This window comes from Lepisosteus oculatus, chromosome 6 (assembly GCF_040954835.1).
Source record: "Lepisosteus oculatus isolate fLepOcu1 chromosome 6, fLepOcu1.hap2, whole genome shotgun sequence".
Lineage (NCBI taxonomy): Eukaryota > Metazoa > Chordata > Actinopteri > Semionotiformes > Lepisosteidae > Lepisosteus > Lepisosteus oculatus.
In genome coordinates this window covers 54,010,747-54,082,835 of record NC_090701.1, presented here as the reverse complement: position 1 = coordinate 54,082,835, position 72,089 = coordinate 54,010,747, and positions in this window count along the sequence as shown.

Sequence of the window (72,089 nt, the reverse complement as noted above, 5' to 3'; positions counted from 1 at the left end):
CGGATACACTGCCTTGAAAACAATAACAATAACGCATTTTATGTGCATGCACTGTTTAAAAAATGTGTAGCTCTAGGTTATCTTTAAGGCATATTACTTACTGTAAATACAAGCAGTATAACAGAATTAGCTGCTTCAGTCTGCCTTACTCTACCAAAACCATGTTCAACACAGTGAGTGACAGAACCATCTCTTGTGCAACAGCATGTGTACAAAACTAGTTGCCCAAATATATTCGATATTATGCAGTTTTTGGAAACCTTTTAGCAAGTCCGTCAAGAGCAAAACAACATTCACCTATGAGTTATACCTTCTGCCATACTATATACCTGTACTACAGCTTTTACAGTTTGTTTTACTCTTAAATTATTACATCAATGCTGTGCATTTCTTTTAGCTTTAGCAATATTGCTTTTTCATCTTTCTATTTGTGATTCTAATCTCTTTTCCATCATTCAGTTGCAGTGTACTGTACATATTTTTTCCTCCTGTTTTTTTCCTATTTTATCCTTATTTTCCTGGAGATGGATTTTTTAGTTCTAGGGATTAATCATTTTGAGTTCATACCGTCGTTACATAATCAAGATGTGATTCAATCAAGTCCTGACACTCACTTGCAATGCAAGCCAATTAAAAGTTAATAATCCCATTAGTATCCATGGGCTACAAAATTTTAACCAACAAGTGTGTCTTCTATTCTCTGGCACAGTTTGATAATAGAGCAATGACCAGGTCCAGACTTAGTACAATCAAATATGAACCTGTTTTTCTCTTCCTGTCAGATCTGTTACTCTTATTTATTCCCTTGGAGGCTGGCATAATGACCTTACTAGGAAATGTCCAGTCACTTAAATATTGATGTTCTAATACAGCTGACTTGAAGATTTCACAGAGAGTTAGTTTTAACCTAAGTTAACTAGCCTTAAGACATCATGACATGCGTTAGACCTTCAGAATAAGTTAGTTGTGCTGGGATCTACAAATATTTATTTTACTAACCAGATGTCAAAACCACCCCTACCCCAGCCCCATCAATATCATATTTTTTAATCTTCCTCTAATGATTCCCAATTCCCTCTTTATAAGCTCTGCCTCATTCCTGAAAGGCTGTGTAGACAGCACAGCAGAACCTTGCAGATTCCGAGAGACCAAGTCCAAACGACAAGAATAAAACACAATCTGTGAAGTCTGAATCAGGCCAGAGTCCAGAGCCTGGTACCATAGGTAATCCAGGAAGACGACAACAATTCACAATTCACAACCGAAATCTAGAAACAGACCAAAGTCCAAGAAAGTTTCAGGGTAACAATAAGCAACAACAAAAACAAGGAACAAGCTACTGTAACTACAGGGGGGAAACAGGACAGGTAAGAAAATACTTTGAATGAAAAAAAATCAAGAATAATTATAATAATAATTTAATAATAATAATAATTATTATTTCTTACACTTATATAGCGCTTTTCTGGACACTCCACTCAAAGCGCTTTACAGGTAATGGGGACTCCCCTCCACCACCACCAATGTGCAGCATCCACCTGGATCTGCAGAAGTCAGGATCCACAGCTCAACACAGAATTAAACTGTACTGAACACATTATATTCAGGGAGCAGGGTTTAAACAGGCTTGAGGAAGGGAGGCCTGGCGACCTAGGGACACTAGGCAACCGGGAATCAGCTATAGACGTCTGCTTGGTCTGCACTTCTGCTGCGCAGCTCAAGTAGCAACCAGAGGTTGAGGTGCCCTCTGGTAGTGAGGTGGTGTAACCATAAGAATTCCTTCATTGTCTTCTTTATCTAAAATTATAAACCCCGGTTTTAGGCTGTGTCCTTGGAGATGTAAAGTGAACACAAATTCTCCAGTGGTTCTATTGCATCTAATCCTTTTATCCTGAGCCACATATCCATAAAGACCAGGTTAATAAGAGCATATGTTCTAGTAGGTGCCTTAACAAACTGAATTAAGAAAACTATCATAACCTATTTCAACCCAATTAGTTTATCCAATATCCTATAACCCCCCTGGCAATATATGTGCAGAAAGTTGAAATACCCCATTATTATCATGTCAATTTTGCTGAATACCTTCTTGGTCTCATTATACAGTATGATCTCTTCTCTTATGTCTGAATTAAATGAAAAATACAGTAGGATATACCTGCAAATTTTTTTTCTACTTCCTCCTAAAAAGTGTGTACTTTATTAATTTTATATTAATTTCCAATTATTCTACCTTAACCACGTTTCGATTGTACTAACGTCTTGGCAACTTCTTTAGAAGACTAGAAATTCTTCCATTTACTGCTTATGCTTCTAGCATTGAGATATAAACATGTAACAAGAGACTTACTTGATGTGTTATTTGTTTGAAACTGCTTTGTAGTGTTGCTTTAGGCTTTTTCGATCCCACCAGATTTGGTCTGCTGTGAGTTCCCTGCAGATGTGGGATACACCTCATCTTTCAAAACCTGGAACCCCCCAGTGCACCAGATGATCATCCAGGACTGAAAATGGTTTGAAACGTTTTAAGTTTAGAAAGTGGAAGAAAAGTACAATGTTTTTTTAAGCAGAATCCTGGAGTGAATGTTAAGAGCCCGCATTGTATCTGTTCCTTTGCAGATTAGCTTTGCACAGCTGTCTGTTTTCGAATCTGGTAGGACTTAGTGACACTGGGGCATGACATATATTCCTAGCAAACCCACACTGAACAAGAACGAAGCGCACAATTTTGGCAATGCATGTCCATTCCACAGTGCACCACAGCTTCCTTCATGACATCCCTCTGTTTTCCAAATATTCACCCAAACAAATGAAAAAAACAGAGGTCTTAATTAATTTAAAAAAAGGAATGTATTAAATGTAGACTCGCGTAACATCTCAATGTTGGTGCAATGTATTATATTCTGCCACTCATACAATGACATGAGTAATATTGCACTCAAATGCAATAACATTGCTTGTACCAACATTATATATAAACTGTACTGTATACAGCCTCTCAACAATTGTATCTGCTGCACTGCTGTTTCCTTCTTGAATTTACATTTGGGGAAAGTATTAGCTCTTTGTAACCCTTTGTGTGATTTCTGATCTGATTTTTACTTCTTTTTCTTGTTTCTGTCCCACTTGCACAATTCTGTTTCATCGCTGACTGACTTTGCTCAGGTAGGCTATAACACTAGCCTTAGTGAGATGGATGACGTTTCGTGTCATTGAACACAAACACCACCATGAGCGCAATGTCACAGTAATATCGTGTCTGTAAGGGGGCAGGGGGACACCTGGAAATAGTGAATGTAACCATTGGCCCTTACAGAAAATGGAAAGTTTTGGAATCTCTAACTAGTTTTTCATTCTATACACTGGGCACAGTATGTAATTAATGGATTCTTTTATATAAATATAATCACCCACCCTCCACAATTGCCCCCAGGGTGTCCCATAGGGTGCCTCTGGCTCGGATGACCTTTGTTACTGTTCATAATTATGCAGACACCTCTTGTGCTGTATGTTCTTGATTTTCTCTTTAATTTCAACGGCATCTACAGCTAAGACGCCCTTCTAGCATAAGTTTGCCTAAATGTCCCGTAAATCCAGATAAACTGCTCATTTCTATCCAGTGCATACTTTGTGAATATTTCTTTCAATAATTGTTTTAAACAGAGCTATCACATTTTAAAGGATGCAAATCAGAGCAAAGGTGTGATGTGAATGATATAAATACGCAGGGCACAACTAAATATAGGGGAACATGAAGGTTTTAAAACACTCGTGAGTCCTGATAGTTGAGTTAAGCAGATGTAATTTTGAAGCCAAAATTAACACAATAACGCAAAAAAACTTAAAACTAGAAAGCAGTAGGATGAGCTATCTAATAACCAGAAAAAATCATTGTATGAGGCCATTTCATAAGACTACTTTAAATTTTGAACATTTTAAAAAATTATTATTAAAAAGAATACCTGAAGGATTTTCCCATTTACGATTATGATACAGTAATTTGATTAAATATTCATGAATTTAATTAAAAGGACATTTCCCGAGTTATGGAAATTGTGTGCTGTCACAATACTCACATTTTTTTTCCAGACAAAATTGAAGGTACAGTATGCATGGGGATTGCTGTAGTAATGTGATTTTTAAGAATACAGGGAATAGTTCCATTTAATTATGTGGAGGCCTTTATCCTTTGCAGCTAAATAAATAATCCTTTGTATTCTAAATATGTCATACATAATTGTAACCATTTTCCAAATCTCTGGTAAAACCAAAGCACAGACATGTAAGAGTTAAATCCTCTGGAGCTGCTGCCTGTAGAGAGTCCAAATCAGAGTGCATTTCAGCTGAGAAGTGGTATATTGCACTTGTTTATACAGCAGCCAGTTATTAAACATATCATCCATAGCTGTTGTTCAGGCATTCTTCACTATCAAGCAAATTATTTGACTTAATCATCTACTTTAGTCCGTATAATATATCATAATCAAAGCAAAACAAAATATTGTTGCTCATTCTTTTGCTAAAGAACAAGTCTGCTTTTTAGAACTGCTGTGTTTGCATATATTACCTAGCTGCAGTATTTGTCACTGGAAACCATTAAGGCACAAAAATACCTTCTTTCTATTCAAATAAATTTTAATCATTGCGTTCCTTATCTTTCTGGGTATAGTTACGTGTGAGGAATTTGCATAAACCTCTAAACTAGAAGCTGTTTTTTCCTTGGCAGTCAGGACAGAAATAAACGGTTTTGGGGGTTTATTTCTGACTGGTGACGCTATTTAACTGAAAATGATTGTCTCCTACTGTAGATTTTGTTTCCACTTGTTATTCTGTCACAGAACATTTTCCTGTTCCCTGAAGTGATCCTCAGCTTCGTATGCAGGACGATTCCGATTCACACACAATTTTCTCTCTTCTGTAAGCAGATTGTGACTGAACAATGGACCATTCAGGAGGACTGATCTACTAAAACAATGGTTCCAGACCACACTGAATGTGGAGGAAACACAAAAATAGGGAGATAAAAAATCCTGTTAAAAAAGCAAAGAATCACAGAACTATGGTCCTAATTTTATTGGCATGAAAAGATCTGTACATTTTGACCTGTGATTTTTGCACTTTAATTTGTATAACCGAGAAATCATTTTGTGAGGTGCACCTCACACGAACACTACCCCTCTTATTGTATACTGTATAGCTCAGTTTAAAAGCACTACGCAAGATGTGGACATCTTAATGACAGGGAGCATGTCAACAAACTCATTGTTATGTTTGAAGTGGATGGTTAGGTTTCACAAACAGCTACATGTTTTCCCCACCTATAACATGCAATTTGCTTACAGTAAGTAGGCTTAAAGTCCTTTAAATTTAGCTTTAAATGGTTGTCCATAAAGCGTTACGATTTTAGTAAATACTTTGTGTGTTTAATTATGTTTAGGATTATTTTAAGTATTGAACAGAATGCATGAACAGGAAGACATCTTTAATTTACACGAGCATTTGACAGTTTGTGAAATCATCTGACATGGAAACATTCAGCTGCTTGTCAGTGAAGCTCCATGGCACTGTGGCAAAGTGGGTTGTGCTACAGCACTGCTTCACAGTGCCAGGTCTCATTCTGTCTTTTCCATTCCTTTCTTGCTTTGCTCCATTTCCAGGTTCATGTCTGTTTGCATCTTTACTATACTACAGTAAAGGGATGAGGGGAATGAGGGAAAGGTCAAACTTTTTTACCCAGTCATCAATACATAGCATCAATGAATACTGGGAATTGTTTAACCAGGAATGTGGTACATTTTAGTACTTGAGACGTAAAGGATTTCAGTCAGCCTTTAAAATGTAATGAGGTGTTATCTTGTCTTCAACACCTTCAGTGAGGCATGGTGTCCTTGCAAAAAAATGACTTTTTGAACAGCAGATCATTTTCGATTTCACACTTCCTTCTTATTATTCTCTTCTGAGTTTCTTTTCTTCTCACATTGTTCCTTTGCATCTTTCACCTCTGTAACTATGAAAGTGTGTTGACAGAAAAATCCTACCTTAACCTGCAGATTTTGCTCTGATGATATTCATTGACTCAATTACAGTACATGAGATTGTTGATATCTTCCAGCTTGTCATTAAGATAAGATAAGATAGATAAGATCACTTTATTAGCCATATACAATTTCTTGTATTAGGAACTTGTCTTTTCACATACCCCAGCTTGTTCTCCATGAGACACACAGACAGGGAGAGAAGCTTGGGGTCAGAACGCAGGGTCAGCCATTTATACAGCACCCCTGGAGCATCTGGATTCAAACCGGCAACCTTCCAGCCACAGGCGCAGATCCTTAGCCACAGTGCCACCGTGCGCCAGGGCAAAATGTATTTACTGTACATTTTACATGTATTCATTTGGCAGATGATTTTACCCAAAGAACACATTTACTGTTCTGTGGGGGAAAAGGGATTTGTTAAACATCAATTCACTTTTAAGTTTGTTTTATAACTTTATCAGCTTTCAAAAGTTGTGAGTGTTTACAGTATAGCTGAATTTCTTCTGGGTTCATTGCAAACAAACCTCCAAAAAGAGTGAAGTGTACATATTTATGTAAGTTTTATTAACATTCAGACCGTTCTTGTCTGAACTTGGGTTCTTAAAATGATTTCCAACGAGGGACTTGTAGAGCTTTGGAGATATAGGAATCTATATTCTGAATTTTATAGTCCTTTTGTGGCCTCATTGATGATATTGCCCACTTGTAGATTGCGCTGAGGGTCAATAAGGACTACAGTGAAATTAAAACATACAGGGGTTAGTCATAAAACCTACCATCTGCTTTGCAGTGGCTGTAAAGGATCCTCTTATTGTTGGCATGAAAGGTATCATGTTTAATATTTTCTTTTTCATTTTGTCTGATTGACATGTCTATCACTTTGTTAGCAGTTTTTTTACAGTTTAGATTTGTTGTAACTGAAGTATTGTAATGCAATTTCATTTCTGACAGTTATGTGGGTACAGATCAACTTGACAGAGAAAGTCAAGAGGGTTGTATTTGCCTGTATATCTTTCAAAATTATTCTAAATATCCATCCTTTTAAACTACAAAATGAGTATTTCTCCATTTCTGATCATGGCTAAACAGAAAGGCTTCAGCTCAACAGGTTGTCACGTCCTGGTCAAATCAACACAAAAAAATGCTCCTGTGTTTGAAAACTTGCTTAATATTTACTTCTTACTGGATCACTAGAGTCACCTGTAGGGTTACATACCAGGATAAGTCTATTGTACTTGTTTAAATAAAATCTGACTTTTCTGTTTCTTTCAGTGATGCTGTTTGCCACTGAATCATATCCATCTATTGTGCATTTGGCATTTAGCTGCATGTACACCTTTTGTTATTGATTAGTATCATAATGTTGTAATGTTGTAATGTTATGAGCTACTGGTATCAAAGTATAACATTTGCTGTTGACAACAAATTGTACTACTCAAGGCCTAAAAATCAACAACAGACAAACACAAAAACACACACACACATGATCACACCAGGGCCAATTTTCCCAGAAGCCAATTAACCTCCCTGTACTGCAGGCCTTTGGACTGTAGGAGCGAACTGGTGCACTCACAGGAAACCCATGCGAATATGGGGAGAACTTACAAACACAGTGCATTATTATTAACTGGGGATTATTTTTGCCAAAAATGCTTCTGTCATGTACAATAATGACTGAATATAACCTCTGACTCAAATGATAAAGCAGACACAATTATAAACCTGTTATATCACTCAAATAATGAGTTAATAGCATTTGTAAACACATGAAAAATTAAGCATTATGTATTTATTACTAGGACATTATTGTATTAACAGACTTCATTTTTAAAACATAGGGCTCCAGTGCCACAAGGCAACAATGCTAACCACTGTGCCACCCTCACAGCATAAAAAGACAGAAAAGGAAGGAAGACGAGAGACGAAGAGAAAAGAAAAAACACTCCTTTTCCTCTACGTTTGTACCATTTGAGAGGACCTTATTCTGCTCAGTGTCAGAGACCAAATTTTGACTAGGTAATCTGAGCTTTGTTATAGAGAGCTTGCTCTCCTATTTGTTTTTTTTATTCTGATTTCCTTTATTGTGGAATCCTCAGGCTAAAGCCATTCTCCCCTGATTTAGTGATATATCTTTAAAACAGGGAGATAGATTCCCTTTTACTTTCAGCATCCATGCTGTAAGAAGGAAGATTTAGTCCTGGTCATATTCTTGTTTTAGGGCACATGTTGTATTTCTCTTTGTGGCCTGTTAGGGTGTTGCATAGTTTCAGTTTAAGGCCTAGATTTCTCTTTTTCTGGGTCTGTAAAATATAGCCCTTTGTGTTTTGTGCAGTGTAATTTTTTATGTTGTGCAATGCTTTGTGTTGTTTTGTTTGTGTTATAATATTGTTATAGTATTGTCAAGTTTGTCTGTGATTGCATTAGCCTATCTCCAGAGCTGAGCCAGAGAATAAAAATAACTTGTGTCATTTTTCACATGCCACAAATCTATACCTACTTTTGTATAAATTGATTTTAATTATTTTATTTCACTCCCCCCACCTTGTAACAGCAACTTGAGAATATTACCTGTGATTAACTTTCAGAATGAGTTATAGATGTTGTGTTTCTCAAAAGTACACTAATTTTTGCAATATGAATTTTGTTGTTGTAGTCCCCAAGCTATATGACTGCTCAGCCATGTTATTGAAGCCAAACTACTGAAATTTATCGTAGAGGTGTTTCTTGAATTTTACTGATATAAATAGACAAAGAATGATTCTTACCCTCTCAAACACATACTGTACATAATTGAAAATCCTGTGCACACACCTGCTAGACCACATACATGTTGTGTTAAAGGGTGCCAAAACATTGTTTATTCATGGAAAAAAAAATGTCTCTGTGAGATCAGAGTCCATTTATGGTCAAAAGCACCAGCCACTCATAGTGAGAATCCAGTGAAGGGAGATTTCTGGGGGGGAAGGGTCACAGGAACAGCCCATTTCCGGGAGGAGCGGATCACTACAGTATACATACAGTACAGTACAGTACAACCAGACTGGTGACATGTTGAAGCTCAAGAACAACATGAAATATCTCAAAGGAATTCTGAGCTTTAAGGGCACTGATGCTAGCCAGATTTCTTATTTCAAATATTGGGGTTCAAAGAATATATATATATAATAATATAACATTACTTTATTTACCCTTCAATTCAATCACAATTTCTTGCATTAGGAATTACCTTTTCACCTACCCCAGCTTGCTCTCCATGAGACACACAGATACACAGACAGGGAGAGAGCCTGGGGTCAGAGCGCAGGGTCAGCCATTGTACGGCACCCCTGGAGAAGTTGGGGTTAAGGGCCTTGCTCAGGATCCCGATGGAGTAGGATTCCTCTGCCAGCTGCAAGATTTGAACCGGCAACCTTCCAGCCACAGGCGCAGATCCTTAGCCCCAGAGTCACCGCTCAATTTTTAAAACACAATATGTACTAAATGTCAAATTATTTTTTTAAAGCTGTTGGAAATAAGCAGATGATAATAAGAAACATGCTATAAGACTAGTAAATATTAAAAGGTTCCTCAGGTTGGCTTCCTGGCTAGCAATGATAGCAATCTGGCTAGCAGATTTTTAATTTTATTTTACAATGTCACGGTTCATTTGGGCACACAAGTGAAAAAACGTTTCAAACACAATTTTACAGATGTTTTCACCTGTATTTTTATAACACAATTTTCCCCAGTGTTAAGTAAATATTTTTACTTCAAACATATTTGTAGAATATGCCCGGTAGGCCATTTATTTGCAAATAACAAATATCCCTAATCCCCCTAATGTTGGAACAGAGTAAAGAGAGGTGAAAGTAAAATCTTTCTCACAGGGTACAAAAAAATGCCCTCAAAAAGCTTCTGCCATGTGAAATAATGACAGAATACAGCCTGTAGGAACATTACACAGACAATTATAAACCTATTATATATCACTCAAATAATAATCTAATAATATTTTAAACACATGAAAAATGAAGTATTATGTTTTTATTGCTATTATATAATTGCATTAACAAACTTCATTTTTAAAACACATCTGGAACATTATGTAGACGATGACAGGGCTGGTTGCCCTGAACAGACGGATATAAAAACCTATTTGAAATCAGTTTCGCTGCAGGTATTACATTTATAGTTCTGCATATTTAGCTGAGACTATTAATCCCAATAAAATATACTATTAAGCTCTGTTTGCACATAACAGCCGGCAGTGCAAGAGTTGTGTGATAATTCATTTTGCAGTATTTAGTCAGGGCAGACCTTCTAAAACAATGCTCTCCACATTCTTTCAACTTTTTAAAAATCTAACAAAACACAACACTAAGTTGCTGAACAGTTTTTAAAGAAGAGCAGATAGTGTTAAGAGGTGTATTTCCCCCAACAAGGGTCTTGACCGTTCTTAATGATCACTGCAACTCAACCGGTGTAGTGTTTTCAAAGAAAGTGATAACCTGAATATTGCAAATGATGTGATGGTTATTTAGCCATTATGGTTTATGTAAGGACAACATATTTCTTCATATATTAGTTGTATTGTCTGCAGGATGATCCCTACCGAGTTGTGATTGAATTGCTTAGTTCCAATCTGATTGGTAAGACAGTTCCTAAGAGAGAGGCAGTTTAAACAGGGGGAACAGATGTTACTGGTAAGCCCACTTGGGTGATGATGCTTACCATATTTTGAATTAATTGTCCAAATGTTTTTTAAAGAGCAGAAGCCACATATTGACAGTGAGGTAAACAAAATGGCTGTCAGGTGGTCATCTTGTGTAATGCAGGAACAGGTTCACACACATTTTTATGCATACTGTACATTTCCTGTTGGTATTAGAATTACACCTAATTATATATATATATTACATACTGTATATACAGTATATTAGTTTTTGAGCAGGGGCAGCCTGCATGAAGGGCAACTACAGTACCTCAAAATGGTTTATTAGCCATTTGTAGGTGAATCTTGGTTGGTTCAGGGCCTCCTTTTAATAGCTTGCTGTATCTGTCTCGGTATACTATACAGTATATGCCTGGTAAGAAGTAGCTAGACCATCTGCCATTTTAAAACGTTGAAAAGGGTCTACACAATCTGGACAGTGCTGAAAAAGGTAATGATATCAAACCTATTATGAAGTTATCAAAACATTTATCTACAGTATATTCTCACATACCTGTACGTTAGATCTAAAACACAATTAGATCTTCATGAACGTATTAAAAAAGATTAAGATAACCTGATTGATGATTGATTAACCTGACCTGATTAACTTTGATGGCCATATAAAACAAGGACAGAAGATATATTTGGATAATTTCATTAACAAAGTAATCCAACAATAAGCACACTGATTGTGAATAAGTAAGTGAACACTTAGATTCTGTACCTGGTGGCACCTCCTTGAACAGTAATAAATTCAACTAGACAGTCTCTGTAATGTCTCCAGCCTAAGCTTTAAGGAGCTTCCTTATAGAATTGGTTGACATGTAGATAGACGTCCGTACCACTTGAGGGTTTTCTTGCATGAACAACTTGCTTCAGTTCCTGCCATTACATTTCAAAGGATTTTAGAGCTCAACTTTGACTTTTCTAATCCACAATGAAAAATGTCTTCTTCTTTGGTCAAACAAGATCTGCTTGTTTTGTCTTGCTGCATGACCACTTTAGACCCTTAAATTGTTTCCATTATATACTGTATGTTTACAAAGGGCTGTAATGTAATGCTAATCTTGATGAATTGGGGGTTCTATGTTTAACTTTCATTTTCTGTTTTAATCTTTGTGATGAACTGTGCAATAATTATGGACTCATCAGAACACAATATTGCAATAGCTAAGTTGTTACAAAAGGTAATGCTATTCTAAGTTCTAAAGGTAACGCAATTCAAAAAGCATTTCCTTTAACCAATTAATAAACATAATAGATATGTTTGCTTTGTAGACATAAAGAGATTTATATACTCTGTTTGCGGCCAGTCTTCAACTTTTAGATTCTGATTAGTAGTGGTTCGCGAGAAATCCTGATCTCTTCACCTTTTGCGTTCTGGCTGGAGGTGATTGCATGTTCCTTTGGATAAAAGCATCAGACTAATTAATACATGTAAACGTAAATAATTACACTTGATCGGAAAAGGCATGTCATGGAGAATTAAGAGTCAGAGCTGGCAAAGCGGAGAAGCAGGAGAAGACAATTTGATAGCCGTCATCTCTTTCAAACCGCCGTTAAATCTCCATGGAAAAGGCACACTTCAAATGGAATACGAGTGGTGAGGCACAGCGAGCGCTGCATGCCAGGGAAACTGCCGCAGCAAAGTCACCTAACACGGGACAGACGTTTGCACAGCTCATTATCTGTGGCTGGATTTCATGGCACAAGCAGGTAAGAAGCCCTGCTGTCTGCTAACCGCCAGACGCACTCCGGGGGAAGAGGGGAGCGCAGGGAGGCAGGCAGGTATTTACTCAGCACTGAAACAGATCTTTTTTCTTTGCTCTACCCACTTTGCACAAGCCTGCTGTCAGCTTCCAGCCTCTGCATCTCCACTTCACCTCCAGTCCCTGGCCCAGGCAGCCCCTCTCTAGCAGAAGTTTCCTTGTTTCTCTCTCTCTCTCTCTGGAGAACAGGTGACAGAAAGCATTGAGCAGTCGACAAATCTTAAACCTCCCAGTCCAATTCCCCTGCTACTGCATCGCTACCTCTGCCTTTACTTTCTTCTGACATGATGAATGAAGCAAAATCCATAAAAATTATTCTTTATCTTCTTGGGTTTTTTTTTAAAAAAAACCTTTCCTTGACTGCTGACAGCAAATTACTGCCCTGACTCATAAGGCACTGATGCGAGACAGATTTTTTCCCCCTTTTATTATTATTATGGTTGAATTATTCAGGAGGGCCCATTAGCATAGGGATAACTTGACAATTTTATATTTAGGCTCCTGTGTTGACTGCATCAGCAGCACACTTCTAAGGCGCTCTTTTAGCGTTTTTGACAAGGAAAAAGTGTGCAGTGACTCAGAACTGACTGCAATTAGTGACCAAGGGGAAATCTGTAATAACTTTTCCTTAGATCATCAGCACAACCTTTCCTCTGTATAATGCCTTTTTAATGGCTAAAGGAAATTTTCCTCTTAATTATGATGAGCAAGCTAGATTGATAACGTTTAACGTAGTCTGCCAAAAAATATGATGCACACCTTTTACAGTAGGGTCCCATTTGTCCTTATTAGTTAGAATCGTGAAAGACGGAATCTATTTTTCTTCATCTTGCAAAGCTATAATTTAGTCTGCTGAAGATAAATATATATATTTTCCTGCTTTGCTGGGAGCCTCTTATATTGCTTTTTTATATGGAGAGGAAATGGAATCAAGCAGCTCTGAAGGTGATAAAAAAAATGAAACTTTTCTTGAAAATGATGACTTTTCACTTGTCATTTCTAAGAAACATGCTGACAAGCATCTATGCTTAAAGATAAAAATAATGCACAATATATGCAATAAGAACCAGATATCCTGTGTAGGGTACAACCGTGTATTTTTTAAAATTGCATTTTTGTCCTAGTGCCTGACAGGTGTGTCCTTTGCTACTGTATGTGCAATTCTTCGATCTGTCGTCAAATTACAAGAATGCAATCTCTTCCTTCTCTTTTTGTGGGAATGCCTACTGTACCACTCCCATTCCAAAACCTGCTATTGAGATGACTCAGAATTTCTAATCGCCTGGTACCGGAGAGACTCTGAGAAAAGTCATGAAACTGCTGTCAAAAATGTCTTTGCCTTGGAATGATTTCCCAGCCTTCACATTCTCCATCTTTTAAAAAAAAAAGTTCCATTAAAGAAATAGCAAGAAAGTAGTGGGCTCCTGGCTGCATTTTAAACCATGTTACTCTGCCCTGTACAATCAATAATTTGATTTTAATTAATGATTCGCGTTCTAAACTCCTGTTTCAATATAACTAAGCATTACACAAAAACAAAACACATAATCAGTTTTAAAAACAGGCTTACTAAAGGCAGGAGATTATTATTCAGGAGATTGACATAAATACAAAAGTGTTTGTTTTGATATGAGGAAGATAATGGGCATGAATTGGGTATATGTTTTGCCTCCTTTTTGCCTTTAGGTACAGCGTTCCGGACTCTCCTATTAAAAGCATGAAAGGGCTCCTACTTTGGCAGATGCCGTTGTTACAGAGCACACTGGGAGTGAAATTCCAAAGCCCTTTGCTCATTCCCAAGCAGAGAAGACATTTGCTCCCATCGGTTCTTATTCACTGTAGATTTTCCTTTTCAATAAACTCAGCTTTGAAAACTTTTTAGGAAATCACCCTATCGAGTTTTAAGTGTTGAAATTTCCTCAGCTCTGGTCCTGCGTGGAAACAGCAATAATGTTTTATGCTCACAGGAGGAGCTGCATGAATCCCGTTCATCAATTTTTCATCAGCCATGGAACTGAAGTAAAAGTGGCATCTCTGCGTACATCCAGAGTTCTCATTTGAAATATACTGAGATGCATTCAAAATATAACAAATGATTAGTGTTTTTAGTCAATAAGTGTTTATGGACAGAAAAATCAGTTGTAGTCCCTCCCCCTTAAGGATGCGCCGGCTCTCTCAGTTCTGACTTGATTTTGTGCACCCGCCCCCTGTTCCAGCCTCCTATCCAGCCCACCTTAAAAGCCAGACGCTCACTCTGTTCCAGGCTCTGCATTGGTTCCTGTACAAGGCGAGTACGGGACCTGTAGCGTCTGGTCCCGTTCCCCCCTTTTCCTCCCGACCCTCCACCGGATCCCGCTCCGGTTTTTAATCCCGTTTGTCTTCGTCTACGATGGACCGCCCGGCTCTGGACGTCTTGATTTTCCCTTTTGGACGGTTTGCCCTGGACTCACCCCCCAGAACACCAGCACACCATGGACACGCCCCCTGTTTTCATTCCTGACCCCTGCAAGCTTTTTTCCCCCGTGTTTTCCTCACTCATCCCCGGATTGTGTTGTCTGCATAGGGTCTGGAAAGATCACTTCCGTTACAAAAACTATAGTAACACTTCAGAAAAGGAGAAACCTGTAAGTCATGTATTATTACTCTTTTATTACCAAACATACTACACTATGCTGAATGCTGGGAAATGCAAATACATGCCATATTAGTGAAGTGTTAGCATAAATAGTTCTGTCTTTTTTGTGAGTAGCCACTTCTAGCACTTTTTGTAGTTATTATTTTTGCTATCCTTCACCTGTCTACATTAAAAGTCATTTGCCAGGTGTTTTCCGAGCAATGAATTTCATCTAAATCTTTTTTTAATTTTTAAGTAATTTTCTGTCTTTACAGTGTTAACTAATCCTTCCTATTTGGTATCATCTGCAGTGTTCCAAGTACAGGTCCCAGTGGTACTCCACTGTAATTATATCATCCCTGTTTGAACATCTTCCCCTCATCTGTATTCTTGGTTTCCTATTTATTAATCGGTTCTCAATCCAGATGTACACATTTCCCTGAATGCCAGGCGCCTGTGATTTGAAAACATTTTTTTATGGGGAACTGTAGCAAAGGCTTACTGGAAATATACAGTAAATTGTAGCAAGCCACTCTCCTTGTTATTTGAGGTCTTCTCCACACTTCTGACGAGCTCGATGAAGGTGGGTGCTTTCTGGAGCTTTATGCATCTCTGTAGTTCCCTCCAGGTGGCCACCAATGATATAAGAACTTTGTACTATCTCCAGCAGTATTTTCCCTCTACTTAGGCTTTTCTACAGGTTTACAGGATATGTTCTAGGTTTGCAGACTTCCTGCAGTGTGCAGAGCTTATATCTTCTTTTAGCCTCCAGGTAACAAGGTTTGTGGGACTTGGTAGGACATCATACACACTGCCGAGAAGGAAAGCAACATCAATAAGGAGAGAGCCTGGAGAGCTGTAATCCAATGTCAGAAATCTAATAATTAAACAGCCAATTTGACAAATTAAGTTATTCAATGAAAACCAAGGATCTCTCCTGCGTTCTAGGACCAGAGCAACAGAAAGCCTGCTCCAGATTGTTTGGGAAGTTGTACAGTTACACTGTTTGGGTACAGCACATAATAATGTATATGTGAATCACTGCTCCATTCAAAATAAATTCTGACTGTTCCATAGAGTCAAAATGCTTCAGAAACTGCCAGAGCAGAGAAAAGAAGGGCAGATGAAAAAGTGTATTTTCTTAAAAGCTCTTTAATCACTGTACGTCAGGCACTTGTGAAAAGTATGTGTGTCTAAGGAAAAGAAATGTATAAAAAAATAAATATCTGGTACACAGGTTCAAAAAATTCAGAAACTATTAATGTATGGGTACAGTTTATTAAGAGTCTGCTATCTATCAAACGAAAAGCTTTTGTCTTGGTCTCTATAAATAACTGCTTATAAACAATCTATTAACATCCTATTTATTTCAAAATTATTAACAAATGTTGTATAATAATATAAATATAAATATAAATATAAATATAAATATAAATATAAATAATATTAGAGTATTTGTTCCTAAAATCGAATCTGTAGAAGATGTTAGTTATTATCAGTTTATGTCACTCTATTCATATATTCATATGTAAAAAAAAATTGATGTTATTTTTTATAAAAGTAAAATGCAATGTTTAATCTAATGTGTTGCCCATTTACCAAGAAAAAGGAAACAGGCAGGGAGTAAAGTTTTGTTTTGTTTTCACAATTGCGTTAGAAAAAAAAGGTGGAATCCAATTTTGAAAGTATTCCAAAGCATTTATTTAATACTTAAACCACCAATTTATAGAACTTTATAGAAGTGCATTTCAGATACATTTGTATAGATTTAATATTTTATTAAGGGTGTATTTGTTTATATACTGTAAGCAAATAGTGCATTGTTTATCTATATAATATTGAATTGTATAATTAAAATTAATTATAGAACTACAATATATGACTAAGAATACTTAGTCATTTTGATGTTCATTTTCACTGCAGTATGTTCAGACACAAGCATTTGCAACCCAATTAGTGAAGTTAAAGTATTTGATTCTCTAGTGATAAAAAATCAGTAGTTTCTTTCTGAAAACTGTTAATTAGATGTACTAAATGACCTTTTTTCATACATAGAGAGAAGCCAACTGTAACTTATTGCTAAACATTTTTTTCTGAATAAAATCCAATTTCAAGATGAAAGGCTATTCTTTCTTGATTGTGTCGGGAAAGTCATCTAATTTCACCAGACATTAGTCAGGACTCAGTCTCATGAGTTGCAATTACCTGCTTCAGCTGTATCAACTTTTCACTGCTCTCAGACCAAGATTCTCATGCTCATGGTCTTTTATAAAAGTAAGGTACAATATGCACAAGGATTTCTAGCAGAGCCAGCAGTGTTGGTGGATGACAGCAGCACTTCTGCCATGTCTCTTATAATTTAGCCAGAAAGTGTTTTGTGAATACTTAACATAGATTCTGAATCTTATAAAATGGGGAAAATGACTATACTAAATTAAAAAACAAAAAATATTGCAGCAATCAGACTGAAAACTGAAAGAGAGAATAAACAAATCTGTACCAGGTTAGAATTCATCAGTTTGATTCCATTCATGTTCCAGTTAAGATGTTATATGTTTCCTATGGAGGAAATAACAAACATTGTATATATTTCATTCCATTGTTACATTTCAAACATAAATATTCCTCTTATCTTTCATTTTGTATTGTACTACAGAGTATGGGGTAAAGTTATAGTGGTAGTCTTCTATAGATCTAGGCTATGATAGTCTGTAGAAATCACGCAGCTTTTCCCTGTTTATTCATTAATTGTCAAAACTTAATCATGCACAGCCCTTCTCAATGGTTCAGGGTATATAAGGGTAGACCAGAATGAGCTGTCTCTTGTGACACAAGTTATTAGTTCTGGAAACTATATTTTTGAGTGGGCTGGATTAATTAAAAGAGATACTGCAAAGTGTAAGGGGAGCCTGGAACAAGCTGCCCAGCCATGTTATTAAAGCTGATACCCTGGCTTCTTTCAAGAACCAGCTGGATGACCTAACTACCCTGGTAATGTTAGTGAGGAACAGAGATTAAACCTAGAACTGTCTCCCCCTGTCAATAAAAATCAGCACACAACCCTTGGAAATTCTAAGACATCTAGGAGATTGAAAGAGAACCCTTGAATCTTTTCTGTTTCATGTCTTGCAGATAATATACTTGGTAATTCTGTTGAATTGATATTTCTTCCTTTAGCAAATATAAATGATTGGCTTGATCTTTAGGAGCAGAGATTCATGGAATGGTACCATAGGACATGCATGATGTGTTTTGGATTTCATGAGTGCACCTTAATTTCTTAAATAAATTCTATATGGAATTTAAAAAATATGATTAGTAGTAGTACTTTAATTATTATTATTACTTTGTACAAGTTGCATCACAGTTGTATGTATTTGTCCATTAAGGGGGTCATGTGAGAGGACAAGACCTTTACTTTTTCCAGCAGGTATTTATTTAAAGTATATACTGGGTATATAGTAAATATCCATCCATACAGATTTAGAGTGTATTATAAGGGTCTCTTGATAATCTCCTATGACAGTGAAAGGTCTTGTTACAATTCAAGAAGTTTTTAAGATGTTATTACATGAGTATTCAGTAGTTCAGCTCTCATTCTGAGATTTGGTGATTTAGGCTTTCTTACTCTGCTAAAGACCAGGCTACATAGTGGGTGACAGTCTTCCCATGTCTGTGAATCTTATTGCTCATATCCATTCTACAACCTTCTATATTGTCAAACAAACTTGAAGTCGTAGCATTTTGTTAAAACATTCCATATATAATTTATTTTGGTTTTACTAGGTCAACTTCCTAGGCTTTTATAGTAATTCTCTCTTCTCATCCTATTATATACTGTATATAAAGTGAGTATTATTGTATAGTGCTTTGAGTTTCTGGAGTTATATCATTCTTTCTAAAAGCACCCTGATAATGTTCAAAATTTGCCAGAAATGTCATGAGAAATAAGGGTCAGAAAATCTCATCTTCTAACTTTTCTTATAGGTTTTCCCTCTGCACCTTATAAAACAATACTATATACAGTACATCTACACTAAAAGCTGTTTAAATAACATACAATTTAATGTGTGAGGGGTAGCTTAAATTGGGGGAAACATACAAAAATTGAAACTACTTTTCAACTTGCTGATGCATGCATTACTGCTTGTAGGAATTTGCATAGCAAAAATGTACTATGAAGAAAAATGTTTGTTACAGATAACTAGACTGAGATCCGTGTCAGGTCTTTAAGTAGACCCTATGCGATGTGGTAAGAGCTGGAGAAAACAGGAGGTGTGGTAAAAGGAAACACACAGGGCTTTAATAGTGCACAAAATAATAGTGACAATCCGTGAGACAGTGAACGGGGGAGACAAAGAACGGCATCCAGGTCCAATCGGGTCCAAAGACAGGACAGGGCACAGTCCGGGAGTCATCCAGCCAGTAATCCATCCTGGGACGCGACAAGGTTAAACTCCCCGGGAAGGGGGAAGACACAAACAGACCAAACATGGAGGTCCAAGGGTGACGGGGCGAGATCCTCCAGACCCCGGGCTCAGGAAGCGGGAGATGTCGGGGATGAGGCCTGTGCCCTCAGGAGACGGACGTAGGGTTTCCTGGTGCTAGGCGGGCCTCGAGACATCCTTACCCTAATGATGAGCCCCGAGGACTGGAGGAGCTAGTCCTTAAATTATACACCTAAGAAGGTTCACCTGGGGAGCTTAATCACAGGAACAATAACGGGAGTAGTGGAGCGCCCTCTAGGGAGGGATGTCAGGCGTGACACCAGCCCTCTTTACTGTTATTGTGTTGACCACCTCAAACTCACTAGGGCTTCTAGCACAATGAGGGTAGAATTAAGTTAGAAATAGATGCCGATGTGGGCTGACTGCTCTTCTCGTGAATGGCTCTTCTTGGCTTAAGAAAATATTTGACTACTCTGATTGAGAGGTCTTGAAATTTGGCTTCCGATGGGCTTCAGCTGTCTAGGAACATTTGAGCATGCCTTATAGGAAACGCTTAATTACAGCAATTGCTTTCCGTATTCTTAAAGCAGAGTGATGCAGGCAGGCTTGCAAACAACTTTGAAATTCACCGCATGTTCTCTTACTGTGACAACATAATAAGAACATGCATCCAACCTTGAACCATCCTCCTGCTTTGGTGGCTAAACGGCACCATCATAGAATCCCTGGAAGAACAAAAGGGTTTTTGTCAGCTGTATCTCGGAGATGTGAGATGTTATGAGTTCAACATCTAAAGTGGCAAGATGAAGGGAAAAGCCTGTGAAATCTCTTCCATTTGCATAACATTTACAATAAGTCTTTGAATGAGAACTTTTCTTAAAATAAACTTCTCCATGTGGGTTTGGTCTTCACCCATCCCTGGAAATGGAAAATTCAGGGATAAAAGATGACTTGTAAATCACAGGAATCAGTGTGTGCATTGTAATCACAGGAATTTTTCATATCAACACACTCTCCATCTTCAGACATATTCTGGTTTTGTCACATTTTATGACACACTTTGTATTTCTGGTTTTCATTTGTATATGGCTATACTATGCAATGCTTACATAACAGCAATTTACTGTGATTCAAACCATAGCATTGTGCTGTAGGAGTGGTGTCCAAAGTTGGACCATTTCTAAAACCCATGTTTAAAACTACTGATTAGAAACAAACGATTTTATTAGTTTTAAAACAAATTATATTACAAGAGACTGGGTGGAATAAGAATCAAACTAAGAGTTTATTATATTTCTGTAAAGTCAAAATAATATTTAGCAGACAATCATTGATGGGTTGCACATTTAAGAGTGGTGTTCATGCAGAATAAGCTCATTAACATTAAGTACTAATTAGTCCCTTAGTATTTTACAATGAAGCATCAGCAGCTGCTTACACAGTGTATGCTAATTAGCAATATTAAATTCTGAAATAGTTGTGTCTGTTGCTCTGTGTCATAATATCCTTTATAATTGTACTTTAGAGAGCGTTGATCCACCAAATGGACAGTGGCGTGACTTTGCACCCAAGTGTACCTTAATGAGCATTTCAGAAAAGTAGACAGAGCTGTGAAGTAACAATTGCTACTAACAAAGCTAAATAACAAAGCTGCATTTATTTGCTTTCTCTTTTTTGGGGTAAGGTATAGAATACTTGTGTTTTCAAAACAAGAAGGAATTGTGTCAGAGTTTTAAATTTGTTTAACTTACACAGATTTTCCAGGTTACATTCAGCTTTGTTGCACTTTCCTTGCTAATATTTTGCATGTCTCCAGCTCTTTTCTTGGGAAACAGGGAGAATGAACCTGATGAATCAATAACATACTGTACAGAAGAGACCCTCAGTTCTGCTCACTTGAAACCATCAGCTATTGCTCAGCTTCATAGAATCATGTTAAAAGATGTTCTGATCCAAAAAAAGATGTGCTTAGCATTTCCAAAGCTCTGAAGTTGAATGTCATCTTTTGCCAGGTCTACACAGCCTGATGTGAAAAGAGAATAATACAATAATTTTATCTAAATGCTGGCAGTACAATATTTTTTCCCATCTCTGTGCATCTAAAGCCAGCTTCAGCTTCAGTAATGCGGGCACACATGCCACGGATAAAATATGCATGTTACAGAACGCCCAGGAAAAATAAAGCAGACGCAAGCACAGCAGTATTTGATAAATTGGCCTTGTGCACCATGTGGGGCGTGATGTAGATACCCATGTTGAAGGATAATATTAAGAATAAACAGCACAGAGGCATTGTGGGATAACACGATAACGCGACTGTGTTTGAAACTCCTTATTACATATTCCAAAACTCATGCCAGCTACTACCAGCTTAACCATAACCATCCGAGCTGTGATGAATCGCAGACTGCAATCTCTCCATCCATTCTTCACTGTCACTTTGGCTTTATTCTAAAGCCCTGAAACCCTCCTTAGAAGAATGAGATGCAGCATTCCTTGCCACGCTCCAGTGAATCACCAGCCATCTAATTAAGACCACAGGCAGGAGTTACGGCACAGTCTGTCTTGTCTCAGCATGACACGAAGACCATCTGGACCATCTAAGGTGAGTCGCTTCAAAAACTGCAAAGAGTTAAATGTCTTGGAAAACGTTGATTGGTGAGTGAGTGCATCGAACTCCCAAATGGTCGTGGCCATTTATGGCCTAATCCTACTCACGGATTCTGACAGTTTCGACTAAGAAAAGCTATTTTTTTTTAATTTTAGATAAAAGATTAATCACATAAACTGGGCTCACGCTTGTGATATCACTCCTTTCTGGACAAACCTCCTCATTTAACCCCCTGTGATGATTCTTATGCATACTTTGTCTGTCTTAATGACCATATTGTACATTTTACATTATTTCATATTATTTTGGTTTACATTTATGCCTCTTTTATGTTTAGTTTTATTTCCTATTGTTATGGACTCTCCTAGAAGGTTAAATCAGGACCTTTTCACCCTCTTTAAAAATACGACAACATTAAATATAACACAAAGACAATCATTAAAGAGAAATCATGTATTTAGAATTGTTTACTACCCGAATACTATCCACTATCATTACATCTACCTCGTAAGTTTTTGTAATCGTATTATAACTGAGGAATATCCTATAAACATTAACACCAGGATGTTTAAAGTTAACCTAATTTTCTTCACGGAAGACTTTCTCATTATTAATTCAGCAAAAATACATACGCTTCAGGGTCTCATCAAATTTGTCATAAGATTTTCTTTGTCTTTTATTGTTGATGATAAATTATTTGAAATTATTTCGTTTCCCACACAGACATATTACAAGTTCTAGTTGTAAGCAAAACTATCTCATGAGATATTCATTTAAAGTTTCTGTCTCAGCGGACAGATGAGTATCCTTACACACTGTGCTTAAGTTAAGCTGCCATGAAATCCCATTGTTCCTGGACCAGTGATTTTAAATCCCTGCTGATGCAATATGAACTATTCATGCCAATGAATTTGAACTTGTTTATTTTATACAAAGAGGTTTGGGACTAATCATACAGATGCCTAATGCTCACAAAACAAACACAAGGAATGCATGCATGAACTGTTACGTTTTCTGGAAGGTGTATTTAGCACATCTGCTTATGTGTTTAACAGAGGCATTGAACACAGATATTAATATTTATCTCCGCTGAATTAAAAATGTATCTATTTGCAATCATCCGCAATACGCCGCTCACAATAACAACAATGTTAATGCTCTTTGCTTTGCAAATCATCCAAATTAGAACGAATGATCCTCAGACTGAAAATTATTTATTTAATAAGAAAACTTTGCAAGATTAAGTGCATTTGTGTGGCATGTCAAACATACTTAATATGATTTTAGCACAACATTTGAACAATATCAGGATATGCCATATATATTTAAAACGTGAGTAATTAAATGTATATATATATGAAATAAAGTTCAAGTGAGGAGCTGTGTCAGTGTCAGAACTGAAAAGGAACAAGTAAAGGTTAATTCCAGACTGAAAAATAGAAAGGACACTATAGAAGAAATATTGTTTCTATTCTTATATTTTTCAGTGTGAAACTTTTACTTGTTTCTATATATTTAAAAGCTGAATATATGTATATATAAATATTATATATAAATATATATAGAGAGAGCAAAACCCTTAAAATATACTGATAGGAATTACATTCTTTTCTGTAATATAGAGTACTGGAGCTCATAGTGTTTGAGTGTTTAATGTCTCTTAGTATGGTTTTGTGTATATAAAAATAAGGAATCTATAAAAACATGTAATTCTCATTTCTCAATACTGTGGCTATGAAACAAAATGACAACATCCCTCACAATTCCACAGCCTGGGATCCCTGAAGAGGAATCCAATCATCACTGATGGGAAAGTGCCTTGTTAGTGAAGCCATTCTGAGCCGTCACACCACATGAATCCCATATGGACTCAGCCACATTATCCCACAGGATCTGCCCCTTTCTCCTGTAGTTGGGATGTCAGAAGCTGCTTTGTGTCATTTCTGACAAGAACACTCTGCCATGTATCTTGCATTCTTACTCCACCTTCCCATGAGCACTGGGCTCTGCTGAGATTGATTTGAATGAAATCTCTTAGCATCCGCTTGAAAGCATTAAGAAAAAAATGAACTAAACAGATTTGTGGTTCTGCTTTTATTTGCCTTTTTTCTGTCTTGAAACCCAAGAGTGGCCATTTTCCGCCCACCTGTTTTACAAGAATTTACCTTTATTAAGAACACAAACTTTGCGAATGACAAGAAACCATATAGCCCAATTAGCTTATTTGCTACACAAATGTACTTCTTTACCACAAACCAGACAATAGTACATCCAACTTACAGACAATGCAATGATGGAGTAATGTATTCAGTTCTTCCACTCATTGCAATTTCCTCTTTTTCAATTAATGTGTTTTTTTCCTTGCATAATAGAACAGGCAAAGTAAGGCCTGGCATATGGCAGGTTACAGAAAAACAGTATTATGGAAAATGTCAGTCCTTCTAAAATGTCATGTATGTACAAAATCAGGCTATGTAATAAATATTTAAAAGCTGAAAGTCTAAAAATTCTCATGCACAAGAAGCCGTAAGCCAGCCTTGGTAAATTAAGAATGCCTGAGTCAAAGCAGGTTAATCTGTTTATCACATTCTGAGAATTTTACATAACAGTGTATTTAAAAAAAAATCTAGGGTTTTGAATTACGTATTAAATGAGAAAAGTGGGAAAATACATACTGTAAATTGGACATTACTTAATTCAGCATGTTAAGGGAACATTGCGAAACAAAGTCATTACCCAATGTTGTGGCTGTTAATTTTTCCAGGAGGGATAACAACACCCGAGAATTCGATGTGTTTGAAGGTGTTTATTGAGTGATTAGGTATAGTAAGGATTGAGCCATGGTAGCTCAGGGTGTCTGGCTCCTGACTGGAAGGTCCTGGGTTCAATCCCAGGTAGGGGCACGCAATGTACTGTAGCTCAAATTCCTTCCAATCAGCTCCCAGGTCCACTCAGCCTGCTTTCCAAGTGAGTGCCGGGGGTTAATCCTTCTGGGGGTAGGAGACTGGCCGGAGTGCGATGCTGACCACATCACCTCCACCTCCAGTGTTGGATGGCTAAAGAAAAATGGTGGCCCTTGCCCCCCATTCCCCAATGGGCCTTTATGACCTACCTACTGTATATCCAAATATTGGCCCAAGTATTCATAATCTTCAAGGACAAAGTCAAACTAGTGGAATTCTTCAAAATGACAGTGAAACAAGAACATCTTTACCTAAGTGAGGATGACTAGCTACCCAGCCCTTATTGAAGCCCTGTTTTCTTTCAGCTGAATGAGATCCTTGGATCGATGCGCTGCTAACTACCAAATGGGCTAGATAGGCTGAATGGCCTCCTCTTGTCTGAAAACTTTCTTATCTTATGTATGATCATCCAAAAAAGAGGAAGCATATTCAAAATGTTTTTGAGTGTTATCAATTATAATGACAGAATTAAAGAACTAAATCTATTTAATCTTAACAGGTCATAGCAGATGGGATACATGATTTAGTTCTCTAAAAAGATGTTAGAAAATAAAAAAAAGTTTGTATTTGACATGTGTCTCATCCTTAGTTTATGGAGTATAAGGGACAGTTATGTTTTAATGAATTAAATAGGTTATAGCATGTACATAAATTACACTTGCTTTAACTTTGTAGCAGTTCATTTGTTTTGACACTCTTTCTCTCTCTTAATGGGAGTTTTATCAATTTTATTCCTAGGTGTGATGACATGTATGGTGTCACAAGCAGGGAGCAAGAAAGGAGTCATCTAAGTACCCTGTGAAGCATTATACAGCTTCTGGCAGTCTGAAAATAAAAAAACAATGAAAAATAACCCCCCCCCTCCCCCCCCCCCACAGGAAGCACATTAAAAGTACTCAAAAATTAAAAACTACGGTTTGCTTCATACAGTACATAGATTTTAAATTGTTTCATTATTCAGAGAAACTAACATGACATTAGGCCATTTTTCTTACCATTTTAAACTATTATGTATAACTTCACAAGTCTGACTTTGATTTCTGACACTCCTTTTCAGTGCTAATAAGACCAAGGCTCTTTCATCTTTTTTTCTAGCTTTCTCAGTGAAAACAGAAATTAAGGAACAATAAATACACACTTTAACAAAATAATTCAGATATGTTTACTATATTGTTATGCCCAGACCTTGGAAAATATATAACATGCATTGTAGATTTTGTTTATGTACTCTTTGTTTGGCATATGAAAGAAATATTGGTCGTTATTTGTCACGCTCTCATTAATGGTTCATGAGGCACAAAATCAACATCAATATCAGGTGCAATGTCTTCAATGTTCTTGTGATGACCAGGATCACTATCTAAAGTCAAATGTGTCTTGTTGTTAAGGCTGTTTTTGGCACAACATTCTACAATGATGGGTGAAAGGTACAGTATGTCGATCCATTTGTTGAAAATGTAAAGGTCAACCCTAGCCTTCTTTTCCAATATCAGAGCACAGGTAATCAGTTATTCACCATGCCCTTAAGGGCTCAGGGGTACTGTGAATAGTGCACCAACAGCAGTTTCAGCTTCAAGTCGCCTTCCAGATTGCCACAAAGAAGATGAGAAAGAGGTTTCTTGAACACTTTAAAGCCTTGAGTTTTCTTTTCATCAGTGGAAATAAATGTTCAAGAAGACGTTTTGGTATTTTTTTCCAAAATAGTCCAGTTTCATCAATGTGGCAAATCTGTTTTCACACATATCCTCCTTTGACTATATTTTTTGACGTTCATCTGAGAAAGGCATGGCTGCTACAATATCTGCACTCATGTTTCTGCCGGTGATATATGCAGTGCAAATTTTCATGTTTCTTGAATCATTCAAACGATCCATGACTTACTTTAAAATTCATGTCTCAAACTGTAGATCTTTCATCTTGAGCCTTCTTTTAAATCTTTGAACAGAGAGCCTTCTCCTTAATAACATTGAAAGGCTTGTCATGGGCTTACAAGTATGGTGATATATCCATCACATTTCTCTGTATGTTTTAATGTCGCCTCCTGTGATCTTGCTATACATTTCAGCTTAGTACCACCAACAGCGGATTGAGTAACGTCTTTAGGGTTGTCCTTTTGTAGATACATAGTCCTCACGATAGAGGACTGTACATCACTGGTGATGAAGACAAGTTCATAGAGGCAAGAATGTCCTTCAAGCATTCACCTTTATCCGATCTGTTAATAATATCCAGTTTCTGTGCTACACTTAATGGCCTTCTCACCTTCACTTTACCACCATGACCAGGGATACATTTAGGGGCCATGATCTACCAAAGGTGATCAGAATTAATACACATGCAAAGAGATAAAAATCACTAAGATAACACCACCTTGATGCAATGCTATGAAGGCAATGAGAAACACTGACACACAGTGCATGCAGAAATGTTACAATGTTTCACACAGAGGTGTAGCATCAACAACATACAAGAAGAAGTGAGAAAAGAAGAGTCTTGGTAATGCTTTACAAGAGCCCACTTTGTAAGAGTAAAAAATGTTCTCTTCAAATGAATGTGTAAATGAAAAGTTGTATAGCAGTTTCTTATATAGCAAGAGATTACTGCACACATGTGCTGTACATGTGCAGTGTCCACTGAAAAAAATGCATGTGGAGAAATAGGGTTATGTATGAGTCCCATTGCATTTTTTATTTTTGATCATGTAAAATTGATGCCCAACAATCCTGATACAGTGACACATGTTGGCATCTTTGAGACATCTCAAATGCTCATTACATTCAGGTCTGCAAGATCTACTTCCCATATAAACACAGATGTTCCTTTAGTCATTTACTATACAGTGTGCGCCATCTACAACCTACTGTATTTTATTCTTTAAACAAGGTTAGTTTTGTTTTTTAGTTTGGAGCAAATGTCACCTTGGGTTTCTAGAAAAAACAACAAAATATATTTAACCCCAATGTAGTCCCCAGTAGGAACTCCTGAAAATAATAAACCTTTAAAAACTATAATTTACATATTGACTCTTGCAGGACAAATTTGGTACAAGCAAAGCCACTGTACAGAGAATATGATTCTTTGCATATTTAATATTTTATGATGGTTTGACCCTCGGTGGCAAATATACATAAGTTCAATGCATTAATCCTTTATCATTAATCATTAATCCTCCCAGGTGATGGGAACAGGTTTATTACAATTTTCTTGCAAAATGGAGTGTTAGCATTCAGAATTCATAACTGTGATGTTCTACTGAATTATGACATAAATAACCTCTGCAGAAATAATAATCAGTGATTTTACATAAAGCTGGATTTGTGTCAGCCCAGTGTTAAATAACCTGGTGAATGCCAGTATATTGTCTGCTAAAAAAGAGACCAACACCGACACAGAGACAAGTTTGAGATTCTGTACTTGTGAACACATAGGTCCTAAGAATGAGTATTACAGTACTTAACGAGATGTAAATGTAACCTGGAGCTTGAGCTGACCTAAGGAAACAGAACCAGAAAGTGACAGTGTTTTCCCTACAATCATCAAGTCAATAATAAAGGACATAATTTCAGGTGGGGAGCTGCATCAGCATGCGTAGGCTGCAAAGGAACAGGAAAGCGTTTATTCCCTGCTGAAAGGAAAAGATGTCAAAATGTTGTATCTCTTTTTCGTTTTCTTTCTGCATGGAATAACCCTTTGCCTGTTCCAATAAATTACATATGTAAAATATGAGTGTGGAGTGTCTGCATTGGCTGCAAAGGAACAAGCAAAGGTTAATTCCACACTGAAAAGTAGAGAGATAAAACAATATTCTGGCAAACAATATTCCTTGTTTCTATTGGAATCAACCTTTACTTGTTTATTTTGTGATAATATATTGCATGCTGTAACAGTGTACAGTATATTCCCATGAAAAGTGTTCTAGTGGCATATAGACCTGCCATTAAAACATCGAAAAGCATAAATACTTCACTGGGGTGAAACAAAGGTACTAGGTGCAATTTGAATTGTTTGGAATGAGTGTGCTTTCAAAGGCGCTCATGACCTGCTTCCCCTTTGCCACCTGGAGGAAGGCAGTTGTTTTGTGATTTAATATCTAGTGGCCCTCATCATCTTTGATAGAGGGCAGCTTTCCTTCTGAGAGTGAGATTCCAACCAAGCGAGCTTTGATACAAGTTGCGTTCAGAAAAGGTGGTAAACAGTGGAGCTGGCTGGTTTTGTGATTACTGAGGTACTGGAGAAGAGCTGTGTTACTGTGGCTTGAGAGCTAGGTTCGTTTTCTGCACTTATAAAGATACCATTTCAGAATATTTTCTGTCTCGATGTGTCTGTGTTTTTAGACCTACCTACTTACAGTAATAGCTCCCAATCCTGTGATATATCCTATGAGCTCCCAATCCCAGACCTCATGTCTTATATAGGTTTTACTATAAATAATAGTACTGTAAATAAATAGTACCCCAATAGTACTCCAAATAATTAACTGTATTTATTAACTTCTGACATACATGTTTAGCCGGACAAAAATCTTATATAAGTTTCTTTAATTGCACGGTATTTCTATATATGTGAGCAAGCCCTTCATAAAAAAATATATTCTTTATTATGAATCATCGCATAGTACTTCTTTATAATTTATTGGTAAAAATTCCAGTGTAAAGAATATTCAAGATGTGCAGTAATAACCTAAAAAAGGTACCCAAATGCGTACAAGACAGAAAACAGAAACTTTAGAATTGAAGAGAGTTCTTAGATCCCAACACTTTATGTAAAAGCACTACTGGACTAGTGCTCTCAGAATTGGGAACATACATTTTTATAAGACTCATCTGAACCACATTCCCCGGAGAGCGCTAGGGAATGACCTGCTTCCTTAGTCACCTGACCAAATGGAGGAAGACAATTAATTGGCTGAGATTTAGAACCAGGAAGCTGAAGTGTTCAAGATAGACCTTCACTAGCTGGACAGCGGGTAAGACCTCTGTTATGGTATGTCTTACCATAGGGGAAGGGAGCAGAAGATAGTGACAAAAAGTGTGATTTTTTTAAACAGTTTTGGAAAAAACATGCTTTTGGGAGACGATTTTTTGGGGGAGGGAATAGTTTCAGAAAACGACTGTGTTTCAAAACTAGTAAGCAGATTAGTTGCCAGACTATGCTTTTGAAAGGTAATGAAGACATGAGCTACTGTAGAGCTCAGACAGTGGGTTTTGTGTTTTGGACTGTGTCCCTGCACTATAAATAAAAACCGATGTTCTTTTACGATTGAACCTGTTCTCCTGCTCTCCTCTTCACTTGTCCCTCAATCTCCTGACCCTGAGAGTTGTTGCTCTTCAGTCAGAGGTCCCTAGCCCTGATCCTGATTTTTTTCTAGGGCTCCCTAAATCACCTGTTATTTATTACTTGGAATGCATGTTTAACCAATTAATCAATTAATTAACTGGTATAATTCGTAGAAGGGTCTCCAACCCTAGAAACTTAAGACCACATACAAAGCATTTTTTTAAAATTCCTGAAAACACACTGCTCCTGATAAAATTTTAAAGGTCATTTCAAGATTTTGCCAGTGTTGAAAAGGGCAGTTTTAATGAGGAATTTTGACTAGACTGTGATCCTATGTGACTTTTCTACTGACACTAATTTGGTATGGACTGAAATCCCAATACATGACATGCATGACATACAGCACGACATTGAGAGAAATGCCCCATTTATGAAGCTACTTCTGCCCATGTTCTTTGACAGGTGTCGGTGCTTCTGAGGTAATTGTACTTAAAATCCAAATATTGGCTGCACAGGCAGTTTCACATTTCTGGATGTTTTGGACAACATGGTGTTTAAGCTCAACATGAAAAATGTAAAATTTAAGGTTACTGTCCTATAGTCCCAGACTGAATATCATGCGTTATACAGTATAAAACAAGAAATGACTGGCCAATACTGTACATACAGTACAATGTTTGAAATAATGATTCAAACAATGCAAAAATAGATAATACAAAGTAAATAATAGGTGATAGGTTACATAAATGCCCAACACTACTCGTTATTAGGTAATTCCCATGATCTTCTTACTTCCTAATTTATAAGGTTGATGTTTTTGTCCAAAGTGATTTACAGTACATTTGCACCCATTTTGTACAGTTGGGTATTTCACTAGAACAATTTAGGTGAAGTTCCTCTCACCTAGGATATGAAGTCCACAATCCTAACCATTGTGCCACATGATGGCTAAAGATGGTGGTGGGGTCCAGACCCAGAATCCCTTTACTACACTGGCATTTTAACCAATTAAGCCACAGAGCCATTAATCTCCATTTAACCCTTGTCTATACAAGCTCCACAGATTTTTAATGGTAACCTGTGTTGTTAGTAGCTAAGAAAACTTTCCAGTGAGATCCAAAGAAACCAGGGAATTTCTACATTTTCTTTTTGCTATGTCAAATTCGAATTCTGTGATGTAATGTTCCATAGAGATTTGGGTTTGTGTCCTGCACTGTACTTGGTAGTACTTCACGGTACTCACTACTGCACTGTACTCACTAATGAACTCTTCTTGGTCAATTCCATAAGCTCTTCCAGAAAACCTTACAAAGATCGTAGAAAGAGTCTTGAGCTCCATGGATTCCAAGCACAATAGGATGCTTCCTTTCCCTTATTCAGACTACTATCGCTGAACCATCTAACAAATTTGTCTTCTTTTGGTTGGTCAGGTGATATAGGACAGCAGGTCAATCCCCACTGATTCCTGAGGAATGTATCTCAGACAAGAACTGACATCTTTTCTGACCCTTGTGCCTTCTTACACAGTAGTTTGCAGTGCATTTAAACACAATATTATCTGGTTTAAACATTTGTTTTCTCCATGCCACTAATAAGCTTGCGTATAAACTAGATTGAGATTGCCAAACTGTTATTGCAATCACTTACAATAGACTCACGGTGTATTCTCAAGAAGATGATTTGATTAAAAGTACACTTGCACAGTCATTAATTGACAGTAATTGTATGTCTCATGCAAAAAAAACAAGCAAGCTGTCAATGCAAATTCAGTCTCCTATATACTGCACTCAGCCTTGTACAGTAGGCTTATGCTCCCACCACTTATATTTGTCAACTTCAGCCACTATTGACACTTTGCTTTAGGATTCCCATATTTATGTAAAGACTGTTAATGTAGCTTCAAAGATATTAGAAATGTTAATGCTTTCCTGTAAGCGTTTGGTCTTTCTCTGTGTCATCTAGCTCCTACTAAAGAGGAAAAGCCTTTTTTTTATGTGATGGGCATCTGATTTCAAGACCTTTGGTCTTTCGTGATTTTCCAGAAATCTAGTTTTATTGAAGCTAATGCTTCAAGGTAAAAACACAGGATATGAGTAAGCAAGCAGAGTGACATCCAGTGTACTTTTAAAGTGCCAATCAATTTTTAATCATAGTTGAATCAATACGTGATGTTTGCAATTTTGAACCTAAGAAAACTGCTGATCAGTTAAGCCTGTTAAAATCAAATGATACCAAGACTGGTCTGAAGCTTTTCATTTGTATCCCTCCAGAAATCCTATATTTAAGCTTGAAATTAGTATCAATCAGATTTAAGAATTCGTAGCAACCAAAACTTTCCTTTGGTAATGACTGTTTGTATTTTCAGTACATTATTAATCTGCTGTGCATCAGAAAATTGCAATTTCTTGGCTCAGCACAGAGCCCCTCCTTGTCTTTCTGAGCGTTTTCTTGACAGTTGAAGAACGAAGCTGTTGCTATTAGAAGCAAACTAAAGATCTTCCTTGGGAAGGTTGGAAAATGAGCTGTCAACTCCCACCCTTAAGGAGTGTGATTCTGATTCAACTGGGTTAATAAGTTTCTTTAAAACATCACCAGCTCAAAGCCTTTTTGGAGTTAAAAGAAAGCCAAACACATTACAGGGCAACATGCTACTATACTAGTGAGAGCTGATTTAGAGAGAAAGCTGCTGATGGATTAGTGTTACCAAACCAATAAAAATAATAATAAAAATAATTAATTGTTGTTGTTGTTGTTGTTGTTGGTGTTGTTGGTGTTGTTGTTGTTGTTGGTGTTGTTGTTGTTTACTATTACTACAGCAGATCACATACTGGACTGCAGCTGTGTCTCTCAGTTTCTATAGCCAGGCTGTGGTCACTGAACCTGGATACATTTTTTTGTAATTGTGTATTCCTGTTCTTTGATTGGACCACACCACTTACTGCAGGCCAAGGCAGACCAGGTCTGAATGAGTAATTTCCTCAGAGGGAGTGAAAGGAAAGGATAGTCAACAAGCTAGAGATACAGTACATGAGAAAGATTTGGTTGTCATGAGTTGGGCTGACCTGGGCTGCACAGCCGTAGGCTTGCGGAGGCTCTGTGGGTTTGAAGTGAGCTGTTGTGGAACAGGTTGATTCAGGGGTGACTGGAGGCACTGGCACCAGGAGAAGAGGGGTATCTCCTGGCAAGGCAGCAGTGTATCTTCTTCCGAGGTGTCTACATGGAACAGGGGCACTTCCATCGGCATCTCTGAGAGACAGGAAAGAGAAAACTGAAATACCCGCTAGTGCTTCGTCAGGAACGGAAGTGTTATACAGAAGCTTCCCTGACCAAACAGGATCAGACAGAAAATACTGTATAAGTGGCTGTTAATGAAGACTGGGTGTTTGGTGAAGAGTAGAAGTGAAAGCATAGAGTGGAGTTGAAGTGATCATTTTAGTGAAAATTAAGACTGGACGACTGGAGTTTAGTGAAGATGGTTTTGTTAAAATTAACGGTGATTTGTTAAGATTAAGAATGGGGTGATATTGAAGTTATTCAGTTGAATATTCCAGTGCCTGATTTTTAATGAAAATGAAGAGAGAAAAGGTAATGAGAAGATCTAGTGAGCTTGAGGAGAACCAAGTGAGGAGCAGAGCAAGAAGAAAGAGCTTGGATAACTCAGGGACTCCAAATGACTTAGTACATCCCACTTAAAATGCAAAAAACTACATTTACATGCTGGCTCTGTTGGATTTAGGTACTATAAAGGTGATGTAGAACAAAACCACATTAACTGGTGGCATTGAAGGACCACAACTGGAGATTTCAGGGCGTATTCACAGTCAAGGATGCTTGTCATGAAAACAGCCATCATATCCAACAACTCTTTCATGTCTTGTCTGCTTTGTTTGGAAGGAAGCTACTTAGTGCCTCAGCTCTTCATATAACCTTATCCTCCTTTCTCTGAAGGTTGAAAAGATACTTGCTGGAAAACAATGGCACTATCATGAGGGTCCAAATCTTATACCTTGATCCTGTATCTTGCAAAAACAGCTCATGTCACAGATTACAGTATGTGCAGAAACATTTTTAACTACACAGTCTAACAGCATGCTGTATATCTGATTATGGGCTTTCTGAGATGACACTGGCATTAGACCACTTAATCCAGACAATACCCTGGAGGAGACTAATTGTCCAAATAAGCCTGGAGCCAAAAGACACATTGCCCAGGAATTTATCAGCTATGGTCCCTCAAATTGGGCTCTGTCCTGGTTATAACCAGTTTGTTATTCACAGATACATACAGTATGTTTCTTCTGATTTGATTAACAAATTACTGCATTTCTGCTCACTGCAGTTCCTTGTCTCAGGCCAACCTGGAGCACATTCAGCATTCACCCAAATACCACCGGTTCCATGCTGAAAGCTGTATTTACTTACGCTGTTATGTGAGATGGATTTTTGTCCATCTCAAAAATAGCATACACACAAGAAGTTAGGTATGTTTTTTTTTTCACAGTAAAATGTATTATTCCAGATAATTACACCGTTCAGTATAAGATATTATATTTTATCTGAGATTAAAGAGAGCAAAGATTAAAAGGATTGACATAAAACCAATAGTTTGTACCTAAAATAAAAAAAAGTATTTCCTCTTGGTATGTTGTCTTTGTCTTAATAATGTAATATACACTGAAATGCATTTAACTGTTATATAAACTGACCTGGAAAACAATAGATAAGTCCAGATTTTCCCTGGTATTACAGCAACATGAGAACATGAAGCTGCTGTGTTTCTTTCTAACAGTCAATTGCATCTTTGCCACAGCCATTCACAAGAGTTATGGAAACAACACAATTACAGTATAAACCCTTCCTGAGTAGACCTTATTATGTCACTTGAATGTTTTATGGAAACTATGATTTTCTAATAAGACAAAGCAGGGTTCTAATCCTCTCAAAAGGAAGCCTATTGTGTTTCTTAATGCGGCTTACATCAGCGCGTAAATGCAATGGTGGATAACAAAAAAGAATAATCTCCCTTATTATTACAACATTAATCACATAATTTTTTTGTAATTTGATAAAGAAGAGGGATGATAATTGCTCTAAAGTCAGCAGCTTCTTTCTGTTAAGTTTCACCGGGAGGTGTGCTAATCATTTTTCTATGAGAAAATTATTTTGAAATATATGCACATTATGCGCGGAGGATGGGTAATAAACAACTGTTCCCACAGACTGGAAAAAAATACACAAGAAATAAAATTTGCTTGTTGAACTACACATCAGTGGGGACAAAATGAGGCTATTTAGTTACACTCCTTTGTCCTAAAAATGAAACACAGAATTCACAAAGTGAAAACTTGATCAGATCTTTAGCACAAAGAAAACAGACAGCACCAATGAGCAATTGCATACATTTGTTATTGTGAAGGAACTAATCGTCATTAAGACTCCGAATGTTCATATAATTAATTCCTGCCTCTAAAGGTGCAGAGCTGATTAGATCTAATACATCACATTTTGAGAATCATTATGTTAAAAAAAACATGGATTTAAAATTGCACTTCAGAATTCTAAGTTATTAAGCATAGGTATACAGTAAGTAAACAATACACTTAACAAAAACAAACAATTTTAACAAAACCACATTCATAATTATTCTAGTAATAATTCTTTGGGATGATAGGTTTTAGGAGCCATTTAATCTCCCTATTATGGGATAGACAGAACAATCGCTGTAACTGGACCACATATGTATTGTATTGTTCTGTTTTGTATGTGTTTTATCATTTTAATCGTAAATTTATTAAAAGCAGATTAATAACTGTAACGCAACAGGGGTTCAGGCAGGTGCCCTCGCCCCATTAGGTTGGCCCCCCACCCTAAGAGGTTGAACCCAGGACTCCCATGTCACTCAACAGGGACCCAGCCCGGTTAGCCAAAGAGAGATCTCTCTACAGCCCAGTAGCTGTGGTCCTGCTATCACAGGGAAGGGCAGCGACATCACCGCTCTGGTAAGCCGGCTCTCCCACACCCTGATGGCCGTATGTGTTACATAACTTTGTAAGGAGCATTTAATGTGTTAAACAAATAAAAATACAAACTTTTTTTTTTTTTTTTATTGGTGAACACCATGCACCCCAAAGTGTCATAGTAACCTCTTTGGTAACAGACACTCAAGAAAACTGAATTACTTTGTTTGTGGGTCCTGGAAGCCATTTCATGTTTTAAACCATTCGAGAAGAAAACGATTTAAGACAATTAAGAAGGGGAGTAAAGAGGGATGCTTTTGAGTTTGTTTAATGGGTCCATGGTTTGACGTTCTGTGCAGACATCCTTGCCTTGAGAGATGCCTGTCTCAATCAGGTGTGACCCATCACATCTGGACAGATGGCCTTTGCCATAGAGTGGTTTCCAGATGGCATCAGCACACTGTGTTCTCAACCCAGTGTTATAATAATAATTAATAATTGTTTACACTTATATAGTGCTTTTCTGGACATTCCACTCAAAGCGCTTTACAGGTAATGGGGACTCCCCTCCACCACCACCAATGTGGTGTCTCCAACACCCACCACCTGTCTGCTCTTTATTGGCGTTGGCTTGGTCTGAAGTTTTAGGGCAGTGGTTCCCAATCTTGCTCCTGGTGACGGACACACTTGTTGGTTTTTGTTCCAGTTGAGACCTCAACTAACAATTTAACCCTTCATTGACACAATAATAACATTTTTTTTAACTGTTTCTTCCCAGCTCTTAAACGTGCTGGGGCTTTAACAGTTGTGTGTTGTAAGTGGAATAAAATTCCTAGCTTGAGTCTGGAAACGAAATGTTAATATTTCAATGAAGCAACTTCTTAGAACAATTAAGGCCTTCTATTATCTAATGAAGGAATGAAACCAGCAGGTGAGTGGGTCACCAGGATCACTTCTGGGAAGCACTCATCAGGATGCAGAGACCCATATCTGAGCCTCCTGTTCAATAATGGAGACAGTGGTCTTAAACCTCCAAGCCCTAGTTGTAAGTCTTCCAATCCTGAAGAACAGATCTGTTTGGTAATAGGCAGCTGTAATTTATCCACCTTGAAAACATAGGGTCAGCTGTTCTCTGTCAGCTTCTCTTTGCTCTTAATTGAATAACATACAGTACCTCCACGAATGTCAGTGTGCACAGATGCCACCTGCGCAATTGGAAGTGGATGTTTTGCGGAACTTTTTTATAATGTCTCCTTGCACACTGATGTAGTGAAGTCAGCATTTTGGTGACAAGAAAACAAGCAGCTTTACATCTGCTTGAAGTGACACTCTGTCAGACCTGCCTAAGAATATAACAACATAAGAATGTGTGCAAGAGAAGATAATTTGGTCCAGCTAGCTCATTTGTATTCCTTTTCAGGAATTTGGATTTAATTGATCCAAAGATCTCATTCATCCATTTTTTAAAAGAATCTAGGGTATTAATAAGTAGCAATAAAAAGGCAAACAAAATGTAAAGATAATGCACTGAATTTAATGTTATGTTAAAACAGTATAATGTACTAGCAAGACCTCAATTAGAACATTTTGTACAATTTTGGTAATCATGATCTAGAAAAAATTATTACTGCTCTAGAATCAGTCCATAGAATAGTAATGAGGAACATTTTTGGACTTTTGCAATGTCCTATATTGACAGGCTGAAAGGACAAAACCTTTTAAATCTTTGAACAGAGACGATTGCAAGAAGACCTGATCCAAGTATTTCAAAATACTCAAAAGCCTTTGACAAAACCAGCTCAGTAGACTTGAAAAAGGAATATTGCAATTATAGGAATATTAGGGTCTTTAAATACTACAACAGCGAAAGAACTTTAAAACAATAAGGAAAATATAGCCAGGACAATGATTGAAAATGGTGGGTAGCTGCGTCAGCATGCGTAGGCTGCAAAGGAACAAGTAATAGGTTTATTCCATGCTGAAAAAAAGAAGAAAGAGAACACAACGTTTCGGCCGTGGAGCCTTCTTCAGGTGTGACACCTGAAGAAGGCTCCACGGCCGAAACGTTGTGTTCTCTTTCTTCTTTTTTTCAGCATGGAATAAACCTATTACTTGAATGATTGAAAATGTCTAGTCATGAAAGGGGAGTGACTGATGTACTAAATGAATATCACTCAGGTATTCACCAAAGAAGAAATCACCATCGCACCTAAGGCAGAGAAAAAACAAAGTTCTTTTATTAAATTGTATTCGCACAGGAGAGGAAGAAGTGATTCAGGTACTAGAAACATACAGGATTACTAAATCTTGATTACCTGGTGGTAGTTTACCAAATGTAATTAAGAAAACAAGATTTAGTTCATAAACCTTTGACACAACTTTCCCAACAGTCCCAGGAGACAGGGATCATACCGAGGGACTGGGGAAGTGTCCATCAACAGAACCAATTAATTCTGCACAAATTAGTCTGATTTATTTTATATCTAAGGTTATGGAAACAATTATTAAAAATAAAGTAGAAGAGTACCTACATGGACATAAGATTATAGGGAATAGTCAAGGACAACAGCTAGGACTCATTCATTGTTCTTTTGAAAGTGGTTAGACATGGTGAATATAAAAACATAAAATTCAGAAGGTTTTTTAATAAAGGCCCTCACAAAATATTCATTCTTAAATTACAGGAAGTAGATATTCTTAGAAACCTGTGTTTGGATTGAACAATGGCTTATAGAGAAAAGACTTGAATGTTAAAATTGATGTAATTAGTGGAGTAATGCAATGTGTGTACAATGGTCTGATTGATCCAACATCAGTTTTTACAAAAAACCTTGGTTTAAATTCTAGGAACAACTAGAAATAATCAGAATCACCCCAGCTGAACAGGTGGAGGCTAATTAGCTCGTTGAGTAATTTGGAAGGCAATTACTTTTCAGAATGTTTTAGCATTTGTTTTTCACTTGGAGGTTGTGTGTTACAATGTGTAAATAAAGGTCAAATAAATTCTGATTTATGTCTTGATTTCATGCTACTAGGCCATACAAATGTGTTACATTGGAAGGGGTGTGTAGACATCCTGTAAGCATTGTGTTTGTGTGTGCCCTGAGATGGAAAGGTATCCCTTCTAGAGTGTATCCTGCCTGCCTGCACCTGCCTTACACCTGTTGCCTGCTGGGATAGGCTCCACCTCCCCTGCAACCCTGTTTGGGATAAAGTGGTGAGAAAGCGGATGGAAGGATGAATTTACATCAGCGTTTAAGCCACTGCTTTCTTGACTATCTATCTATCCTGTCCAATACCACATCTCTCAAGCTCTTTCAATGCATTCCATATTTTGATCGCTGTTCCCTAATGGTACTCACCTCTGTTGTCCTCAATCTTTCTTGTTTGAAAACATTAGATCAATACGGGCGTTTCCTCTAGTAGGTGTCATGACACACTGAGTGAGAAAGCAACCATTAGCCATAAAAATCATTTCAATTTCAGCTCATGAAATTCCTATTGATTTTCCCCAATCTATGGTGAGGAAAGTTAAAATCTCTCCAGAGAACCACTTTTTTTTCTCACTTAACCCTAACAACAGACCCTTGTAGGAAGAATATCAGGACTGGAGATGCTCATGATCCACTATAATACATTATAGTAAGACCACACCTGAAGAAGGCTCCATGGCCAAAACGTTGTATTTTCTTTCTTCTCTTTTTTTCAGCATGGAATAAACCTATTGTTCCATTGCAGCCTACGCATGCTGACGCAGCTACCCACCTGAACTATTATAATAAGACAACCATCAGGCCAGGTGTTTATCTTATACTGGGAGTTCTTGCATTCCTCCTCTCTGTAAACAAATTTCAACTGTTTATATATTATTATGTAAAGTGAGGATTGATTGATTGATTGATATTATACATAGAACCCTTATTGTATATCATATTACAAGACTGACTTCCTGCCTGACTTTTGTCTGTAGCACTTTCCTAACGCTTTGTATCTTGAATATTTTCACCATATAAGATTAGATGTTCTTGTGCCTGAATGCTGGTTTTGACATACTGGTCGTCATAATAAAGTCTTCCTTCTCTTCCACATTCCCTGTCATTAAATATGCTGTGCACCATTTAATGTTGTGTTTTTCACCACATCTCCTTATTAACCATGTTACTGTGTGAGCTATTCCGATTTAATCATAATTGAATGATAATAAAGAGGTGTATTTTTTTTTGTCTTGAATTGTGTTCCTATCATTCCTAGCACTAAGGTATAAGCATTTTAGTATACAGTGCTTTTTCCACTTTTCCTGTGGATCCCCCTTTGATATATTTTTCATATTCTACCCTCTTCCCTTCTAGCTTGGATGCTTTAAAATTTCTATTATGGATGGTTCCCTTTCAGCCCACATGAGGCCCATCTCATTCAGATGTTGGTGCTTGTTGCCTGTGAACTTGGTCATCAAACTGCCTAGCTCGTTGGAGAGAAGGAAAGGGAAGATTGAAGGATAATATCAATGCCCTTGGCAATGGAGGGAGAGGGTGATAGCAGGAAGGGAAACAGGGAGATCTTAATAGTGGAATGGGACACGAGACACAAGTCAAATTTTTAAAGAAAATAAGAATATATTGAAAGTTACAAATAAGAGGACGCCATTTAACCAGTCTGTGCCGTTTTGTTAGTTAGTTATTAACTTATAGACCCGGGAATCTTGTCCAACCATTTCTTGAAGGAAGTCAGGGTATCATCTTCAACATCACATCTGGGTAGACTGTTCCATGCTCTTACGACCATTTAAAGATGTGACTCCTGTTCTTGGTTTAAATGCACTTCTACAGTATGTACTGTAGTTTCCACTTGTGTCCCCTGGTTCATGTTTCACTGTTCATTCTACTGAAGGTCCATTGAAGAGGAAAGATTAAGATGGAGGCAAAGGTAGTGCATCTAGCCTGTTTGCTGATAGGCTGTCCCTTAATAAATTTCAAGGTCTGGGTATCTTTGACATGAAAGTGGTACATGAAGCCATAGGAGGAAACAGAAGAACCCAGAGAGAAGGTATGGAAATAGAAAAGAAGGGCTCCAAGTACTGCTCCATGGGTAACACCTGTAGAAGAGAGGTTGAAATGAAGAAAGAGAGAAATGCTACGATACCTAAAAATAGTAGATGTAAGCAGAGAACCAGTCAAGAACAGTTGAGCGGTTGAAATGCGGCGCTCAGGTAGCGAGGATGGGAGGAATGCTATGGTCAAAGGTGATAAAAGCTGCAGAGATGAAGGAGAATTAGTAGAGAAGCTGCAGGCAATGTATTAGAGACAGAGAAAGAAGATGTTCCTGTGGAGGGAGCAGGTCAGAAAACAACACAGACAGTATTACTGGCACCCTACACTATCTGTTTGCTGACTTACTGTAAGCAGCATATATTTTTGTTTGTTCAAGTTCACAAAGAATTGGTTATGACTGCCCACAAAGGGACTAGATATGAATGTAGGATGGCTACTGTATACACAAGGAAGCTTTGTCTGGGAAACATGAGATCTCAGGATTATGCCAAATGTGTGGAATATATTATCCTTCTCAGCCATCGATTCTGGTGCCAATAAATGTTTTTCTTATGTCCTAGTACTGCCTCTGCAAGGAGGTTAGAAATGAGAGAAATAATTTGCTTTCCTGATTTGAATTAGTAAATTGATTTTATCCTGGAATGTTTGACTCTCTTTTTAGTTTTGAAGCAATGTATTAAATATGGACTTCATAAACAATTTTTGGACAGCACTTTTTACATTTTACATACTTTGTGAAAACTTAATCTTCTATCATAAAGAACTCCTTGAATTGTTCTTCATTTTGATTTTTAATATAATACATTTGATGGAATTCAATGAGAAATATAAAACTAGGGAAATTATACTTTCACTTATCTATAAACTATTGATTCTCATTTTTAATGTGCATAATTTTACAGACCCCAGTTTGAAAAATAATTATTTCTGGTATAGGAAATGTAGTATAAGGGAATAATTAGTCAATGGATCAAAAGTAAAGCTTGTCAGTTATCTAAACTGTTTACCTCTGCAAATGCACAATATACACTGAGTACTCTTAACTGTGCCTTGTGATTTTACTTTACAACACTAAAGAGCATAGATAGTGTTTCTGCATGACAGATCTTGGCCCTGAGCTCAGCTCTTTGCTGGAAACTCTCTGTGTTCTCCCTGTTGTTGCATGAGTTTCCTCCTACCTACCAACGACATTCTGGCTTCGTTAATTGGGGTGTCTAAATTATCCTTTCCTTTGTGCAATTCAAAGTCTGTATTGAAATGCAGACTTAAAACCTTCTTCTTCAGAAAGACCTTTATTTAATTGGTGTCCGTGTCTATTCCTAGCATCTTCTATTACGTTTCTAATCCTTTGTGTTTCTTCGTACAAATTTTGCTATTTCCTATGTTGTTAATGTTTTTTTTTTCCTGCAATGGGCTTTGAGAAGATATTTGTATTAAAGGTGTTATATAAAATACATTTCACTATTATATGTCAGCCCCCTGTGTCTACTGGGTTAGGCTTCTGCTGGCAGAGACACTCAGTAGGATGAAGCAGCTACTGTATGGGCAATGGATGCAAAAGTGTACTAAGCAATGACATTCTGCATATATGTATAATACCCAATGTTTTAAGACTACGATATACATGATAGTGGGATTAAGATATCCATCCACCCACCCATTTTCTTGCTGCTTTATCCAATGCAGGGTCATACCGGAGACGGAGCTCGAGCCTATCCCAGGAAGCAACGGGAACAAGGCAGGATACACCCCTGACATGACCCTCGTCCATCGCAGGGAAGACACACAGTGCGAACACATGCACACTCACCGCACCGGGGCCAGTTTTTCTGGAAACTGATTAACCTACCAGTATGTCCTTGGACTGTGGAAGGAAACTACAATACCTTGCAAAAATCTACAGGCACACAGAGACAGTGTACAAACCTCACACAGATAGCATCCCGGATCCAGAATTGAGCTCAGCGCTACAAGGCAACAACTGCACCACTCAACCACCCAATTTACATTATATTCTACATAATATACAGTATTCAGTCATGTAATGTTTAGAACATTGGTACATCAATATCCACATTCAGAGAAAGGAATATTTAAGGTTCCATGGACATCATACAGTGTGCTTATGATTGTAAGGTAAATAAATCCCGTCTTATTGCATTACTGATTGCAGCATCGCCCTGCAGCGGTTAACGTAACCTTTTGGACACATTCTTTGCCATCAAAAACAAAACAATGCAGCAAACAAAAAAAACAGTTGTAGAAGACCCAAGCCTTCTCACATTAAACATTCCTACATTGCTTTGTATTGTAATGTCCAGGGGGCTTTGGGGCTTTATTTAAAGAAAACAAAAGACTTCTCAGAAGTAACAGACTTCTACAAAAAGTAATAGAATTGTATAGAAGTGAGTGGTGTTTACTCCCCCTCATGTCTTACCGCTCCAGTATTACAAGCTCAACTATTTTACTGATACAGACTACAACTCCCCAATATTCTACACCCTTATACACAGACCCCCCCCCCCCCATACTGAACCCCTGTGAAAATGCATCTTTCAAATAATTAAGAAACAGGTACTGAGTTTACAGCATAACACCCAAAGGAACTAATTAAAAGGCAATTTGAGACTCTACTGGTGTCCTCTAGTGGCAGGCTCATGAAAATGAGAGCTGTTCTATGAGGATCCCTGCCAGAGTGCTTTACAGGTCATGGGGACTCCCCTCCACCACCACCAGTGTGTAGCCCCACCTGGATAATGCAGCAGAATTCATAATGCGCCAGTACACTCCCCACACACCAGCTATTCTCCACACCAGTGGAGAACAGAACACAGTAATGAAGCCAATTCATAGATACAAAGTCAGAGCAGCTAGATCTTTTGCCCACTCTAATTTCTGTTAGCCACTGTTACTGCTCAACAAATCCTCAGAGCACATTGCAGATGAGTTTCGATTAATATTATACAACATCAACTGCACAAGGCCCAGTTTCTGTCATCCTGCATTGGCGTATGGAAACAAGACTATTTAAATCCACTGGACTGGCTTTTCCTTAAACTGGATCAAAACTCTAGATCTGGATCCTGGTTGACAGGGGTTCAGCACAGGACCGGACAGGAGTCTAGCTCACGGGTGTCCTGAGAGGGCGCAGTATCTGCAGGTTTTTCTAGGACTCTTCAAAGCAGCGTAGAGCTGTGAGAAGCCCTTAAATTGGTGCCATTCAGCCAACTGAGCTCGTTAAGAGCTGAGATGGAATGACATCAGGCAGACACAGGGGCTTTCCAGAACCAGGATTAGATACCCTGATCCATCTGCACCAGACAGGGTTGAAGAGCTCAGCGACATAAGACATGCATTAACTGGGATCCTCTTTCTCTCCCTGCATCAACCGTGTGCTACTGTCATAGCTATAGTGAAAAACACATCCATTCTAAAAGCCATGGTTTTGTCTTGGACCAGAGACAGAACTTGACAGCTACCGGGATTGAAACTAGCAATACATGATTCGCACGAATCATTGGAATCAGAATTTGGTGTCTAAACTGGAAATCAGTGCTTCACATCTGGTGTACAAAAAAGCTGCAAAAAAGGTTTACATACAGTAAAAGCCCATATTATTTCTTTTCCAGCAAGGTCAATAATTGATAGAACTATGTCACTGAATTTATGACAAAGAGAACGATGTGAGCTTCATTTTCAGAAAATACAGTCATATATCACAGACTAATCACAGAAATGATAGGTTAGTTGAATTACTTTAGGGAGAGTGGACATTTTAATAGGTGGGGTCTTGGATTATAAATAATACACCACCTGACAACTCCTCTCATTACATTGATGATCATTATGGCTTAATAAGAGAAATTGTTTACAAACATAATTGAACAGCAACAGGTGGTGGGAGTTTTAAAAACACAACAATTTTTCCTGTCTGGAAAAAATGACATTTTTTATGTGGTTGCATGGAGATATACAGTACCACTTCACACATTGCTAAATAATGTTATACCCTGGATGTAAGGAGAATACTACTATTTATGCTACCTACTGTACCAACCTATGGTTGTGCTCATGGCAAAGGGACACATCAATGAACTCTCAGTTCAGTGTTGTATTACTAACAGTTCTTTAGCACAGATGTTTTAGTTCAGTAGTTTCTGTTAAGCCTGACATAGTATATTCGTGCTCCATGGCCTTTATTATTTTGTATCTGATTCACTTTGAAGATTAAAACCAACTTTTCCACCAGATATCATTGGTATTCTCAGGTCATGCGTGTAGAAGTTATTGGCATGTGTCATGTTGCCTGTCAGAATGGATCACAGATGGACTGCAGTCACCCAGGGGTTCCTGTTACTGCATGTTCCATCAAATGCACTGCCATTTCAGCGGAGGTCTGACCTCTTTTCTGCTGAGTTACTATTTGTATTTTTATTTTCAAATTTGATTCCTCCTGTTTTTGTTGTTTCTAATTTATTGAATGGAAAGGTAGTACTTAACTTTATATTTCTAACTTGATAAATGTCTGAAGTATACCCAAAGTATTTTAACATGGTATAAGTTAAAAATACCCTTTAACTGGACTCTATAGAAACTCATGCACATATAGGTAATATTGCATAAACAAGTCTTGGAAGCACCTATAAAATGGATGGAAAGTTATTTTATGGATATTCGGGTGCCGCTGTTAAGGTGATAACAGGTTAAGATTAAATGAACTGAGATCTTTTATGAATATTAATGACCTCCTGTACAAGAGTTGCGCTATGGATGTTCAGCTGTTTTCTCATTCATTGGTTTTATTCCTAAATCCTAGTCATAGTTATTACATACTTTTAACACACCACAGTGTATTAGAAAGTCAGAGTCAATGTGTCCTGAGACCAGGACAATATATGTGAAGAAAGATATAAGATATGAAGAAATGGTTAACTGATTCCTTTCTGCACAAGGACTGGACTTCTTGTGACACAAGACATTCCAGGCTTAGAGCTATGGCAGGAAAGGGGGATAACTGATAAGGATTCCAGATGCCAGCTAGAAACCCCCCTTCTCAAGGAAGGAAACCTAACACTGACCATTTGGCCAAAGTCTGTGAACTGGCCGAACACCATGACCTCCCCCCATTACCATAGTAATGAGCTACGTCAGAAGCGGCAGAAAAGGGCTATATAAACTGGAAGTTTTGTCCCGGTACTTTGAACAATACGTCGGTTTTATTGTTCCTTGCATGCAATACAACTCATCTGTTTAACTTCATCTCGGGATCCAGAACTTATTTGTCAGTTACAACATATGATATAATAGAGATTTAAATACTAGTTGTGAATCAAAAATGGAATTGTATTGGAGAGAGTACAGAACTGAAGTTTTTATAAAACATAAATTAAGGAATCAATAGATTGGAGTACAGACCATTTAAAATTTTATTTTTATTCATCACTGAATATTTAAAAATGCTTTGCTTCACTGTTCTCGTGATTTTTGCGGGGTTTCCTGTAGAATGAATAATTAAGCCACCATCCCTATTGCCCTGGGTTTGCATGTCTACAATACCTGGGACCTGCTGGGCAACTGTGAGATTGCAACGGCATCAGGAAGAGGACTGATGCCCCTGCAAGTGTAACGATCGGAATCTCTCCTCTTAAGGGCGCTCCGGCCCTTTCGTATTTTAGTCAATTATGTGCACCTGCCCTCTGTTTGTCCGTCCTTATTTAAGCTGGGCGCTCTCACTTCTTGGGCTCTGCATTGGAAGACGGACACCCGGAGGCCCGTCTACATCAAGTCGCCCTAGGTCCGCGGCTGGAGGGCATAGGTGTCCTGACGGTGTCCTGACCCAGCTGAGCCCGGGGCTCGGAGCGCCTGGCCTCGTCACTCTGTTTTTAACTTCCTTGCTCCTGGTTCTTGTTTTCATCTTGGATGGACCTCGCGGCTTTGGATTATGGACTGCGCCGTGGTTTCCCTTTTGGACTTCCTTGGACTTGTTTACCTGCGTTCCCCCCTTGCACCAGGATTCATTGACGGCACCGCCCCTCTTCGCCATCCCTTCCTTTCCTGATGATGTTTTCCAGTCACTTCCAGATTATAGGGATCTATAATATATACAGATACTGTAGATTATACAAGATAATAAAGATATATTATCTGCACAGGGTCCTAAACTATGCATCGTACAGCAAGGTTCTGTTGAGTCTTAGGTGACAAATGACACGTGGCAAGCACCAGCATTGTCAACATTTGGCGATTCCAAATTACAAGGATAAATTCCTCTTATTTAAAAAAAGGCAGAAGATCTGGCTGCAATTTTCAGCGGGACATCCTATTGTTATCCATTGTTGTTTATACTGTATAGTATGTGTTTAATCTGCCGCAGAGTGGCAGAAAATGTTTGACCTTTCACATAAAGCAAACAAAGCAACACCCACATCCTGTACCTTGGGATTTTACAGCTAGAATTGCTCTAAGGTATACCTCACGCAGTGTTTTGATGTAAAACATTTCTTGTGCTGATGACATCTGTGTCAGGTCTTTAAGTGTCTTTAAACCACTAAGAAATAACACATTCTACAGTACTCTTTAGGGGAGGGGGAAATGTACAGCTTACAGCCTGATGTGTCTTCTTGGATTGTTTTATTAGAAACATGTCTCTGGAAGCTCACTGATATCCCCCAGTGCGTGCTGATACTGCCGTCAGCCCTGGTTTCTGTTTTAATCACCTCCATATCATGACCATTTGTCAGTTTCAGGAAAAGGTTTTTTTTTCTCCCAGATCTGACATTCTGAATCCAAGATAATAAAGAGCTAATTAAAGAGAATAAAAAGAGGACATGAATGCAGGGATCTGTCAGTAATTGGGCACATGAAAGACAGAGCCAAGGTGCAGTGCTTAAGCTTCTGCTCCTTATTAGGCTCTAATTCGAATACCAATATTTCAGTCCACGTCAAGGTGCTGTGGGAAAGGCGCAAACTCCCTCAGACAAGTGTAGGTCCCTGCTGAGAGCTTCAAAACATTGTTCTCCTTTCCACATTTAATTCAGAAGCACAGCTCACATGAACCCTGATGCTGAGAGAAAGCACATTTTCCTGAAATTGAACTCAGCAAGTTACTGGCATTGGGGGAAATGATAAATTCGACCATTAGAAGACTTCAGCTCTGAAATAAAAAAAAATCTATTTAGGGCTAATTAGGAGTAATTCCTGTATTTAACCCTAAGTGAATTGGAAGCTGGCTAAGTCTTAAACACTTTTAAACATGTCAAATTTAAAGATATCTCTGTTCTACCAAACGCTCCTAATTAAAAAGAATAGCGCTACACGATAAGGGCATTGCGGTAATTGTGTTTTAAAATGCACTTAGCAAGTATGTGTACGTTTTGACTGCTTTTTCTGCCTCTGACGTGAACTTCAGGGACATCACTGCAAGAAACAAAAAGTTAAACTTTCACAAAAGCAACTGTCAAACCAAAGCATCTGCACAAAGGATTAGAAGACACGAATAACAACTAAATATTAGACGCTTTCACTATCCAAGCCACAGCTTATCCATGTCCTGTACCTTACTCCAGAAATAAGAGCAGTGTCTAAAACAGGAACTTAAACTGAGACCAGGGACCCACAACTTTATGCTGCCCACAGACAATATTATATAGGAATTAGACCTACAGTATAAACAGATAGTCAGACTATGGCATCATGGTAGCTGCTCCGTCCCAGCTCTGCGCTTTGCTTTTTTACACATGTGGTTGTGGGGATGTGAATCAAGCTTCCCAGTCATGTCCTTGAATCGGCTGCACTGGCTTCCCTCAAAGACTGAGATCCTTGGATCAATGATACTAGCTGCCAAGAAGGCCAGTTTGGCCAAATGCCCTCCTCGTGTTTGTAACTATTCTTATGTGCCCCCTTCCTTATGCCCCTTATACCTGGGGTATCTCTGCTACAATACCATCCCCAACACAGCTGAGATAGGTTTCAGGGTAAGAAGATGAAATGTCAGAATAAACATTTACATACAATATGATTTGCATAGTGATGTTACACTAAAAAGAACAATATCATTCTCTAGGAAATAACATCTGGAGGGATGTGATTTATTTGAGATTCACAAAGCTGTAGTTTTTCAGCCTGCAGCCGTAAATGTAACACTTGTCTTTGTCTTAGTTTTATAATCCTAATAGTATGCCTGATCAATGTGTTTCTAATTGAGTTGAATTCATCTTCCTGCTAACACTAATGATATATTTAATACATACAATCAATACACCAGCAGAGCACAGTAGTTGGTTGTCACTGAGCTAATTGGAGAATAAGATTTTATGGAAAAAGTAGTGTCATGGTATACAGCATTTGTGTGCTTTGGAAATTACTTGTGCTCTCTTGATACAGTATGTGTTTTTGTCAGGATATGAGTAAAAATGGTATCTACATGTCTAAAACACACCTGGACAAGCTAATCTCATTCATAATCAATATATAGTGAAAACAAATATCAATTTGTTGTTAATTAAAAGGTTTTCCAAGTTACCGTAGTAGTTTTGTGTATACACAACAATGCAAGGGCACATTACGGACAAAATAATGTAAACTTCTGATCACTGAAGACTAGATATCATATAGTTTCTTTAACTATAAACAATCCCATCTTCAGATTTATCATTCTAGTAAGAAATGTAGGCAATGTGGGTTTGAGTAACTTGCTGTGTAAAATATGCATAGACTGCAAGGGAACAGGTTAAGCTTTATTCCCTGCTGAAAGGTAAGGAAAAGAAACACAACCTTTCATCAACGCAGTCTTCTTCAGGTGTCTTCAGGACTTCCCACCTCAAGAGATCTCTACAGCCAAAATGCTGTAGTTCTTTTCCTTACATTTCAGAATGGAAGGAACCTTTACCTCATTCTAAGAAATGATGGGATGATTGTTCATGTAAGAGCTTCAAAATTTTTCCATCAGAAATATTTCTCAGTCCTTGTTTTTTGCTGAATGTTTCATCCGTGTGTTCACACCAAGAAAGGTTGATATGACAACAGAAATCACAGAGATTAATTCATTTAAATTGAGCATTCATTCATGCTCGATTTAAGTGAGGGACATATGTGTTCGATATTGTTCATATTGTATTTTTTTGTTTGTTTCTTGATTCCACACCTTTTGAAGCAAAAGAACTCAAACACTTTGCTTCACTCTCACTAAAAACGTTAACTTAATGACCTCATAAGGATTACCTGGTCATTGTTAGATGTTTCTAAACCTGCCTGGTCATTGTGGCTGTCACAGTTGACAAGATAAGAAAGAAATTAGGCTCCAAGATCCAGGTATCTGCTTGTGTTCTTCTCAATCTGGTCATAGTGACTTCTCTTCGATGTTCTCACTTTTCTTCCTCATTCTGGCACTTTTGTGTCTCAAAGAGCTAGGCTCTTTACCAGATATTCTTTCTCCCTATGGCTCAATCAAGTGTCATAATCTCTCAAGAGCTGATATGGATATTGTGGGTCTTCATGATTGCTTTCACCATCTATAAGAATCACTTCTTCTCTCCTCCTTTGGTGAGATTGGTGATTTGGCTAAACTGGGAAAAAATACTTCTTTAGGAGTCTGGAATCCTGACCTCTGGATGACTTGAGCAACACTGTGGAGCTAATGGGGAATAGTTATAGGCTTAACGCTTGTAACTCCTGCCTGAGAGAGAATGCTGATGTTAATGCCTCTATCTTTTGAATGTAAAATCTTTCTCAAACAGTGTAGTCGATACAAAGTACATTATAATTTTTGAATGCCTGCAAAAAGGTTATACATGCTTCTACTCCGTAAACAGTAGGAATAATGACTGCATAGTAGACTTGTACTATAGGTTACTGTATTATGTAAAGGAACAAGTAGTGGTTAATTCTATACTGTAAAGTAAAAAGAAAGGATATATCAATGTACTGTATGCAGCCTTCTTCTGGTGTGTCACACACTGACACAGCTCACCACTTCAACTTTTATATAGCATTTATATACTGTATGTATTTGAATCAAATCTTCCAAATGTAAATACCTATTTGCTAGCAAAATTTGGTAAATGTCAGACAGTAAATGCTATGCTACATTTTTAAAACTAGTTGCATACAGATGTACATACATGTTATACATGAATACTGCCAATAATATTCATTAACACCCTCACTTGAAGCAACTTCCTTATGACATTTATAGCAGAGGCTGTCACCAACTATCTATGTATTACAACATGACTTTCTTTAATAAATGTAATTATACTTTAATTCCAGACAATTTATAGTCTCGATAATATAACATGCTGTGAATTTCATATGTGCTGTCAGTCTTAATGCAAGCCCAATCCTCAGTTGTGTCTTCTAGGTCTTTCTCTGGTTTAGAATGTCGGTTTTATTCTTGATCCACACTCCGATGAAGCCCTCCTAGAATAGGATCTTGAATCCTCAATTCACTTCATCTTTAAATGCAACCAGGGTGGGTGTTTGAACATGCTCACAGTGTTGTCTAAAGCCATCATTCTTTATTTTACAGCAATTTTTTTAATGCACATGCTGCTTCTGCAAAAACAAATTTCTTTTTTGGGGTAGTGACAGATGGCATGGGGTTTCAAAGAAGATAAATCAGAAATGTAAAGGTCACAGGAACTTAATAGGCCTCTGATAATGAAAACACTGAAAGTAAAGCTTAAGTGTTTGTTTGAATAACAAATATGGCATAAACATATAACTTCTGCATTCTGCTTCACTGTATAAATTATTTGTCCCATGATAAAGAATTCAGATTCTAATATATTTCTTGAAGTTTGGATCTTAAAAGCTCTTAACAGTAACAAATGTTGACAATGTGAGCAGTATCTTTCAATCTTCTGAATAAAAAGGTTTTTAGTATGTTGGTCTTAATAGTCTCAATAAACGTAGATTTTTAAACCATGTTGGAATTGACACAACTTATTTAGACTTGCTATTTCCGAAAATGAAGACAGTTTGTACTGAAGATCCCTGCCTTGAAGGTTTTGGTTTCTCAGGCTTCTCAGGCTCAGGGACCTTCACAGACGGAGACACTCCTGACACCGATTAAGGTTAAATAATTAAGATTCAGGAGCTGTCCAGTCATTATTTTAAAAATGCTCTTCGAACTGAAAGAAATAAAAGTCATCTCAAAAAGATATATAGTAACTTATACAGACTTGTGTAAACAAAAATAGAACTGCTGCAGCTACTTCACTCATTACAATTCCTTATTTCTGTGGTCTTGTGAGAGTATCATGGGTCTGAAGAGCCATAATTGAATCCCAGTAGGGGCAGAGAGATAGTTTAACCGATTTATTCTCGTTACCTTCTCTGTGTGGTGGCTTGAACTGACAGGACCTCTTTTTTTGTAACTTTAGCTGCTGATAATTTGGCATTTTATCTCTAATACCATGATCGTTTTGGTTAGTTCTCAATATTATCTTATTACTCTCACTTAGAAATAGTGCTATAGCTAGCATTATTCTCTCTTATTAGTCTTCACTTTTAACTTAATTTTCTTTTCTTTTACAAACAGTTGCATGGGGATCTCTTGTCAATCAATTTTGTTGAGTCAAGAAATGATCATGTCTCAGCAGGAGTAAAGTTTCACTTTTTTCACCAGCAAATGACTTTCTGTTCACTGTAAAGATTCAGTTGTGTTCAGCAGATTAGGGGTTATGCCTAAAACAAAATACGAATGGTATTTTGTGGATGGAACACCGGCTTATTTCAAGTAACTTGCAAAAAGAGAGCATAGATAGTATAATCATTACAAGTGAAGTTAGAGCACTTTTGAAGAGCTAAAATCACCAGAACACTGGCCTTTAATTAACAACTGTGCGGTAGCTAGGAGCTATTCCAGTATCGTCTTGTGATTAATTCACAGACATACAGTCTTCTGGACTCCGCAGTCCTAATTTCCTTCATATTACTTTAAAACACAAGAACATATGACCATGTGCAGCACAAATGAGAAGAAAGTCATTCAGCCCATCTAGCTTGCTTGGTAATGGCTAAAGTAAATAATCCAGGTACAGTATCTGATCCAGCCATTTCTACAGTGAAAGCAGCATGTGAGATTGAGCTGGGCTGGGCTGCTAGTTCCACAACCCTTTGTATAATAAAGAGACCTCCATTCTCAGTTTAAATGCATGTTCCTGAAGTTTTCACTTGTGTAATCAGTGCTGATTCTGAAGACATCGGTTAGGATAAATTTGTCAATGTCACAGGAATCTGAATTCTTGAATTATACTGTACCTCCCCACCATCTTCTCCCCTTCTAAATGAGGTCTTACTAGTGTATTATACAATTTTAAATCCCTTCATTCAATTATTTGATTTTTACCAAAGCAGATTTAAGAAACGCATGCTGAATTTGACAACATGCTGGGTAGCTTGTTCCAGACCCCCACAAACATTTGTGTAAAGACGTGCCTCCCCCTACCAGTTTTAATTGTACTTCCATGTAGTTTCCACTTCTGCATTATGGTTCATGTTTACATTTTCATTCTGAAGATCCACTGGATTGTCAATTGTTATCATTGGCAGGACGAATATAATTCCTTTTTCATTTTTACAATCTTGTCTTTCTTCCTTCCAGTAACCTTACCAATATTGTACCTTGTTTGCAGTGAGGGGTTAAGTACATTTTTGGAATCACATATTTTTTCAATCAGGGGACATCACAGGCAAATGTTAGTGACAAGCCGATCAGCAAAATAAACACGATTATGATGGACAGTCACATTGATGGCATTTAATCCCTTGAAATATGCTGCTCAGTCACAGGTACATTTTATATAACAAGTAATTCTTAGATGAAGAAGTACTGGGGGAAAAAAAAGTCGTATGTGATCCTGACATTTTCTATTTGATTCTAGTTCAATTCTAGAAGATATTGTTTCTTGAAAGTATTGCAGTTTTTACAAAATTTGATTTCCACAATGTCTGTATCATCTCAGAAACTGAAATCCGGAGGTAATGTCCTCTTGGTTTACTGTAAACATTCATAGCACACATGGTAGTCTCATCTCCTGTAACACTTTAATTGTTGGTGCAGTACTAAATATTGACTTTTTTGTTGATTAGATGGATTGCATGTACTGTAACTGTAGAGATTCTCTAAACTAACCTTCAGCAAGATGAAATGCTTAATTCAACAAGATACCTAAAAATAAAGACTGTATATATACTGTACACATATATATAGTTGCAGACATGTACTGTCACTTTCAAATAGAGTACATATTAATCTTTCAAAGAGCTAAGTCAATATTTCTACTGGATTTACTAATTTAGAACACAGAAATTGAGAAGGCATGTCTGCAGCTCCTCAGAAGACTATTAAATTGTAAGAGAAACAAGAGTTTGGTACATTCATGTGTTATAAGCACATGGTTATATTTAATTTAGATTGGGCAATTGCTCACACATTCAATGAACACTGTGCAAAGAGACTTTTCTCTCCCAAGCATAAGCACAGACTAACAAATTATACAGAGAGTTCAGAAAGTTTTGGTAAATAAATGAATAAGGTATTGTCAGTACTGCACTCAGAAACATGTCTAAGTTAGGAATGTAGTGCAAGGTGATCTGTAATAAAAGAGTCTTATTCAGTGCCTAATGCAATCAATGAGACTCGTGAGTAGGGGAATCTCGCATCTGTCCAAGTGCGAGGATTGAATTGCAAAATATTAAACAAATTTAAATGTTGTGAGCTGATGGAAACCAATCTGACTGTCCTCCATAATCATAGATTGATGCATCAGTCACTGCCCAAGCCTTCAAATAACTGGAGCTGTAGTGAGTTGAAGCAGGTAGTATAGTGTTGATTTCACAAGGCAGTGAGGTGCACAAAGATATTCTTTCATATCTGCATTTCATCCAGAGCAAAAGTTTTTGGATGAAAGGAACTGCACAAATAATGTCAAATTAGAATTTAATGTGAGTGTCGGAGATATTTTAATCAGAAAAAATGTATAAGCCTACTCCAGGTGCTCTAAAATGTAGTTTCTTACCACCTGTTTTTCTCATCTCGAAGCCTGGGTGATGTTTTTGACTTTTAAGATGAGAGAGAACCTTTTCTCTAATGAGAAAATAATCCATGCTAACAGCAAAACAGGAAGAAAAAGCTATTGTGTAAAAGGTTAATAACCTCCCATTGCAAATGGGCAACCAAAGCCCATTAAGCACACTCGTAAAAGTTGAAAGTGGTATGATAATTAAAATGCACTATATTTTGTGATTTACATTACCTGGGAATTGGTTCTTACTGTAAATTTTATTACCTAAATTCAGATATCTGTACTTTGAGAGTCATTTAATTGATCAGGAAGGTTTATGAACAGTGTCTATTATGAAAATTACCTTCTTAGGGCCCCTATTCATTGAAAACTAATGGGATGTTGGATTGGCTAACTCCCAATTATCAGATACGAACAGACAGCATGTGTGACTTTGACGTGTGTAACACATATTGTAATTCAGGTAGGTTTCATAAAGCTTCTCGTTTCAACTTTTGTTTTGAGCATGTCAAGCAGTTGAAGAATTACAGTTTGAAGCAAGGTGTCATATGAGAATATGTCTCTTTTAATGTTGATGTGGTCATTGGTTGTAGTTTTGAATAAAATTATTTTGTCCTGAATAGCCTGTCAGGAAAAATATTCACAGAATTCAGATGAAGGTTGGTAGATATTCCATTAATTAAGTAGCGAAAACTGTGAGTGTACAGGTCTATGAGACTCTTGCACTCACGGTTTATATAATAAATATAAGAGCAATGGATGAGATGAAAATAGTCGCTATGGCAACATAAAGCAGTAAGGTATCATCAACAATAAAGCATTATACCTTATCTGTGTGTACAGTGTATAAGGTACAATGGAGCTGGTGATTAACTGGCTTAGGAATTCAGAGGTAAAAAGTGAGTTTTTTGTGTCATTATAGAATGCTAAAAAGAGTCTGTGACAGAATTTGGGGTTAAAGTTATAGGGATAATCTACTATGGGCCTAGGATATGACATAGTCTCAACCTCCTGTAGCTTTTCCCTATTATATGTTGAAAACATGCCAATCAGAGTTAATTAGAAGTGTCCTGAGTTAATTAAGCACAGCTGTTGTCACTTGAAATCCTGCACACAGGATATTGACGAGTCCCAGGTATTTGTGTTGGAAACTAGGTTTTTTTGTGCAAATTAAAAGGTGATAAGAAAAAAGCAGTTTCTTGGTCTTGGGATATGTATGTTTTCATTATCAGGTTGGTGGGATAAGGGAAGAAAATGTTTCTAAAACAAAGCGGTTCATAGACATGCCTGGCTTTTGTGATCAGCAAACCCCCCAAGGTGTTACGATTAATTAAAATACTCTTTCATTTTCCAGTCTGCGTTGCACTCAACACAACAATCCTGTTACATATTACATACTGTAATAAAATGTGGAGACGGAAAAAAAAAACACTTCGAAATGAGATGTGTTTCACCACACCACTGAGATGTTAGAGCGGTTTCATGAAGGGTTGGAAACTAGAACTTTATTTAACTTTCTGTACGCTCTTTTCTCACATTGTGTCATCTTAACCTCGACGCTGCAGTACACAAATTAAACTAAAAATCTCGCTCTGCCATCTTTGCAGGGCTCCTCATTGAAGCTGGGAATGCCTCTGTCTTCCATTAAAACAACTAAAATGCAACTACTGCAACTTTTTAAAAGGAAATTTAAAAACATGACTGGATTTTAAAAAGTACAATGTTTTTACGTGACCTTAATTAACTAGACCACTTTTCAACACAGGGATTAAGTTTACTCTGACATGTCACTTATCTGAAGGAATATTTGAAGGATAGGCTTTCACACTGAAGGATGCACATAATTTTGTTGAGATCAGATCTATGATCACTTTATTAGCCACATACCCCAGCTTGCTCTCCATGAGACACACAGGCACATACACAGGGAGAGAGATGCTTGGAGTCAGAGCACAGGGTCAGCCATTTATACAGCACCCCCTGGAGCAGTTGGGGTTAAGGGCCTTGCTCAGGGGCCCATCAGAGTAGGATTCCTCTGCTGGCCACAGGATTTGAACCAGCAACTTTCTAGCCAGAGGCACAGATCCTTAGCCACAGTGCCACGGCTCCAAATTATTTTTAGGCATTCTCTTAATATATCCTTGATATCTACACAGCTGTAGTACTCTTGAGCTTCCACCATTAGGACATGCTTAAATCTCACTTCAGCCGGTATTGTCTGTTTCGTGTTTCTCAGTACTCAGCAGTTTGAAATCAGAACAGAAGTATTTCTCCTCTCTTTTGTTATTAGCTTTTCTCGCAACAGCCACCCCAGCCCTGACAGAGACCCTTAGTCTTTGTGAATGCAGCAGAGATTTTATTGAATTCCTTTTTTCCTCCAAGGAGTTTTTCTGTCTCTCTGCGTTTTGGCCCAGCCCAGCTCAATCTCAGTACATCCCAAATACAAAAACAGAAAAGTCAAAAACCAGGATCAACAAAACAATCGTTGTCATTTAAAAGTTCCAAGTTATTACAATTATTCAGTCTTTTAAATACTGAAATAATCATGAATAATGGCTTAATTAGACAAGAAACAAACATCACTTGCTTGATTCTATCTTTAATGAGTTTTACTCTATTTTTTTATTTTTGAATTCCATGGGATCAAATGTCTGCTTTAACTCACTCCTGTTGCACTACATCTTTAAAGGATAGGCTGTCCCTTCAGTTTTATTTCATATGCCAGCTGATTCTTCTTGTCTGTTTTGGGGACACTGGTCTGGTATTAAGGACATTCTGAATAATGTGATAGTGGATGTCCAACTAGTAAGAAAATACTTCATGATTAACCAGATTGAATGGTTTTAGGGTTTCAATACTGAGTACAACAAAAGGATGGCATTTAATGTATTTAATGATGTGGCAGTATGCTGGTGTAGCATCTGAGATATTGCATTGCTCTGTATTTGTATCCCCAGTGCTGGATCTATACAGTATGCTAGTTTGGTTGTCTGCTACTTTTTTGACAGATCTATTGGTCTGTGTGTGATGAGCCCTGGGAAGTAGTCTTGTGTCAGTAGCAATGGTTACAAAGATTGAATAGTAAATAATATATTCGATAGAGAAGTATGTTTCAGAAAGAAACGGGACAAGCTAAAATACTGGAGAGGGTTCACACTCAGGGCTGCAGCACTTGAAATGTCTCCTTCCTTTCATTGAGGGGAAGAAACAGCACAGAAGTATTTACTGAATCACAAAGGTTTGATTCTTCAAAACGAAAAGCGTGACGTCTCAATCACCTCCCCCTTCTATTAAACTAACAAATCCGACACGCTGCCGCACAAGAAAATGAATCTCGAAGAGCTGATGACCTTTCCTGATTCTTGCCCTTCATATTATTCTTTTTTATCAGTTGTAGATTCAAAACTAATCATCCTAAAAGTCGCAGAGAAACAAATCAGTCTAGAGAAAGGTACACACAGGGGAGAGTTACAAGACAGGTAAGAGGAAGAAAAATGATTTGTCAGTGAATTAGGTGTTTTAAAAACCGCAGAATACTGAAGCTGCACATTTTTGTGCACAAACGAGGTCCTTCGTAACTAGTTTTCAGGCTAAAGTGTCTCTAATTCAGCTGATAAGGTGTGACCAGGTTAGTAACATCTGAACACCTGTAGAAAAAGAAATTGTTATCCTTCACTAAAAAGGTTTTTAAAAATAGAATTCTGTTAATTTGCAGGTTTGCAGGTCCAAACAGTATGCTTTCTAATATACCTATCATTATTATGAGAAATGCATCATAACTGCAACAGATTAATTAAGTGTTTATAATCTGGAAAATGCCAAATAAACATGGCATAGCTAACTTAATTTATTCTGATGAACAGTTATCATTAACGGGGTGATTAACAGGGCATCTGCTGACACAAACTAGCAGTGTGTGTTTCCACTACTAGAAACAATACAAGCAGGATAATTGCTGCACATAGAGTACTTGAAGGTTACAGGAGTCACATAAAGTTCTTGAGTAGAGAATTCTGTCTTTATTTGCCATTTTGACATGTTGATTTGAATTTCTCCAGCATTTACCACAATGCACATAACCATTATTCTATCAATTTTAACATGCCAGTACAACAAGACCTCCAGTCTTAACCTGATAATAAATCTATAAATTCTTGCGATATGGACATATGATCTATCATGTGCATCCAGTCCTGGTCCCAGAGGTGGCGCTGTGTCTGCATATTTTCAAGGCCTCTTCAAAGCAGAAAGGAGAAGATATACAATTAATCCAGTTAAGCCAATAACAAGTCAGCCAAAGCTATTTAGAGCTCAGTTGCAATGAAAACCCACAGATGCACCACCCCTCCTGGACCAGGATGGGACACTCCATCAGTTTTTAATTGTTTTTGCAGTGCATCATTATTTTTTGGCATACCAAAGATCCTGCCAAGGAGGAACTCTGGTGTGTTTAGCTGTTGCTCCTACCCTGAGTACATTTACATGTGGACGCTAAACATTTCTTTTCTTCAAGTACATTTAAATCTGAACACAAAACCTTTGCAGAAAGGGTTTTATTTAATTAGTGTCTGTGTCTGCTCCATTTTCTAACAATCATGTATAGTATATTCTGTTGCACTTCTCACTTACAGTATATTCCCTATATGCTGTTTTTCTTTTACATCTGTAGCAAAGCTTTGTGAGACGCAACTTCAAAAGGCAGCATATAAAATAAAGATGATAAAAGTATTTTTTGAGCCAGGTATACTGGAGCAATCTAGATAACTCAGAGGTACAACAGCAGTGTTCCCCATTGGAGTCTGTGTCCTTTTCCCTCCTGTCAGGAGCCCAGAGTCCAGACCATTACTCCACACTACCGTCCCTTCAAAAATGTGTGAGGTCTCTTTACATCTTGAAAAATCTGACGCCTTCATGTGATAGTTGCTAGCACCTACAGTATAATACATGTAGTTTCAGTATTTGTGAAACCTCACCAGCATAATCCAGTTTTAATTATGGGTGTTCTTACAGGACTGATTCTTAAAACCTGACAAAACTGCATTGAACTTGATTATTGTGTTTTAGTACTACAGTAGAAAAAATATATTATTCTTCTACATACTGTATATTTAAATGTATATACTCTTCCTGTTGTTAACAAAAAATAAAACCTCTGGGACCACCATCTCTGCTGTCTGAGCTGCAGTTTTGATAGGTGCGAGTTGAAAATATAATTAGAGCAGATTCTAAATTCATTTAAACTTACAAATCAATCATTCATTCAAGGGCTCGGTGCTTGATATTTACATGTATTCATGTTTAGCACCAACTCCCTGCCTTATAATTAGAGCTGAATCCTAGGGGATGAAAAGTAATTGCTCATTTTTTAGATACAGCACTTCCAGATCAAGAAGTGATTAAAATATTTAGATTTTGCAATCTGGTCTATGGCCTCATTTTATACACATTAATTTTCTCAAATTTGGTACACATCAAAATTTGCACGGATTTCTCTGTGGTGCCCAAAACACAATTGTGTGAATGTTCTACTCAGCAGATTTGAAAAGATAATTATGTTGATGGCATATTTACACGGATGTTTAGGAATTAAAATGATTACATTTTTATTTAATAAACATCCTGAGTCAAGGATATACAGATACATTGAAAATGTATCCAAACAAAGCAGGGCTTTAACATCCCTGAAGAATTTAAAAGTAATTGATTCCAGTTGTTGACTTCGCTCTCTATCACTGCAATATTTTCTGAAATATTTAATGTAATTGCTCTGGTAAAATATCTCCTTTCTGTTGAAACGGGCTCGGCGAAAATCAATGAGCCAAGATATGCGGCAATCGAGATAATGTATTCAATGACAGCACTGAAGAGGACAAGCAGAGCTGAGACAGAGGTGATGAAGAGATGATTAGTGGCAATGATGACTGAGGAACTGGAAACAGAGGATTAAGAAATACTTCTGAGAACCTGAGACTGAGACTGAGACTGAGACTGAGACTGAGACTGAGACTGAGACTGAGACTGAGACTGAGACTGAGACTGAGACTGAGACTGAGACTGAGACTGAGACTGAGACTGAGACTGACTCAAAGCAGGATTAGTGACTCCATGTCTGAGCCCTGAGGAATCAGGGCTTAAATACTGTGCGAGTTTCCTTAATTGGCCTGATAGGCCCGGCCTGATGTCATAGAGGATGGCCCCAATGAGTCTCCAGCATGTGTGGAATGCACATTGGTAATTGGTGGAGCTAACGTGGAGGTGCTGGAGCTCGTCGGGGCGTAACACTTTCTCAATCATCACATGAAATGGACATACTCAGTCACAAATCATTTCCTCTTCATTTTTTGCATTACTTCCATTACTATTATTCTTAATAATATTGTTTATAATAAAACTTTGGGCTTCACTGTGTTAAAACTTTGTGTGAGACATTTGGGTTTCTCTGTCCATTGCCAATCAAAACTAAAATTAAGTTACAGGAAAGGCTGTTCAAAATACTCATTCATTGGCCAGACTGTGCTGGGTGTACTATTGGAAAGTGAGAAGATTCATTTATGATCATTATATATTTTCAGTTTTAATAGTCAGGTGTCTGTTTGAATCATAGCTACAAACCCTGTGTCCATCTAACAGAGCTCATTTGGCATAATCACAGTTTACAGTATGTAACATCCTGCGTCTGGCAGGATATGGATGGGTCACACAATCGGTCTTTTGGGCTCAATGGATTTGATCCCCTGTTTATGTCCTCTGTGACTTTGAGTTGATGGGAAAACCCACAAATTAGTAAAACAGATGCCTCTCAGTGATCACGGCTTTTGCGAAAGTCTGGACAAGGAATCTAACTGGGTTCATCACATGATGTGTGCCTGTTATGGTGACGTAAACCTCCTGGAGCATGAAAGAACTGCAAACATAATAAGGCACATGACCAGTTGCGTACTCTTTTGGGAAATCTTGTTTGTTAATTTATATTTGGACAAGTAACAGAGGTGAATGCCAAACACAGCTTTGTTTTGTTTTATTTTATTCACTATGTATACCTACACCCTAATGCAAGAAATTGTGTAGGGCTAATAAAGAAACATTATCATTATTATTATCATTATCACTAGCACACAGTTAAAAGTGCAAACAGCAGGGCTTCAGTGTCCTGCAGGGGGACAGAGTCCCTTTCAAAAGGTTACATATGATATGTACATACAGTATGTATACACGATGAAGCCGGTAACTGTGTACAGTTATATACAGTCCTGAAGCCGTACAGTAGGTGTGGTTGAACAGCAATACTTGACATGACTGTCTATAAAAAGCTGCGAGGAAACAGGTTCAAGTTGTGTTTTTATTAACTTCACGTGACAAATACTAATGTACATTCCTCTGAACAGTCCTAAATTGTTTCCGAATTTATATTATTATTGAATTTATTTATTTATGTATTATTATTATTTTTATTATGCATTTATCAAGCACTTTTCCCAAACAATGGTTTACATTTCAGGACGAGACCTCAACTTTATCCAGCAAGTAGCCCCACCCGGGTAAAGCAGGAGGTGATACGCAAGGTTATACAACTGTCTCCGTTCGGCAATGAGAAATGTCAGATGAGCTTAATTCAGTTACATCCTCCGTCCTGTGGCATGTCTCAGCCCACAGTTGCCCTGGGAAACCAAAACCAAAACATTCCCATGAGGGCTCGCGGTTTCCCATAGCTTACCACAGAGATCAGATCCTCTTTCAGTCTGAGCTCCTTTATGACTTTTTAGACCTCCAATTATTCGGTTACCTATTTCCTTTTATATTCCAGAGGCACCTCTCCGGCAGCGATTCATCATTCACATCTCTCCCTCCGGCAACACTGCTCTTCCTCCCCTCCCCTCCTTTCCATCCAGCTTCTGCAAGCTGATTCTTCAGCGACCTGCCTGTTTGTGGCCTTGTCTGCCCTGGAATTCCTTGACTTCTCCTCGGCTGTCCCCATCGGCTGCTGTTACCCAACTTTACTGTGGGGGAGTCTCCTTCACCCGGTCCTCTAGGCCCCACAGTTTTTCTGAATCTCTGCTGAATCTGTGCCGAAGCAGCCTCACTCTTAAAAGAGCTCCCGGACTTTTTCAGCGGCCACTCCACCCACTCCAGTCCCGAGCCCTGAACTCCAGTGCTGCAGCTCCAGCCTTTGCCTGGCCCCACTGCTCCAGGCTCATTCTTCACCCTGCATTTAGTCTCCCCCTTTGCTCTTTCTCTCTCCTTCCTTTCCAGGCCACCTTCTGGGATCCCAGCAGAGCCTCCTTATTCTGGGATTCTGTGCTGTTCCCCATGCTCCCACTGGGAGCTGTGGCCAGGACTGTTCTGTTCGGGGGCTTCTGGGATTAAGAGGACCGGGGGATGGGTCAAGGTGGAGAATCTGTCTTCAGTTGGTCAGCTGGTCCATCTGGCACCAAGGAATCTGGTTTTGTATGATCCTGGGTCCTTCATCGGAGGCTCATGCCTGGCCGGGCTCAGAAGAGGGCCTCGGGGCCTTGATTCGGCTGGCTCCCAGTGCCCTCTGACCTGATCGCCTGACGGGAGTTTCCTGCCTGGCCCATTAGGTCAGACCTCTCCGCTCTCTCATCCCTACCAGACAGAGATCGGTTTCGGATCTGAGCGGCCCGCCCATTTTAGTTCCTTGCTGTTTTGTCTCCTCTCCTGAGCCACCTTTCCGTGTCCCAGCTCTGCTGCCTGGGGAATCTTCAGCAGCAGCGAGGAGACCAGGGGATGGGCCCAAGTCAAGGACCCGTCTAGAGCAGACGTCCCCATCAGCCCAACCCATCAGGCACCAGGGAAACCTGGTGCAAAGAGAGCGCCACCCAGGGTCCGTGGCTCCCAGTTCCCAACTGGCGGACCTTTGTGACAGTGAGCTGAAGACCGGCATTATGCCAAGCCAGGCTTTGTTGCCTGAGTTGCAACAGGCTGACTTTCTTCTTCTGTCTTCCGTTCCACCTTTGCTTTCCTTTGTTTCCCTTTTTTTCGTCCGATGGGCTCTTTCCTTCGTCTGCCAGCCAGCATCTCATTATTTAATGAGCATGTATTTTCCCCCCATCACTTTCCCTCGGAATGTGGAATGCGGAATTTCGGAATGCTCAACCCTTTTACAGTCTGTTTTTCTCAGGCTTCTCCGGAGTTTTTTTATCTCTTCTGCACTTGGATTGAGACCCCTCACACCTGCGGCTGTGCTCAGCATGCAGCCACGGCATAACAAGTTGGAAAAGAATATCAGATGCCAACATTCTATTGTCCTCAAGGAGCATTTAAAGATCCACACTGTAAAAATATCGCTCTATTTGCTTTCTCCACTGCTGCCTGAGCAGTATGTGCCTTTTTCTTTAAATGACTGGATATTTTCTTTTTTCACAATTATGTATCTCCCCTGTAGCTGCTGTAAACTGACACTGATGATGTTATTGCACTGTGGGAAATAATTGAACAGAAAAGGGGAAATTGCTGCCACACTCAGCTTGCCAGTGAATGATAGGAGTACTTTGTTGCTCACATTGCCATGATAATGACCTGTTGATTGGTGGGGTCTTTCGCAACGCCTCTGTTTGTGTGAAAGGGTTGTGATGGCCCAGTAATTGCATGAGTGTGCTGTGTGAATGGCTTTTCTCTAAGAACTTTTGTACATCTCTGAAATGGTTCGGGACCAGCATTTCTGTGTGAAAAAGTACCTCAAGCTAACAGATGACTGACCACTGGCAGGAGTTCTTGTTGATCAGGATCTATGACCTAATTGCTTCCACCTCCACTCCAGTATATTTCAGTATACTGTTCTAGCCTATTGTGAACCATAGCTATAAATATACCACCTTCACACAGATGCTGGTTCCTAAACGACATGTCGTCAGTCAAAACATGTGATTGCACATCGTTGCATGGCAGCTGTAGCTCTCTTCTCCAATCATTGCGTAGCCCATGCTGCCATATTCTCAGTCACTTCTATAACATAGCTGACCTACTGTAGCTAAGGTTAACCTAACTAAACGTTTCATTTGACCTAACTAAACTTTTCATTTCAGAAATCCAGCATCTGAAAAGCAGCTATCAGGGTATTTCAATACTCAACAAGAACTATAGTTGTGTCCCCAACAATCAGACTCTTGGTCAGCCTCCCAAAAAGAAGAGTCTTTATTTCTTCACTGTCACTTATCTCCATGTGTGCGGCTGGCCAGTCCACTTGGTAACAGCTGACCTGCCACTAGAGGACACTATTTACAGCCTCAAGATTTGATCATTCTCTTGCAGTGATTACAAATTGGTTAATTGTAATACACACTCTCACATCAGTTAGCGGTTCAGTTAGTTACTGGTGTATATAAAGATGTGTCACTGACTTGTTAGAAGTTAAAGTTTGAGCTGCGATGGATGAAGGAGACTATCATTCACTGTAATTCACTGTAAAGACCTTGTGAGTTTTTAATGTGTTAAGGCCCCTTGAGCCACCTTACTTAGGTTGGGATCTATGACAGAGTTGTTTGCCACTTGAAGCTCAGTGGTTTCACTTAAGTCTGCACAGGTATTGTGCCTTTCTGGTTGTATTGTGTTTCTTGACATTTCTATTTTTCCTCCTTATTGCATTTTTTAATTTACTTTATGTATTATTGTTTATGTTTTAAGTTGTTCTGGATAAGGCCTGCTTAGCAAACGGGTAATAACAAAATAGTTAAACATGATTGTACAAACCATCTCATCTCAGAAACTGAATCCTCAGATACGGACAGCTGGAGCACACCCTGGGCAAGTTAAGATAGCTTTTTTCCAATGGCCAGCCTTCTGTTCCCTCAGTGAAGCAAGGTAACACTTTAAAGTCTGGGAATTATCCAAGCTGGCGTTCAAACAAATACCCAGTCATGCCATTGTTTGTAGTTCCTGGGCCTCCATTAGAGAAAATGGTGGACATGGTCTGCTGAACTCTGGCTCTGAACCACTGTCACATGCATGCCCACGAGCACCCAATTCACACAGCCCAGAGATGTGCCAGACCTGCTGCACAGAAAGGCACAGGGAGTATGAAGCCTGTGACTAACATGGGAAGTATTGTCACCTTAACAGTCTCATCTCGTGACAAGATGTTACAGATGCAAGAGAAAGTTGACAGCCCTGTTAATTAATTAAAATAATATTATCCGACTTTGCAAGACGATCTTAGATGTTCTTCTTTTCTCTTTTGAAGTGAATTCACTTTGTAAGATGAAGCTTGCGCTTTGAGAGGAGAAGAAAAAGCACACCTTTACAGTGTATCGACCGACTCGGAGACATGGATCATGATCTCTGCATCTATAAGTATAAGTAGAGATGAACTCTACTGTCATGTTATAAAAAGCACAAAGGTTACTTCTTCAGCTGAAAATAAAACAAGGAGAGGATTGCAGAAACCACTGAAAGTGTAGAACTACTAAATAATGTTTTTATACTGGTAGTCAAGAAGCATCTATATATATATGTCAGACGTTTTTAAAAATATATGCCAATATTAACATGTCAGAGGATGCCCTGTGTTGCTCAAATTATATATTTTTGTGACATTCTTTTTTACCACTATGTCAGAAGAGGTTTGCTCAAATAATGGAGCTTGCTTGTCATTTCAAGACAGCTCTCTGGCAAAACCAAATTCCTAATTATACAGCATAATGCAAATAATTAACAACTAATCAGACAGGTAAAGAGATGCTGTGGTTTTAGCTTGCAGAGGTTGTATTTGAGTAACATGGGATAATAGAATAATGCTGACATCTGTTTACTGTGTATGAATCTGCTGAGTTTAACTTACACCAGCTTTTGGATCCTAATGGTCTTTTGGATTTAGTTCTGGCTTTGTCCCCAGTTATCTACAGTATCTGTATCCTTATTTGAGCTAATACTAATAGTGAATCAGACGTTTTCAAATTTTTCCAAAATTCTGCAGATTTCAAGCTAACTTCACTTTTTACTAGGTAATTCAGCCCATCTTGGTAGTCTAAATGAATTATCGATCTTTTCTTAAACAATGAGCTCAATTAGGAGTTTAATTAAGTGGCAGAGCTCGGGTATAATGATGTCCTTGGAACTCCAGTTCAGGTTCAGGCTACAAAAGCCCTGATCCAGTGGAAGCAGCAAATTGCCTTTTCCTTTGTTGTTTTTTTATCTATGACTCACTTCCAGGAGAACCTGCTGTATTCTCGATTTTTTTCCACCCTGGCTCTCAGTTACATTTTTCATAATTATTTAATTAACTGCTTAATTATAATACCAGTCTTCAAGGTGTTTTGGGTCTTGTACAGATAATTTTTCTTTTAATGAAGCGCATGCTTTGAGCAATCAACTGTAAAAGACCTTTTAGAAAAATATAGTGGCAGAATGGTAGGAGGAGGCAAGATGGAGATTCTTGCCTCACCCACATTTCCCAGAATGCCATGGGAAATTACCTGCTACAATTTGTCATCTGACCAATGAGAGGAGGAGGATTGGTCAGGCAATGATTTAAAAACCAAGAAATACAGGCTTCTAATGCTCTGTATCTGCTGTCTGGAGAACAGTGCTCTGTGACTAGACAAGCAAAATTATGTGGGTTACGAGTTCAACTGGGATTTCAGAAAAGGTAGAGCATCTGATAACAGTGAAATAGGCAGCATAAGAGACCAGTTGAAGTTAGTGAGGAACCAAAGAAGTCTGCTACAGTAGATCTCTGAGGGGAGCTGGGCTTGTTGTTGTGAAATTATTTTTATCTGTAATTAAGATGTTGTGACCTGAACCCTGAAGTTCACTGCAGGTCTAAGAAAACATTTTGGTTCATTGCATTGCTGCTTTAGAGCTCTTTTACTTACTTATTTATTTCGCAGATGTTTTTATCCAAAGTAACATATATTTGCACCTATTTATACAGATAGTTATTTTACTGGAACAATTGAGGTAAACTACCTTTGTCAAGGGTACAAAAGCAGTGTCTTGCATGGAAATTGAACCACAACTTTCCAGTTCCAAATCCCTGACTTCTGTGCCACAACCTTCTCTGGTATTGTTGCTCTGTTACATGGGATTGAGTCTGCTGGTCTTACTTCTAACTGCTACGGGCATCCTATCTTTAGACTAGTGCCTCTGGATTAACCATACTGAGTTCCCATGTAGCACAATATTGTTTTTCTTTCTGCAAAAGAGATTTGGATCTTTGAAAGGTCAAACCTGTGTCTGCCGGACCTGGCTGTGTTATTTTCCCTGATGCTGCTGACAGTTCGCCACCATGACCAGTTTTGTTGGCTGTCAGTATATTGAAGACTGGATGCCAACATATCATTAAAGTATATCAGGGACAGAGACACACCAGAGGGACTCCCTTTGCACAGCCACAAGGGCTGTGTTTAAGTTTCCTGTTTCCTTAGTTCCATGCAGCAACTGGTTAATGACTTGCCTGGCCTGAGAGCAAGCAGATGGCAAATGCCTTTTTTACATTGTCTGCGTGAAATTGTTTAGTCTGCACTAATCTATACAATTTGTGTTTATTCTGACTCCTACCATGGCTATATTCTCTGTATTTTAACACACTTAAGGGTAATAGAGGGTAAATAACGGGTAGCAAAGCCAAAAAAGGCACCAAAAACAATTTTTGTGAATGACACAATAATAAAAAAACCTCTAAAAACTGCCTACTCCTTCTGAAACAAAATTTCAGAAAAAGAGCAGATATCGAGGTCACTTTTTAGTTATACATCTTATGTTTAAAATTTAAAATATATTTATAGATTGCTGTCTTCTATTTTTTATAACATGTTGTCAAAGGAGAATGTAACCAGACCATCACCCCAAAGGTCAAAAATATTTCAACACTCTGAAATGTCACCTTTTTATTCTTCAAATGTCTTCACCTTTCTTAAGTCATTGAGTGAAAGCTTTGATTAAGAAGCTTTTCATTCAGATATCGCGGTCCTAGATGACTCAGACACTTTACATTCTTAGTTTGCACTTTTGAGGAGGAGCAAAAGCACAATCGAGTCCCCCTCATCCTCTTTCCATCCCAGACTGAAATCAAATGTGTCTGTTAAACGCATTTAACTAAAACATTTTAAAGTGGATAATTGAAAAAAAAGATGGAAAAAAAGCATTACATTTTTCAAATCAGAGGCAACGAAGCATAATTAGACAGGTTTAACATAAGATGCCTCTTTACATTACGAAGCCCCTGCAGTCAGGAGTCATGGACAGACCATTCAAAGGTCCAGGTGTGCAATGGAATATTCAAATTTGCAACATTAAAATGTCTTTGGAAATTGTTTTGAAGGATCGCATGGCTTTTTCTTTTAATTTCCAACAATAAAATCATTGTTTTCTTAAATATTCAGTATCTTGTGTTTAAAATACAGATGCACGTTTGGCTGATTACAGCAATGAGAGTTTTGATTTTAAAAAAAAATATCTAGCAGCAGTTTCTCTGTTGTTAGTAGGAATACTAATTTTAGTTTGCCATCATAACTGACAAAAATGCTATAACTTTCATTGTGACCGGCATAGTCCCAATTTATAGAGTAATACTCATACAGTATTTCTGTACTAATTTATTAATAATTTGTGTAATGTTTATTGGTCTGGAAAAACAAATCAGTGTACCTAATATTGTTGTAGTAGTTCATGTGGGTAGCTGCGTCAGCATGCGTAGGCTGCAAAGGAACAAGTAATAGGTTTATTCCATGCTGAAAACAGAAGAAAGAAAACACAACATTTCGGCTGTGGAGCCTTCTTCAGGTGTCACACCTTACTTGTTCCTAATATTGTTGTAGTCTGCCTGTCTATCTCCATGTCCTGTGAACAGGGTTTATGTTACAGTACCAGCATCCAGCCACCAGAGGGCACCTATACCATTACGGCCTACCTCACCTCCTCAGGGGAGGCGTAGGTCTACCAGACTTCATTAGCCAATCCCAGTACTCCTTCATCACCACACCTCCCCTCTCCAGCCTACTTAAGCCCTGCCCTCTGTTCCATCCCAGCTCAGTATTGGGTTTTACCTGGTGAGTGTCACATTTGGTCTTCCTTGCAATTGTCCTTTGACTGCTTCTTGGTTTATGGGCTTTTGGATTGTCTTTTGGCCCCCGATTTCTGGATCTTGTCTTGGTATTGTATGACTTGTCTCTCTTCTGGCTTTTTACCTTTTTGCTAGTCTTTAGACCTCGAATTGATCATCCTGATTATGGCTTCCTTGTGATCTTGTCACCCACATAGGGTCCATCACTTTCCAACTAGCTGGTCTCCAGCGTAACAGTTTAGGGGAGAGAGTCACTGAGCTTGTGGTTGGGTAGTGAGGTTGGGAGACCTACTGTCTTCTACATGAGATTTAACCCTGTAAGGATGGCTTAGTCAAGCTTTGTTAGAGGAACCTGAAACACCCAGTAAAACCCTGAAATGATCATGGGGAGAGCAGAAAAGTATGTGTCATGTCAAGCAAAAGAAAATCTATTTCTTTTCAACATCAGATAAAATTCAGGAGAAATTCCGTCTTTACCAAGTGACTTACTTTTTGTTACTGTATGTCCTGAACTGTTGCATGTCGGATCAGTCTAGACATGATTATACACCAGCCTTCCTAAATAAAAGGGTGTTATGTATTGGAGTTAATATTGTGCAGTTTATGTAAACCTGTCCAATCCTGGAAAGACTCACAGGAGCCCTGTCAGCTGAGCACATGGCTGTCACATGACTCAGCCAGAAGAGAATAAAAGCTACAGTCCATTAGATCTGGGCAGAGGGACAAAAAGTAGGAACGACTGAAAAACCCTTTTTGGGTAAAGGGGTAGGGGTAAAGGGGTGTAACATTTAGGATGAGTTTGATGCAGGTGGGTTTCTGGTGAGGGACTTGGAAAGCATGACAACAAGTTTAAGTGCAAAAGGGATCTATTTTAAAGTGAATAAGTGACCGGTACGTAAATAGGACACAATAACACGCAGGGAAAGGGAATTAGAGCGGTGCCAAAGAAAAGAAAATAACAAACAAAATGGAACTGACTAATAAAGTGAGGGGAAGCTGACCTATCTACCAAAACAAAACCCGAAACACTCGGTCTTCGGTCTTCGGCGTCTTCTAACGCTCTAGCTAACCTAACTATCCAAAAACCATACAAGACAAAAGGCACTCACCTGTCCTAAACTAGCGTTACTAATACAGAGACCAACTCTGTGTGCAGAATGTACCTGACAACCTAAACTAACCCTATACACAAAAGTTCATACAAATACACAAGTGAACTATGAATACCAATAAGGAAAACGATAGTAGACACAAGGAATAGGGTACAAAAGAACACAGAGATTGAACATGTATCATATAACAAGTTTGGGCAAGGTAATGGCGAAATAAAGGAAAAGACAAACAAATGAAAGTACAAGAAGACGAATATAAACCAACAAAGCCAAAGGTATACGAAAACATACACACACACAGCGAAATGAAGCTGAAGCAAAACCAAAACCGAAATGAAACCAAAGCTAAGCCGAGTGGGACCAAAGTCAAACGAAAGGCCCTTTCCTTCTGAAAACCTCCAAGTTAAGAAACAGACTTAAAGAAAAGTCTTACTGGAGATCACTTTGCTACTGTGACATATAAGAGAGCTGAGGAACATTTGGATTTATCACTTATCTATAAGCTTTATTTATAAG